The following is a 72,089-nucleotide window of genomic DNA, read 5'->3' as shown; positions in this document are numbered from 1 at the left end:
TTTAACTGATTCTTCAATGTAACTCAAATCATAATACCTTGGTCACCATGAATGTCCCATTTGTGCATGCAAACGCTCCTTCTCTCTCTTTGATCATTCATAAAAAGTTGAGGGTTTTTCCTCCTTAAGAAGACTTAGGTGACTTAGGGTTGGGTATGAATCAATGGTTGTGATTCACCCATATTGCCGCTTAAACCTTCCCTTTACCTGATTGGATGCATTTAATACATAGGGATTCCCACTTAAGATTCATCCTTATCAACAAAAGATTGTAAATGAATCTTTAAGTTGACTCAAAAATGGTTTACATAGTAGTTTGTGCCAATCCAAACAACTATGTCAAAATTGTGTTACTTAGCATCTAAAGTCCTTGGTGCTCAACACTAACTATGACTTTAATGTTGCCACCTGACATGCACTACTTTCTTGGAAACTAAATCACTTGGCACATACTATCTGCACAACACTTGAATGACTTGACACTCACTATTTACTTGGCATGCTCAAAGTTACATGTTGTGCTTGACATATTTTACTTGTTCAACATGAACTAAGTAAATGAATTAAGTGTATAGACACTCACTTGTCAAAACCAATCTAAGATCAACAATCTCCCCCTTTGACATGAGTGTCAAAAACACTTTGTCATGCATTAATGATCTTATTCTTACAAGAAAAACATAGATATTTATTTGGCTTGTATACAAAATTTCAAAATTTTGCAATACATGACTTATACCTCAAAATTTCATAACTCTCCTTGAGTTGAATGTTCAGTCTTTTTTATGTATTTTGTATCAAAATATTTCTCCTGTTGAGTAGATTTGCATCAACTATTACTATTTCTCTATGCCTATCTGAATTAATATTTGCATCTTGTTTTTCTCTTACTCTTGGTGTTACTCCCCCTTTGAGTATAACTATCTTCTTTTCTCAGCTTGCTTGCTCATTGCTCCTCCATTGCTCTTACTCCCCCTTTTTGACACTGATGTCAATGGGTTTATACACTAATAGTGTAGTTGTCCAAAAAATATTTATGGACCTTAGGTATAATATTAAGAGTTAACTTGACTGGATGCTAATCAATTTAGCCCTTATGTTGGCTTCATCTACTTGTAATTATGCTAACTGACTCTGGGATTGCAATAGGTATATGAAATGTTTCTCATTTTGAGTTGGAGACTTGGACAAAGTAGCATTGGATGTCTGCATATGGGTCTCCAAACTTAGGATGTGATTCCTTACTTCTTGTGTGAAAAGTGTAGGATTACACAGTTTGGTGTACAAAGAGAAAATATTCTCTAGTACCTTCCTCACACTATCTATCATGGTTGCTATCTCAACTTGTGTTAGTGCAATATCATATTATATCTTCTCATTTACCTTGTTTTGAAACTTTATTTTAGACCATTCTAGTAATTTTACATTAGTATCTAGGTCTGTGTCACGAACACTTTCTACTACATTGGTTAATTTTTCAATGATGGACTTGGTTTCATCTGGAGTTGGCAGACTAAATGCATCTAGGAAAATCTCTTTGATGTCAATCAAAGCTTGCTTCTTCCTATGCTCCCTTCTGAGTAGTTCTTGATTTTTCTTCTTTGTTAGGGCTTCTTGTAATATACCCATCTACTCAATTTTGATTGCTACATAATCAAATTTAGGCAATACAATCTCTTCATCTAGGCTAACATCTCCATAAGTAGTTACCTCTTCTTCCTTAGGTGAGCTAGGACTTGGCCTTTAGAATTGCAATGGTATAGCTTGTGTGTTTGGCTTTTGAAGAGCTTGAGTGGAAGGAGTATTTGATTCTGGTAATGTCACTAGTGCTTGAATAGCTAGTAGCTCCTTTGGCTTGGGTGTCAAACTTGTCTCTTCAATCTTGTCCTTTTTTGCCTCTGTAGTTCCAATTTCACCCTGATCTTGTGTTGGAGGTGCAAGTGCATCTACCTGACCTATTTGGAATTGAGTCCCATCATTTCTTGGTGTTTCTATCTTGTCTTCTCCAACATTCTCATCCTTATATTTTTTAGTTTCTTGGACATTCACTGAGAGTGGAGTGTCTTGCATAAGTGTACTAACAGTTAAACTTGTTGTCTTCTTCCTTTGATATACCACTAAAGGTTGTGAAGATTGTACACTTGTGACTTGAGGAGTGATTGTAGGTGTATTTTGTGTTTTCACTTCCTCCCCTATGGTTATTGTTTCTGTATTTTGAATTTCATATACACTAACCAGAATAGGGTTGTCACATAGTTTAGTTTGGAGAGTGGACTAGACAAGTATCTTTTTCAAATGATCCTTTGTAAGGGGTTTGATGTTCTGAGCAGTAGTCTTAGAAACATCCTTTACTTTGACAATTTAAATGTTTACACTCTATTTTGTTTTCTGCTCTTCCTCAGCTAGTGCCTAGTTGTCAATATTCATATTCATGCCTCCCTCAATTGTGCCTTGTTTAGTATCATCTTTTTCATCTTCTCCTACCTCAATAGGTGTCTAGTTAGCTTCTCTTCATGTTGACACTACATATGTTAACTTCCACATTTGTTTGGACTTATGTACAACATCCTCTAAGTTGTTTTGTAATATTTTGAATGCCCTATATTTTGGCACAAATCTTGCAGCATACTTCTTAATGGCTTTAGACATTTCAGCCTTACTAAGTTCTAGCATAACTTGAGCAATGATTGTCTCCCTAATTTGTTTTTTAGTGTCTAAACAATAATGCCATTTTTGCTCAATTCTATCATATAAAATTTTAGGTATGGACTTGGCAAGTTCCAGAGGAGCCTTTCTAAATGTAGCCATCATGGAATATACTGCCTCTTCAACGTGGTTCTTCTTAATCTTCCCAAGATTGTCAAACTCAATGTGAGAGAAACTTGATAAATCAACATTGTTTCTAATGTTCTCACATAAATTATTTAAATCTAAAGAGGGACTATGACTTACCACTTGAAATTGGTTGTTGTCACCATTTGGATGGACATAGTTATTTCATTTTCATGATATTAGTGTTGATCTCTAAGCCTAAGTTTCCTATTAGTGTGTAACAGTTAGTCATTTCCAAAGCAGTGTTGGACAATCATGACTGCATTTGAGACATCCAAAGAAGGTTGATCTATGAAAGGACTTGTTTATTTATCAACACATGTTGAGAAAATAAAAGATTGTCAAGTACCCAGTTGAGATCGAGCAAGCTTATAAGTTGAGTAATTCAATTGAGACTGAGCAAGAATATAAGCCAAGTAATTAAGTTGAGACAAAGCAAGCAAAAAGTTTGTTATTGTCAAGTGGACATAATTTGTTAAGATTGAGTGATATCATGAATGGTAGTTATGATCAAGCGTTAAAACATTCAAGTGCCAAGTAAACCGGTATTGACATATGAGTTTTTAACTATAGAAACACTTTTGTAAATCCTTCTAGCCGAACTCTACATGACATTTAAAGATTGAAGAGATAATTAAGGAGGAAATTATGTTTTTTGTCAGATGGTATTAATCCCTATGCAAGGAAAGTAACCAATCAGATAATCAAAATGGAAAATGGAAAAAGGTTGAAATATGGATTGTTGATCCTAACCTAGAACCTTTGGGGATTATCTATTTAAGAAGGGTAGGACCTAGGATAGGTATAAGTGAGAAAGGACGAGTGTGTATGTCTATGGAAGCAAAGTGAAGGAACAAGCTAACCATAGAGTGGACGAGTTCAAACAATGCAACCAAAGTAGTTAAGGACATAAAAAATAGATTAGATAAGGAGATCACATTGGGATTTTGAAGAGCAAAAATCTGTAATCATCTTTCAAGAGAAAACTAAAGGGTCAGGTACTAAGTCATTTTTAATAGATTGAGTCATGGAAAATCTCTTAATAGAGTGGTTCTAACACACCTATTCAAATCTCCTAAAAGAGTATTGTAAGTGTAAAATCCTTTAACAAGGTAAGACCTAATAGTCTTTAAAACTTTGAATATAGTAGACCCCTCATAGGGTAGATCATCTAATATAATCAAATTGTAACCCTAATAGGTTAACTTTGTTGCTACAATAGTGAATATTTGTTGGTTTCATCCCCACCTCATTTTTACCTTCATATTGAAGTTTTTCTAGGTAAACAAAATTATTGTGTTATGTGTTGATGATTTTCATGGATGTTATGGTCAGATAGATTTCATTTCAGCATTATGTGTTTATAGGTATATGGTATAAGATTTGAAACATGAGATGGATTAGGTGTGAATTGTTTTATCAATAAAAATTATTACAAATCCTGATTCACCCCCTCCCCCTCTTAGTATCTTCTTCCTACTAATATTTACAATAATTGGTATTAAAGCCCAATTCTCTTGAATAAGTCTAACAACTTAAGAGGGTCGGATCTTAAAGATAAAGGAATACAAGATGGGAAAAATTATTAAGAACCATATGATTGAGATCTAGATAATATTTCAAGAACTTGAAGGAGAAAATGAAAAATTAAGGAAATCCTTAAAGAAGAGGAAAGCTATGGCAATTCAACAAAATGATACACAATACAAGGAAGTTGATACACAAGGATTTGTTAACAGTGGGAATATTGATGATAGTGATGCAATAATAACAAATTTATTGGAGAAGAATAACATTCTAAACAAGGAAGTCAAAGAACTCAAGAGAGAACAAGAAATTCAATCAGTGAGATTATGTGAAGTGACTAAACAAATGAAGGAAGAAGAAGATAGAGGCATGTCTAAGAAAGAAAAAAGAAAAATGGTTGCCAAATTTGAAGAAAGATCATTTGAGGTGTAGAAGCTCACAAATATTTAGTTGGACATGATGAACTAGTTGCTAATTACAAATCACGAGTTGAATAGAAAGGACATGGGGATCACAAATCTTAAATTACAAACTGACCAACTAAGAAATGAGTTAATATTTGAGAAAGAAATATTGGAAAGAATGAACAAACCAAGTGAAGCTCTCGAATAACTTGAAGAACTAATGAGATCACCAAGGTCATCCAGTGATACTTTTGGTCTAGGACATGACAAACACTCTTCATCTACTAAGGTAGGAGAGTTATTGAAGAATGGAGAGAAAAGAAATGCAAAATCCAAAGGAAAACCTTCTTGTCATCATTTTGTTAAACTTGCACACACTATCAACATATGCAGTGGAAAAAATAGAATGAAAAACCCTTAACCTAAGTTTACTGGTAACTATTTTAATTAAAAGAAGCTATGACACCAAGCATATGAATGAAAATCAAAGAAAAGCGATGCACTTACTACACCTAGATTTTAAGGACATTGTTATAACTCTCATAAATATGGGCATAGAGCTCATGACTATAGATCTAAGAAAAAATTTAACTGGACATCTAAAAAGAAAACACATGCACCTAAGCAAGGTAACTATTACAATTAGGATTACAACACATGGTATAATTTTCATTATTGTGGAGAGTATGGGAACATTCCAGAGAATTGCATATAGACACATTTCAGAGGTAACTACAATAAATGGTTGAATGGAAACCTAATTTATTTCACTTGGCTTAAGGTTGGGCATGTTAGTAAGAACTATCAGACCAGAGCACCAACACTAATCAATGGAAACAATAAAGGGAAAGGGAAATTTTAGGTAAAGAAAACATGGAAAGAGATAGTAGAAGCTGGAAGCAGTGGAGAAAGAAAACAGGAGATCACCCAACCCAATGGATCAAGTGATCACACCTCATCTAAGTGAACAAAAGGAGGTATGTAGGGACTGTATACTTAATGAGCTATCATACTTCAATTCCTAAAAAATAAATGGTTAAAATTCCATATCAACATGAATCAATATGCATTAAGACAAATCTAAAAGAAGTATTGGATCATGAAATATGTTTTACTATCAAGTGTCGAGCATCAATAATATAGTCTTTGTTGACAAGGCATTGCAATATAGACCAAGAACTTATGATGACCAAGCTAATGTATTGGTCAATCAAATTGGTATTAATCGAGCAAAGTGATGGTGACCGAGTATTTGAAAAGAGACATAAAAGGATAAGACAATTGTTATGCACTTACTAGAGTACAAATGCACTTATTATAGACCTAATTGGCAAAATTATAGGTATATATCAAATTTGGGCATTCATTCTCACTTTACCAAGTGAATCCATGTGCACAAGCAATATAGAGGTGATGAAGGTGAATTTAGCTAGAAAGAAAGTAAATCACTATGTGCCATTAGAAATTTGATAGAACTCAATAAGTAAAACTTTTATCGATCTAGTTTTTTTTCTGTGGTTGTTAAAAGAAAGCCCATTTTGAAACCCTAGTTTGAAATGGCATCGTTTGTAACTATGAGTCAAATGTTAAAGGAGAGAAATGCACAAATTGTGAGGAACAATCAATGCCCCCACTTAATTTCAAGAAATGTTCATATTTTGAAGCAACAGAAGATGAAATTGGTGCCCTATCATCAATTCCACCAAAGGTTCCTAACAGTTCAAGATATTAGAACTTGGTCTATATGAAAAATTGAAGAAGTCAAAGATTTTGAGTTGAGAGAATCTTATGACTAGTTGTGTGATAATGGAGTACCAAAGGATGAACATAAGATTGTTCCCAAGAAAGGGCTTACCCATATCTTAGGTTTTGTGTGTTATCATGAATGTGAATGATACTACTTTGGGGGAGTATCCTAAGCATTGGAGAGTATTGACATGTTGCATTCATATAATTGTGTTTGTCATTAATGTCAACATAGCAGTAAGTCTGTGAAGACTAGCAAAGTAACAAAGAGAGATTGTAGTTGTACGGACAAGGTTTTTCTTGTCTTGTGATATGCAAACATGGATATGTTCAATACAATGTCCTGATGATGTGGTTCAATGTGTAGCACGTAAGTCAAAGATGTATGAAAGTTGTACCTAATTTACAAAGAGAAGTATAGAAATAGAGTATTAGGAAAGAAGTTCCTGATGTTTGTTCACTATCTTACATCTGAGATGCAATGAAAAGATGTGTGGTCAGCTGGTGATAGAGGATAGTCTTTTGGTGATGTCAACAAGTGCGCAGGCCCTAGTATTGCACATGTGAATTTTTTATGACAGTGTTATTGTAATTGTAATTAATCAATTATCTTGTTATAATTAACTGGGAAAGCCTCAAGGCTTACTCAAGGAATTATTTTGAAGATATGGTGTAAAGGAAAGATGTCTTCATTGTTTGTAATGTGTTGTAATTTTTGTATGAATCACAAAGTGTGAAATGGAGCATAGTGTTTATTGAATGTGAGTAAGAGATCCAAGGGATTATTGGATGTGAGATTTGTGATCTAGTTACAAGGTCAAAAGGAGAAGAGGTCTGATTGACACGATAAAGGAAGGAAGTACTGTTCAATTCTATTATTCTACAAGGAATAATACAGAGATCATTTGGACAATAGGTTCATTGGTCTTTCCCTTGAAGTTGTTTGGGCATGGGTCTAGCTTTCTTCCACAACTCTTAACAGGTTTGGAATCTCCTAACAAGGACTCGAAGTCTCCTAATAGGAACTGATATGTACTGAATTTTTTTATAGATTCCTAATCCTTTAACAAAGAATATTTATATCAGTACATCATCTTGTGGGTAGCATCTCCACCGGGGTTTTCCATCTGATCAAGGGTTTTCCTAGTTAACATATATAGTGTTATTATGTATGAGTATCTTGTTGTTGTTTCTAATTATATTACTCATATGTATAAGTTTTTGTAAAGTTGATAATTGTGATATAAGGTGGATAATTGATTCACTCCCCCCCCCCCCCCTCTCAATTATATTGGTGGATTGTATATTCTAACATTTAGTATCAAAGTGTCAAGTCCTTGAAGGATAATCTTAACAACTTTGGGAGATCGATGGTGAATCTTTTCAGAAAGGATAGTCCTAGATTTGATGAGGCCAACTATGACAGCTGGAAGGAGAAGATGAAGACTCGTCTATGCATGGGTCTGGGTTATTGGATCTTGTCAAAGAGTCAGAAGATGATTTTGAAAGAAGATAAGATTGAAGAATGCATTGAAGCAAAGAGAGACTTGTTTATGTGCATCATGAGAGCTAGAGAAGCCCTACTATCAGCTCTTCTAGAGAATTAATACAATCAGGTAAATACACTTCAAACATCTCATGAAATTTGGAAAGCATTAGAATCTATTTTTGAAAGTGATACACATACAAAGAGAGTAAGATTACAAAATCAGATATGTGCATTTCAAGATGCTAAAATGATGGAAGATGAATTTGTAAGAAACTATATTGGTAGGATTTAAGATATTGTTGTAGGAATCAAGTCACATGGTTCAACCAAGGAAGAAGATGAGGTTGTGTGGAAGATCTTGAAAATTTGACACCACCATTCAAGCAAGTTGCTTAGATGATTAAGTTACTTATACCCTGCACTAAGGAGTTTACTAAGGAAATGTTGCTTAGTAGATTAGAAGTAGCAAAAGTAGATCTAAAGCAGTATTCAATTCCATAGTGATTTTTGATTTGGCCAAGTCATAATTTCCAAATTATTTGGCTTCCTTATCCACTTCTTTTGCAATTAATGTTGTGATTGTTGCAAAGGCCTCATCAACATTTATTTCATATCCTAATGGCCTTAGCTATCTCACCCTAGGAATTGATGCTTGTACATATGTGAGATCAGTATCAACTAGGAAGTAGACATCATTAAAATGTTTATCCACTAGTAAGATTGGTATCCTTAGTCTTTTCTTCATTGTTTGTTTGAAATCTTCAAAGTAACTTGTCATGACAGATTCAAAGTTTTCACCGACTTGCTCAATGAATTCACTTATTTGAACTACAATAGGTTTTTTTACCTTCCATGCAACCTTTCCAAATATAGGGAATGTATTCTACACATAAAAGAAAATACATACAAGAATAGATCTGAATTTATACTGTGCACTCTTGGTTTTCCTTACAGCTTCCGAATTCTCAATCAATTGTTGCAACTGCAACTCAGCAATATCATAAGTATGATCCTTCTTCACAATTTTGTAACTCATATCAAGTACAGTGCAAGGTACACTATTTAATATGCTAGATTGATGAAATTTGTGTGCTATGACCCTTACTACAAAAGCTATTAGAGGATGTGTGATAGTATCAATTGTCATACCTCTTTTATTCCACACAGCCCCTATTCTCTATTCAATTATTTCCTTTGATTCACTTCTCATGGTCTTTGGTCGATCTAAAATTGGATACCCTATTAATCTGTAAACAATCTTCTAAGTGATTTTTACTAGCCCATTTTCTAACCATACAAAGTTATCATGAATTCTACTCAAACCAATTTTAATCCACTCTATCTTGAATAAATTGGGGAAACCTAGGGTACGAGTTAACCCTTTCTTCTCAACAACTTCAAACTCTTCCTTCAATACTCCATTTTCACATAGTTTTTCATATGTTTCCCTGATTTCCATATTACCTATGCTTCCAACTTTGAATGTGTAACAATTCCTAACATCCTAAATCATTAAAACTTGTAGTGGTATCATGGATAATGCACCAAAGGGATCCTATTTATAAGCTATATCTGGGATAGCCCTAAAAGTAGATTGTTTGATTTCATTACTTATCAATTGAATGTTTAAAACCTCCTTTCCCTCTACACCTTTTGTTATTGACAAACTAGACACCATTACATGAAACTAGGGTTTGCAAAATTTAAAACTGTGTAGCTCAGCACACAATAAATACCTTGTAAATCATGTTGGAATGATGTCAAACAACCTTTTTAAATCTCCTACAAATGCTCAGATCAAATTTTCTAGATCACCTTTAGCTCTTCATGCTCTTCTTCAAATTCAAATGATGTCAAATGAGCATAAGTCGATCAAATAGCCCTTAAAACACTGAATTTAATACTAAGTGCTTATACAATTGTAAGCTCAGCTTCAATTGAATTTCTAGCTCACCTCACTTTGAGATTGAGCTTTCTATTTTTCACATTTGAACATGAAATTAATTTTAAAATAGGGGAAGCCGCTACTGTTTTCTATAGTAGGTGCTCATCTTCATTAATAACATTGGCCCCAAGCTTGAGAAGGGGGATCTTTTCAAAGCATTTAACATCAACAAATTTGATTTGCTACCTTGTGTGTGTGTCTAACATAGATATATTCCCATGCCCCAAGTCCTAATACAGGAGAAATCAAGAGGTTTGAGGTCATCCCCCTACAGACAAATGCAATGCATCCATGTGTTTTTCCATATGCTCAGCGCCTACTACAAGCTCGATCTTAACTAACAGCCTTGTTAGCTCAACATTAACTTTAACTAACATTTCACTCGACAACCATATGAAACTTTTCACACTCGTCAGTGACATGCAAACTGACAATACTTAAATATTTATTCTTGATTCCTAACAACACTTTGCATCTTTATTCATGCATATGTAATTTTTCAAAACTAAATCCTTGGAACTGATGTATGGTATAGCTTTTAAGTATTAGTCCCACATACCTCTTGATTTCTTAATTTGATGAGGTGTGATCACCTAACCCATTGGATGAAGTGATCTCATCTACAATTGATGTGTTGTAATCTTCCTTTCTCTTCCATGTCTTGTTCATCTCGTCTCTAACATTCTTGACATCTATCTTTCCTTTGTTAAACTCACAACTTGGTGTCTTTGACCTTGTTGGACAATATATGCTTATGTTACCAGTCTTCAAATAGCTAAAACATGTGGTTTGAATCAACCACCTTTTGTAATCACTTCTGAAATGTGTTCTAATATAGTTCTCAAGAACATGTCCATACTCTTGATAGTAGTGACAATTATACCTTGTATTATAATCTCAATTATATGAGTTGCCATTGTTCTTTACCTTTGTTTGCTTGTTTGATGACCACTTGGGTTTGGATTTGCATTCAAAAGCTCTATGTCCATACTTCTAATAGTTATAATAGTATCCTTCAAATCTTTGAGTGTGCATGGTCTTGTGTCTACATTCATGTGTCTAATGACCTTGTTTGTTGCACTTATGGCAATGACCCATTTTCTTTTGTTTAACATTCTGATTTACAGTCTTGCTCCTACAAACATTAGCAGTATGTTCTTTCTTACCACAATTATGACAAGTAGATTTGGAGTTCTTATATTTGTTACTTCTTTCTTTAACACTTTTGGATGATTCTCCTTCTTCAATACTAGTGTATCCCAATCTAGATGTATCATTGTTAGATCTAGGGGATCTCATCAATTGTTCAAAGTACTTGATGGCTTCACTAGGTTTATTGAAACTTTCAGCAAACCCCTTTTCCCTTTTCAGATCATTGTTCAATTGTTCATTCTGTAACTTCAATGTTGTAATCTCAATGTCTTCACTGTTTATTTCATGATTAGCAATCATGACTTGATTCATTGTTTCCAATTGCATGTGAGTAATCCTATATATTTTTGATGATTTTTCTTCTAGTCTAATCGTCAAAACCTTTTTGTCATCTTCAATCATGACTTTTTCTTCCATTGCTTTCTTTTTCTATTTGGTTACCTCACATAGTTATATGGCTTGTGATTCTTTCTCTATCTTAAGATTTTTGATCTCTTCAACTAGAGTTCTATTCTTTTCTATTAGATCTACAACTATTGCATTAAATTCATTGAAGTTTCCATTTGAAAATAGTTTAGTAGTGTCCATTTCACAGTATTGTGTGTCATTCTCCTCAATAGCAATTTCCTTCCTTCTTCTCAATGATTTCTTTAGATCTTCTCTTGCTTCATTCAACTGATGTAGAATGAGTTGTATTTCAATCTCTTGGTGCTCGATAATCTTTCCCAACTTGTAGACTTCCATTTCCAAGATCTTTCCTCAAAGCTACAAAGCTTCACTTTCAAAGGACAAAGCCCTGATACCAATTGTCAAAATTGGGTGTGGGTGAATCAGTGCTTAAAAATTTTACAAATGAAATTAAAACTGTATGATGGTGGTGTGTTAGTATGAGGAGGTACATGGATGGTGAACGGTATAAAGTAGTTGATAGGGGGTTATCGTCATCTACTATTGGAACGGGTGGGTGAGTCTTGTGGTTGCTTCCAAGTGGTGACTTTGTGAAATAGTTGGTGATAGGTTTAGGTACATTGGCAAGTGGTGGAGTTAACGCAGCTAGGGTGAAATTAGGGATGCCTACAACTTGTATTTTTCATTGGCTTAAACCCCATGAGGAAAATGGAAATGATGTGAGAATGTTCAACTTTTTTGTGGGTGGAGTGTGTGTAGTAACAAGTGGTAGGGTGGTTTGAGTAATGGTCCCCATAGATGGCATCCCCATAGTGTATTAGGGTGTGGATTGTGAAACTTGTTGGGATGTGATAGCATAATTGTTAGTGGGATGAATGGTGGATGTAGATGGCATTTGTTGGATGGTGGTGTTTTGGTCAAGTTTTTGGGTAATGGTAGGCCCAATGTTCAAAGGTGTGATATGGTTTGCGCGATAGTAAAAACAGTGACATGGATTCTAATGGATGCAATTGGTGAGGTGGTGGTTTATTGTGGTCTGGTGTGGATTACAGGTTGTGCAATGGGAAATGAGTTATTTTGGGGGATAGGAGCATTGATTTTGGTAGATGCGGCAAAGGGATCTATAATCGGTTGTATCAATGGTTCACTTTCATTTCTCAATTGCTATGGATCTACAGGTTCCCATAATTTTGGCATTCCAAACAGTGGATGATTAAGATCTATGATAGTGCTAGATGGTGGAATTCGCCCAAAAATTCAAAACCTTCAACATTTTCTCATTGCAAATTTGCGATGATAGTATCTTTTCTTTTCTCAATGATGACACTAACAATATTGCATTCTTGGGGTGACCCGTGAATGCCTCTATGAAAGATTCCATAGTTTGTGAACTCATGATTCTTTTGGTGTTGGATTCTGGATCTTAAGATATTGGGTCTTACATGTTTATGGTTTTATTAGGATTGAGTTATGCACTAGTTCTTGTATTGAGGGGATATGGAGTGCTTTCCTTTTTCTTCCTTTTACTGATATGTGTGGTCAGTGGTATGAAATGACATTGTAACCTAGACATGAGATGGAAATACGATGTGATAGTGGATGCAAGCTATGAGATAAAGTTTATGATTTCCCTGAGATGCACATATTTTGTAAGGATCTAAAGATGGTGACCAAAGAGAAAAGACAAGCTGATGGTGTTGGATTAGTCTAAGGACGTGATGCCTATAGGACTGTGAGGATTATTTTGTATCGAAGATGAATGTGATGTGGTATGTGTGGAAGTTGTAGGATGTTGGTAGATAATCAAGTGTGGATCCCAACCTATAGCACAAGGTGATGAGGAACACAAGTGACAAGATAAACTACGTTGGGCAAGTGTGTTAGCTTTGGGATAGTCATAGGGATATGAGGGATGTGAGATATAAGATATGTGGCTACTACGATGATGATACCAAAGATAGAATGTGATAGAGGATGTGAATCAAGATGTAGTTGGACAAGAATTTTGGATATGTGCTTAGGGGATGGTGAATCAAACAATGCTTAAGAGGATGGCCTATATGATGATTCTAAGAAAGGACCCCAGGGTAAACAAAGATGCAAAATATGTGAGGAAGAAGTTGGCCCTAATCATAATAATCATAAATAGTGATCTTGTTAAGGGTATAATCAACTCCAGGGTGAGATCTCAGGTTATCAATATTGCACTCCTACTCTTCTTGTAATGTGTTTTCAACACCCTCTTTCTTAGTTCGGGCTAATCTAGAGATTCTTGGGTTGGGTGATGCTTTCTTGTGTTCAACTTCTATTTCTTTGTATATTGTTGATGGCTCAAGCTTAACCTTTTTGAACTTGGGCTTTGATCATTTTGACATGAGGAATCAAATTCTTTGTGCATAAACAAACAATCTCAATAACAAATAGGACAAATAATCTCTCAAATAGATAAAGCAATGATACGATTTGATTGATATTTTTAAAAAAGCAATTTTAGGGTTGTGAATGAACTTGCTAACAACCTTCTGATACTCAAAGATAGACTTTTCAACAATAAATAAGACATGTGAATAAACACTCTCTCAAAGGACATGACAACTTTGAGAGGACAAGCAAGTGGTCTCTTTTGGTAAAATGTTTGTGGAAAGTAGAACCAAGGACTGTGTATGTTGAACTAATGTTTTCATGAGGTCGAATCATAATGCAAGCACTTCAAAAATATGGTATCCCTAAAATTAAGTTGGCTTTTTAGGATATGGTTGAAAAGGTAACTACTAAGTTGGTTCGTAATTAAATCAATGGAGTCCTCTGAAACAATTGTTACGCGTGTGACCCACTTAAGAATATGTTTTGACCCTATTGAAATCGTAGGAAAGTTTTCCTACCTCAAACTACCATCAAAAACAGATTGCTCGAACTTACGTGGATATAAAGCAAGAGTTTTTTTTAGCTCCTTGTTTATATACCAACTGGAGAATTTACTAGTGTGAGATCATTCTTCGATGGGGTGGTGCTTCCCTATGGATAGGCCTCTCTAGAAGTCCTCCTAGGGTTGTTGCAGATGATCTTGCTAACAACCATCTGGTACACATGTCGCTTAATTAACTAAATTCTAGGATGAAAGAAAAACAAATGATCTCACAAAAGTGTTGTAGTAGAAACACACCAATCAATTTGGTCTTTCCAAATTGAAGATTTAAAGTTTTTTTTATCTGTGACAGAAGGCACACATGATTAAGATGTAATGTTCATTTTTCCAATTTGAAAATGTGTGTGGTCAACTTAAAAAATCATTCAGTGGTCAACTTGATAACTCGAATCATGGAAAGCTTGCCAAAGAAGGGTTGTTGCAAATGATCTTGCTAACAACCATTTGGTACACACGTCGCTTAATTAACTAGATTCTAGGATGCAAGAAAAACAAATGATCCCACAAAAGTGTTGTAGTAGAAACACACCAATCAATTTGGTCTTACCAAAATTTAAAGTTTTTTATTTGTGACAAAAGGCACACATGATTTTAAGATGTAATGTTCATTTTTCCAATTTGAAAATGTGTGTGGTCAACTTAAAAAATCATTCAGTGGTCAACTTGATAACTCAAATCATGGAAAGCTTAACAAAGAAGGGAATACGAATATTTTAATCTTAACCATTCAAGAATTGTGTATTCATTTTAAGCCCGAAATTAAGTGTTCAATTTGCAATGTTCTCTAAACCCAAATCAAAAGATTTATTGTTTGTTCAATTGTCCCTTGATCATTCAAGATTGGATTACAATATGGCATTCATTATTAATTTTAAGCTCCAGACAAAATAGTAGTTTAGTTTTAAATTACGCTAATCTGAATGAGCGCAAAAGATAACACCTTGTATAGCGAGCAAACTGGTTAGAAATTATAGTGCAGGTTCCTGCAAGTTAAAAACGTGTTCCCATTGTCGTAGGTTTGTGTTCTCGTAGCCTTAGGAATCATGTTGGAAATGGTAAACTAAAAACTGATGAAACATTAGAGACACCCACAAGCAAAATAATCACAGAGTGTTCCCGTGGGCCAAGTTTGCATTCCCACAGGCAGAACTTGCGCTCCCGTAAAGGTGGGAATGTGAAGAGTTGTAAAAAAATAAAACAAATATAGGCACGTGATTAAAAATTATTTAAAGTTTTGTTTTCATTCCCATAAGATCATACGATCGTTCTTGTGATCGTAGGATTGTGACTATCATAGGACTTTCTCGATTGTTGTGTGAAATCTGATTTGTGTGGTGATGTCTAGATAACTTCTTGCATGTCAAACCTACAAAAATTTGAGAACAAGCTTTCAACAACACTAGAATGCAAATGTTAGATCTATTAATCCGTTAGTTAAAAAAATCAAAAAGGAGCTAACAAAGATGAAAGAATGACTCGTGAAGTGGGGTCCCACCAGGCGTGCGAAAGTGCATGTGACAAAACTAGTATGTTAAGAATATGAAACCAAAATTAAACATCCACAAACTAATAAACAAACAAAAAATATGATAAACCAAAAAGGAAACCAAATACACAAAATCCAAACCTAAATACCTCCACGTAGCCTCCTTGATGCATTGATATGGTCGTGGTTATGGATGTGTGCTCAAGGGTGTGCTTGATGCTTCAATAATGGATGAAAATGGATGAATGTGTGGAAATATAAATAATATCAATAACGCTTTGAAATTAATTAGCTCTCAAAATAGTATAGTAATTCTACTTAGAAGCTGGATCATTTGTGAGGAGCAAAGAGTTCAATTTGGGTGAGAAGGAGATAAGAATTGTTAATGGATAGTTAACTGGGAGAGATGTGAGATAGGCTTGAGTTAACTGGGATAGGTGTAGGAGATAGACTTATGTGTTTAGAGATGGAAGAGAGAGATGTGGCGTGCGAGTAGACGTAGGCTTGACTCAGAGGGAATAAATTGTGCCTTGATTCATGCAAGTGATCCAGAGCGGGATTTTAGACATGGAAGAGGAGGTGATGTGTTTCAATTAAGGTGGGTGAGGTGGCTCAATTGACTAGATGACGTGGGAGGTGGATGAATTTGTTAGAGATAAGGTTGGTGGGTGAGTTTAATTAAATAAATGAATTATTTAATTAAAATGTGAATTAGTTATGCATGGTATGAGTTTGGCTAACTATTAGGTTGAGAGTGAATTTGTGGTTGGAGGTTTTAAATAATTAAATAGAAAGGGAATGTGAGATTAAAATAAGTGGGTTGTGCATTTATTTTATTTAACAGAGGAAGGGGGTTTAATTAATGAATTAGACTCTTGGTTATCATTTATTTTATTAATTGGACTACAATTAATTAATTTAATCAATTAATTAGGAGATAGTTCTAAAATAATTAAACATTAAATATTTAATTAAAATATGCTTTAGAAGATGACTAAATTTGATTACGAATTAATGTGATCAGATTTAGGTGTCTACAACCAGCATCGGATATATTGTTGCTTCATATAATGATGTTTGCTTTGCTATCAAATATGCTAGAACAAAAGAATCACTCACTTAGTAAACCACTGAAACAATTGAGTAAAGTACTTTTGGTAGCTTATGACTTGAATAGGAACATGAGTTGCACCAACATTGGATGGCACAAGCCGAGAAAAGCCAAAATTAACCACTTTGTCCCTAAAATTCTCTCACAAAATATTTGAGGTTTTAACGTCTTTGTGGATGTTGATTGGTCTAAATAAAATTTGAAGGTCGGATTGAATGTTTTATTTAACTATTATATATATGTGAATTTTTTCTTTAAAAAACATGAATTGTATTGTATGTTTCAAAATCTTGAACGTTTGATGTTTTCTTTCCAATGAAATGTGAAAAAAATTGCAATGATAAAATAGACATATTCCTTAACTTTGAGGATTTCAACTTTGTCATCTTTAAATTTCATTTTTGTTTGTTGCACTTAACATCATGTTTGTTTGTCAATTCTTAAATAGAGGATGTGTTAAAGCATAATGAAGTTGAAAGAAGCAAACTGGTCCACATCATCAAATCAGCATTTTTGGTGTAGTCTCAACTTTACACAATGATGTTATATTCTTGTAGTGAAAGTAGTATTATACAAAATTTAGATCACATTTCAAGTTTACAAGTTGACACCATAGTGTCGCTATACAAAATTGCACTTGAATTGATAGGAACAAATCTAATGAATTTTAGTGTTCAATTTGGATGCCTTCAACTAGAATTGGAATATGAGTTTCAAATTCCCATTTTAGTCTCAATTTGGTTGCCTTAAACCAAAATTGGAAAATGAATTTTGAATTCTTATTTTGGTCCCAAATTAGGATATCTTAATTCCATCTCTAGAAGTAGAATTGGAATTGCCAATTAGAATTGAAATTGGAATAATATCACCATAAGAGCAATTGCACTCTTATACACACCATCAATGACCATGTCCTTATATATGCTTTTATAGAATTGGTATTTCATGGGACGATGTTCCTTTAAAGCAATTTGCCAAATAGTTAGCCTTGAAACTCAAAGTCACTTCCTACAATTTGATTTATCTAATTTGATTTGTAAACTCCCTGCAACTATTTCTGAGATGTCATTTATTTGATGGGCATTGCATTCATGAGACCACGTCTCTTCAAGAATTTTGTCAAGTAGTGCATGTACCATCTACATGCTTTAACGTTTTGCATCTATGTGGATTTATAATTCATGTTGGAAATTTGTGTATTGGTTAAGCTTGTTCAATTAGAAAGATTTGCAAAGACAATTCTAAAATAGAAGTCAATGATTCCAAACCCACAATGGGATGCTTAACTTGAACAATTTTAAAGTTAATTAATCTTATTGTACTTTTGAACCAAGTTAATTAACTTTTTATATTTCACTTTTTCTAAGAGTTAATTAGCCATTATCATTTCAAAAAAAAGTTAATTGAGTTATTCATTTTGAGTATTTCACAAATCACAATTTGCAAGTTAAATTGTGAAATTATAAATTTTGACTAAAGCTATTTTTTGTGCAATGACATTGTACTACCTATCTACTTTTCCTTGTTTGTTGCTTTATATTTAATACTATGTCTTTACACTATTTAGTTTTACACGTGAAACAATTCTAATTCATAGATCATATGAAAATTCTTAATGAGATAAATAAAAGCTGTTATAACATTTGCCTTTAGGTAGAGTGAGGATTTCTCAAACATAAGTCAATACAATTGTTGATTGCCAATTGTACATTGCAATGTAGCTTGGGGCACAATTACCACACAATTTGTAATGGGACAAATAGATGATGTTTTAACATTTCCCTCTAGGTATAGTGGAATTTCTAAAACATAAGGTTATTGCCAAATGTACATTAAAATATAGTCAATGCTTGGGTCACAATTTCCACACAATTACCATAGTATTAGACATAGTTGGGTTTAATCTATTATTAAGTATTACTATAATATTTGCTTCCATGCACTATGTTAAGTTACATTATTTATCACTTTAATACTTGTTTTCTTCCAAAATTCTACAGCATTATTTATTTGTATCTTCATATTTTAAACAATAGCCAAATCTAAGCAACTCTTATTAGATTGTAGTTTTAAGATATTTTAAGTTTTCAATACATTTCAATATGTTTACAAACTTTTTTTCTATTTTATGATAACTATAAAAGACATGTCTATCAAAAAAATATCAAAAAACACATTAAATATAATACTAAGCTCGAATGTCGTAAATGTATTATTATTAATTATGTTTAAAATTTAATTCTTAATACTTAAATTCACTACTCGTTTTTAAAAGTGCATTGTTCATGGTTTATATATATATATATATATATATATATATATATATATATATATATATATATATATATATATATATGACAAACTGCTCAAAAAATAATAATTAGAACAAAATAAGTGAAAAAAATACACAATTGAATAAGATAAATATTGCACATCTTTTCACAAATACAAAATCCTATGTTTGTAAAACAAAACAAAAGATTTGTATTCCTAACATATACTTTTTAAATACAAATTAAGAAATAAGTATAATTATTCTTTAAAATAGAACTAGAAAACTAATGGTGTTAAAAACTAAATCCTACATGTATGTGAAACTAACTATATAATCCCTATCTGAGATTAGGGAAGGGTGTCATGGAAATATAAACCTAAGATGGAAGTGAAATACTAGAGAATTTATGGTTCATAGTAAATGTAATTTGTTGTTTGCGGTTTTAAATGTAATTTTTTATTATTTTAACTCTATACTATAGTAACTGGGTTAAGTGTGATTTTTTATTATTTTAATTCTTTACTATTGTAAAATTTATATAATTTTAAAATTCAACATGTTTTATCAATATTTATTTATTTGGACTTAGTTTTAAATTGCACAAATCGGAGCTAGTTCACTAGTATAACTCCCAAAACCTATAAACCGAGTCGAACCAATTATATATTTAAAAGGTTGCCGCATGGCGTCTTATTTGAACCAGATACGATAGCAGAGGATCTCACCTGAAGAAAGTCCTGACAATATCCCTAGCTTGGTTACTCAGCCTTTATTATGTACAACATTCATGTTGAATCCTGAATAATGTTCAATAAACTGTTCGGTATGACAGACACTTTTCAAAAGTTGTCTCATTCATTCTTGTCCCTAATCTTATCATATAACCCTACCCGTATTGACTGTGGAACAAAAAATATGTGACAATTTTGTAAAAACTTTTACACAATAAAAACAACACAAAATGGGTTACCACTGATGTTCTCAAAAACTCCCACACAACAAATTATAACATTTGATATAACAATTTCTTATGGAAATCCAACAAAACAGAAGCAATTAAAATTATTTAAAATAAGCGGCAAAGAAGAGGAAATTAAATGTCCATCTCCCAACAGAACACTAACTGAAACAGGCTGAAGAAATGGTTGCTCTGCCTTATTAAGAACCTCTTTCACGGTGTTTGTATTCATGATGTTTATCAAGATTCCAGTTTCTTTTGGTGACCATGCTTTCCTCCTTGCACACAATTGGGTGACCATTGCTTGGAAATCTGGAAATGAGGCACCAGTTGTAGTATAGGTGGCAGAGACAAAGATGAGGAAGGAGAAAGGACTGGGAAATACACCTCAGTGACGAGACTCCCACATTATCTTTGATATTCACAGGACTACAGACCTGTTAAAGGACTTCAGACCTGTTAAACGATATTCAGATTGCAACAGTTCAGATGTTTTGAAAGGTTTATTCACTGCAACTGTCATCAATAATTCTAGATAATTTTGTACAAATTGGTATGTAGAAATTTGGCATTTGTGAACTCCTTTGTTAGGATTTTTACTCCCTTCAATGGGTTTCAACCTAAAACACGGACTGTGCTATATCATTGGGTTTTATCTATTTAGAAAACTGTGTTAGGTCAAGCTTTGCAGGCCGACCATCACATCTGAGGTTGAGTCCCAGGAAGAATGTGGCCAGCCTCTGTAGCTTGGCTCCACCTTTGGCGGCAACTGTTGTTGCTTCTGACTCAGATGAGCACCTCGCTACCAACATGGACGATTCATTGCTTCTGACTCAGATGAGCACCTCGTTGCCAACCTGGATGATTGCAATACTGAGGATGGCAATGGCGATGGCAATTCTCAAGAGGGAGCATCAGGGCGAATCAGACAGCAGGAGGTTGCAAAGGGACATGTTGCTTAGCAAAAAGGCACTGGGAGATACCGTCTTGTTAAGGGCGGGTAGTGTGACTGATGCGATTTGCCAAGAAGGGACAGTTGAAGGAACAACCACAATTTGCATTCGTCATATGAGGTGTTTCATCTTTCCTATAACCTCGCCTTGATAACAGCCAAGTATTCTTAAACAACGAGCACTGTCTAGATTCCAATGTGACAGCCTATACAAGAACCGCCCTTTTCTTTTGCATGATGATCATTTGGACTTCCGGCTTATCTACATTACCAAAATTGGTGGAAGTCTCTACAATAATAGCCTATCAGCTAATAAGTACTGAATAGGAGCCAGATTAGCACAAGCATGGGCACTGGCCAGGCAAAGAATAATTTATCCCACTGAAGTAAATATACTAACAATGCATCTGGAGGCCTTAAATGAGGTTAGAAATTACTTAAACCTGCCTAAAGACAAAAACACAAAATGTCTCCTGTCAATATTTGTGTTGGCAACTTACGTAAAGACAAAATCGAGTCCAAAATCAACAACACATGATAAATGTTATCATAACAAACTAATGTTTTATAGGACCCCCATGTAGAACCATTGCTATAAATTAAATTACTACCTATGTTACCCCAGGTTTATGGGACAGGGGGACGTGGGGACAGGGAAACGGGTTTCCAGGACTGATTTTTTTTTCTCGGAGCAGGGGACGGCAGGGGACGGCAGTGGGAACAGCTATATAAAAAGTAGAGAAAATTTTAAATATATAGGGAAATTTTAAATATCCATATAAAAACATGGATATCACATGCTTATATAAATTATAAAACCGTAAGATATAATGTTTGTGTTAAATAATTTAACTTTAGAGTTCACATGAGAGTGGAAATCAAACAAATTATCAAAACTGAAACATTAATTTTATGGGACAGCCAAGGGAAAGGTTTCCGGAAGTTTCCGAGTTTCCGGGACGGGTGGACGTGGGGACGTGGTCAATTTTTGCCGGAAACGCATCCCCAGGTAACATAGATTACAACAGTAGTGAAGCAGGCCACCCACAAATTTTAAGTTTCTTTCACAGCAAAATTGAGTCCAGATTTGGCATCACCTAACCAATGTCAAAATATTCGAAGGCCTATTTAGAACTATTGCAATATTACAGTAACCAAGCAGGCCCCTACACGTGGGGTTTCTTTCACATCAAAATGAAGTCCAAATTTGAGAATACCTAACAAATGTTAAAATACTAGTACCTCATAAACCCATGTTCGCAAATCCATTTTCTCAAATACATATAAAAATTGAAGTTTTAATTTTAAACAAATAACCAGCTCTGCGCATTTCCTAAATTGTACAAACAAAAAAAAATTAACTGTCGTTCACTCTTCAGCAATGTGGCCTTTCTCACTCACATAAATACCATCCAGAAACTTTCTAATATCCTTGTTCTTCACGTGGCATTTCTGCAAGAAAAAATGAAAAACGTGATGGCACATATTAGAAGAGGCCCTTGTAATCTGATATTTCATTTCCTACAATTATTTGACATGTTTCAAACCAAAACTCCAACATGTTATAACAAGCAAAAATAGTACTCATCTGAGGATTCAAACATAACACAAAATTGCAATTCTCTTCTTAGCATCTAGTAGTTTGAATTCCAAACAATAAATAGCACATACCCAGTCCAAAATATCTAAGAAACTTGAACACTATATTCTTAAAATCATAGTACCACACATCAGTCCATCAACATTCGTGTAACACTTGAAATAATTGAATTTGTGTATATGTGATGCATACAGATTCAGTAAGGAGTAGATAACAAACCTGGTTTATCAAAGCAGCCGACCTGGACACCAACTCAATATCATTCCCCTCCAAAACCAATTCATCCTTAACTTTTTCCGACCTGGTAATAGTAACACCCTCCAAGAGATTAACCTTTCTCACCTGCAGTAAAATTGGGTTTAGGTTCTGCAAATGCAAAAATACAAAAGAATATCCTATTACCTATTATACACCAAACTATATTTGTATCAAAAGGAATGTATAACCATAGATGTTAGCATAATATGTTGATACTTTCAGCTTAAAAGAGCTTAGAGTACACATAAGATTATGAAAAACTGGCATCATAATGGTGTACTTAAATAACTTGGTTGAACAATAGCAAAGACAGCTTTCGCTGGACATTTGTCAAAATACTTTTCATCTAAATAAAGACTAGAGTCAACATTTACATTGGCAATATACAACTTTTCACTACCAAAAATGCATGGTTAAAATCAAAGTTGACCCAACACTGTCATGCACTGTAGCTTGTTCAAACACAAACTGAGTTTCCTAACTCAAGATGGTATTAATGCTTGAATCTGCCAAACCTGGTTTAAAACCCTCCTCTATTCAATGAAGGAAAATATTACATGGTAATAAATTGACCTGTGCTACACAAACTAGAACCCACAAGTAAGAATATATCACTATTGCAGGTTTAAAAGACAGAAGAATTTCATTTTGTCTAATATCGTATAATTTATTTATTTTTATTTTGTTTCTTCTACAACCCCCCTAAAGTTCGCCTAGAGTTTAAAATATATCATGGGGTGCACCATCTTAGTCTACAAGGAGGTCTTGACTAACAATAATAAATTAAGCAAGACTGGCATCAGATACAGGAGGGTATATGTACACTACTCGCAGGATATCACAACCCTCTAGACTATTATACCCAAAACTAATTTTTTCTGCATGATTCCTTGTCATGCATTTCCTAAAACCTCTCTATCACTTCTTCCTATTATACAATTCAACTCCAAAATGAAAATAACAAAAATCAATTACATGGTAGCAGATAGAGAGGAAACTACTTGCCCTGCAATAAAATTACAGCTAGCCTACTGTCCATTAGTTAATAACTACTTGAGTTTTCCAAAGTATTAAGATATATCCTCGTGTTAGAAAATACTTCTTAATTAATCTTGCTCAGATTATTAAAAAACTCCTTAGTTAATCCTGCTCGGATAAAATAACTCCAACGGTACCCACAATTTAAATAGCATCTAAAAAAGATTATAATATAAATCAAGAAATCAACCCATATTAAAACTTATCATGGGTTCAAAATAATATAAAAATAGGAATAAAAGAAAAATCATTGAATCGCAAAGAAAAAACTACAATAATTTACCTCGCTTATATTTATAATTCTCAGCACTGTTCTCATCTTAACATATTAAAGGTTTTAACCATAGTTCAAAATCTTGTTCTCTGCCACTTATCAGCGAGGCTTAAAAACTTTTCTCAGCAAATATTGGAGATAAATCGGTAACTTCTCAGGAAAATATCGAGAATTTAAAAAATGAATTAAATTTAATTTAAAATGCTTTTTTTTTTTGCAAAATTCAATAAGGAGATGCATCTAATGAGTCAGTAAATGAGTAAACAAACCAAACAAGCTGAACTAGATATTATATAAATGCAATACGTAACAAAATCTCATCCTCATGTGGAATGTCAACGGCTGGCAGCCATAGTTAAAGACTCTAAAGTCTGAAGCAAACTAAAAATAGCAAATTGTCATTGTAAAAAGACAAACAAATACAAATGTCAAGTGCAAGATAAAATTAGTCTACATCTTCCTCTTCCCCTTCCCAGTAGCTCTAGTAAAAACTAAGGGACTGGGAAGGGGTCTAGCCCTAGCAATCCAATGTGGCTATGGTTGTAGTTGTGTCTCAATAATATAGCTGGTATTGGCACTAGCAATGACTCCTCGTCTTCTATATACTCACTCTCAGTGTCTAAGTGTCCTCACTCTCACTGCCCTCCTCCTGAATGTCATCCAACCTCTGTGCAAAACCACCCTCTTTTCAATCGGTATTTTCTTCAAAAATCTCTTTGAATCCACTTGCAATAAGTCTACAACGCTTCCAATGACTATTTCTCTCCACCAAACCCTTCTCTTCTCCTACAAAGATTGCAAATTTCAAAATGGGCCACTAGATGGTATCTCGTTGGGCTTCTCCTGAGATTTTTCCAACTTCCCGGGAGAAGCATGCCACTTCTTGGCAAGAAGTTTCAAACTTCTCGCCTGAGATTTTGGCACCAAAAACTTGTATTTCCTCTCCACTCCAAACTTCTCGCAAGAAACTGATATATCACCCACTTATCAGCACTATTATGAACTATGGTTTTAACTAAGTTGGCAGACAGAATCCAGGATATGACAATTTTTAGGAGGCTGGTTGTCTATTAAAATTTAAAACGAATATTAAAAAAAAATCTCAACCTGAACACAAAATTAAGTTCCCAATATTGCATGTCATTTGTTAAGGATTTTGACTCTCACCACTGCATTCATCTTATTAGCATATAAAGGGTTTCAAGCATTGAACAGAAATCAGAAAATGGCAATATTTGGTAGGCTGGTTATGTGTCTTCAAATAAATATAAAAATCATTAATATACACACATCTGCAACCTGAAAACAAGAATTAAGTTTATATACCACTTCATCTATGTTCCACGGCAATTCAGGAACGGGATGGGTGGAATCATGGATAGCAGGGAGCATGTTTAATGGATGGCAATCTAAAGGCCAATTTTTAGGGACAGCAGAGGAGGTGCAGCAACATACCGACAAGAACTCCCATCAAATCTTCTCCATCCATTATTCTCCATGTCCCATATTATCCACTGACCATCCTTGAAGCTTAACTCAATTACCTCGTAACACTTGTCACTTTATCCTTGCTTGATGTCATGCAATAAGTATTAAGGACCCTTGACCTTCCTGTTTAATCCTTAGCCCTCCATTTTCCAAAAAAAAAATCTACATATTGTACACATCCTAATCACATGAGAATCCACTTTGAATGCAATAATATGCTGTCAAATCATGAACACATACAATCAACATTGGGCAAAACTACTTTGTGTAACAAAGAGATCTTTTACATAGTTCAATTCATATTAAATTATGTTTTTATTGAGATTTTGTAGTGTCTAATCCAAGTGTTTAATTTGTTGTTGTGTTAAGCACTTCGGTGTTTATGTTTGTCTGTTCTATAGCACAATTGCATGCACAAAGAACCAAGGAGTATCATATATTGTATTAAAGTATAATTCCTGGTGACATGATCATTGCAGAGACAGAAAACATGAAGCAGACAAGAGACAAACTTAAACTGGGTTACATACTCTTTTCTGTGGCTGAGCTTGGCAAACCCCATGATGCTCAAATATAAGATCCCAACCAGGAAAAGACCCCAAATAGCAAGGCCACATGAAAATAGGACAAATATATTTTCAGAATGAAAGATGCAGGAATCCATATCAGTCCTGACCATAGTTGGAAAACTCGCCGAGTTTCCTAGCTCAGCGAGTTTTTCACCAGTTAACTCGCCAATTTAAAAACTCGGCAGACTGGCAAAAACTCGTCGAGTATTCGGCGAGTAATCGTGAAAAACTCGCGATTTACTGGTGAGATTTTCACCCACGGCCTGTGACGGATTAAACCAGCAGTGAATGTGTTTTTTCTCATTCTTTCTTGTATTTGCATTGTTTAGAGCCTTGAGGAGTGAAGAGAAGAAGGTTTGGAGGCATTCTTGGCTGATTGCAAGTGATTCAAAGCGGATTTGAGTGGATTGTAGAGGATTCTAACCGATTTTAGAAGACAAATTTCTTTCCAGGTATGTTCATCTTATCATAGTTTGAAAACTTTTTATAATTTTATAACAAATGTTCTTTTGTTTTTGTTGTTGTTAACTTGTTTGTAAATGTTTTCAAATCATTTAAAATCATTTTGAATCATTTGAAACCCTAGCTTCTAAGGATATGGTTGAAGTTTGTTGTTTGCTAAGGATATCGTTGAAGTTTGAAGTTTGAAACTTTGAATCATTTGAAACCCTAGCTTCTAAGTTCTAACTTTGTTTATTCATTTTTCTATATATTTATGTGTAGGGCAGCAGTCAACCATTAAAAAAATGACAAACCCGCAAGAAGAGTGGCCACAAACACCATGCCCATCTGGATATATAGGCACTCGGCCTAAAAATGCAAAAGATAAGGCATGGCGGTATGCCTATGAAGCTCCAAATCCAAATGATATTGGGAAGGTGATATGCATTCCTTGTGAGAGAATTATTTCTAGAGGCATAAACCGCCTCAAATACCACCTTGCAGGCATAAAGAAACATGACTCAAATCCTTGTCTCACGGTAACTGATGAAGAAAAAAAATTCATCCATGCCCTACTTGCAGCTGCTGAAGAGAAAAAATTGAATAGGGAGAGGGCAAAATTAGCTACGAGGGCAGCCATAGCTGAATCAGAAGGAGCTCCTTTTGATATGCAAGAGGAAGAAGAAGCACTTGAGAACATACCAGGATCTCTTCGTGGCCCATGGATCCGCAAACAAAATTTCTCATTTACCGGTTCCACTCCTTCTACATCTCCTACTTCTTCATCATCACCATCCCGATCCCCATCCGAGATAGGTGGTTATTTTGTGCCCAGGAACACACCTGGAGCACAGCCATCATTAGAGGGCACTGCATGGTTTAAGGAGGTGCATGAGCAAACTGATATTGCAGCAGCTGATTTTTGATTTTTCAACAATATCTCAATGAATGCCGTTGATAGTCCCTATTGGGTCAATATGGTGAATGCAATGACAATATCAGGCAAAGGGTACAAGCCGCCTAACCGCAAGGATATGAGTGGAAGGTTAGTATTTTACTATTCAGTAATTGTAAATAATTGTGATTCACTTTAGTTCATTGTTATATTTTAAATCTTAATTGTTATAACTTATTTCCTAATTTTTTACTAACACTTCCACTTTATTTAATATTACACCTAAATTTTGTAGGTTGCTTGACAAAGCGGTTGGTAGGGCAACATTGTTGATAGAAGACCAAAAGAAAGAGTGGAAGAAGTATGGCTGCACCATTTTATCTTATGGGTGGACAGCTGGAAGAAGTAGAACCATTATTAACTTCTTGATTGCTTGCAAAGATGATGTGGTGTTTTGGAAATTTGTCGATGCCTCCAACAAAGTGAAAAATGCAGCCACATTGGCTTTAATGTTGGAGAATGTTGTCATGGAGGTGGGAATAGAGAATGTGGTGCAAATAATCACAGATAATGCAGCAGCATACATGGCAACAAGTAGATTTAATTTTTTATATTTGAATCAATATGAATCATGAATGTAATGCTATGGATAATGGTATTATTCAATTTAGATTTGATGTAATTTGTAAATACTAAATATGGAAAGTTTGTTACTGATTATTGATTTTTTGCTAATCTTTTAGGTAGAATCCTCCAAGAGAGGCATCCCACACTTTTTTGGTCACCTTGTGCAGCACATGTCCTTGACCTTCTTTTGGAGGATATAGGAAAACTTGATTGGGTGAGTCCAATTGTGAAAGATGCTAGGCGAGTCACGAAATATATCTATAATCACCCATGAGTTCTCAGTTTGATGAGAAAAGCCACTAAAGTCAAAGATTTGATGAGACCTGCTATGACAAGGTTTGCAACGGTCTTCTTGACATTGCAAAGTATTCTTGACCACATATTGGCTTTGAAGCAAATGTTTGTGTGTGCTGATTGGGTTGCTTCACCTTACTCAAAGAAGCCCGAAGGAGAGGCTGTGGCACAAATAGTGTTTGATGATAGCTTTTTTGCAAAGGCTAAGGAGATTCAAGTTTCATTATCAATTCATAACTTACTATGTTATTAACTAATTTGTATTTTTCAAATTTCAAATGTAGATGTCTCTGCCCCTGGTTCTAGTCTTGCGCACATGTGATGGGCAGCAATCCCCAATGGGAGGTCTTTATGAGGCCATGGATAGGGCGAAAGAGGCTGTTAGAAGTTACTATCACAGGGTTAGTCTCAGATTTGACCCCATTTGGGAAATAATTGATAGGAGGTGGAAAAATATGCTCCACCAACCTATTCATGCAGCAAGCTACTTCCTCAATCCCAAATTCAGGTACTATGATAATTGATTGTCCTTGAAGTTGGGATTTTAATAAGTCTTTATTTTACTTTACTTTTTAAGGTTGTGTAGTAAGACTTGATATCATTTTCTATTTGTTTTAGGGCTGATGATTCCTACTCAAATCGTAATGGAGAGGTCATGGAAGGTCTCTCTAAATGCATTGAGAGAATGATATCAAGTGAAGAGGAGAGAGACCTTATTGAGACCGAACAACAAATCTATGTGAAATCAAGGGGTCCTTTGTTCTCTTCTATGCTAGCAAAGAGAGCAAGATCTACTCAAGCACCAGGTAAGAGTCAAACTTTAAAAATTTTGCTAATTGATAAGTTGTGCTTCTGACTTTTTTTTTTTATTGCTCTATAACTTTTTTCATTTTGTTTTGCAAATGCGTGGTGGGCAAGTTGGAGTGGCAATACCCCCAATTTAAGGAAATTTGCTCTCAGAGTCCTATCCCAACCTTGTAGCTCATCCCATTGTGAGTGCAATTGGAGCTTATTTGAGTCCATCCATACAAAGAAAAGAAACAGATTGACTCAAAAACAGCTTAATGACCTTGTTTATGTGCACTATAATCTTAAGTTGCGCATAAAAAAGGCACAGCTCTTAGAACTACCTGGTCCGCTTGATCTAGATGAGATAGATCCTTATTCTGATTGGACAGCACAGGAGCCAAGTCCATTGTTTACACTAGATGAGATCGCTGATTTGGAGAGGCAGGCCATGGAGGGGGAGGCTAACGCTAATTTTCAGTTCACTATGGATGACATTGAGGATGAGGACGAGGATGATGATGATTCAAGCGAGGATCAGGCATTACCATTAGGAGGAGATGCATCCTCTTCTAGGACGCTGAGCCAGTCAGTAGGGACGTCGAGCGAGGGGGCACAGCCACAAAGTTCACAGTCACGCAGCTCACGCCCTATCCCAGTGTGGGGCACTTCCTCTAGGACTAGACCCCCTCGCTTTCCTGCTAGTGCAAGTGGAAAGAGGAAGATGTGATTGACATTGTCACATTGTATTGATGTATTTAGACTTTTAGTATTTAGTTCTAGTTTGACAGATTGAAACTATTTAGTAATTTACTATTTTGCTTCCTACCATGAGCATTCTGCAGGAGAATGCAATTTTGTACGCATTATGCATTTATATATATATCTAAACTTTCTTTCTTTCTTTTGTATTGTCTTTAATTAACTTATTAGATGCATCTTCTCATTAAATTTTGCAAAATAAATGTATTTTTAATTAAATTTCAGCGGTTTTTTAGGTTCCCGAGTTGTTTTTTAAATCGCTGAGTTTTTCCCGATTAAACTTTTGGGGGGCTTGGTGAGTTTTTGCATTTGGCGAGTTTTCCAACTATGGTCCTGACCATCTCCCTGATCATAGTAAATGGGTTTAAACTTTAAAGAAATGGTAAGTGTCAACCAGGAAAAGATCCCAAATAGGCAGGGTGCATGCAATTAGAATAAATGCAAAAACACGTGAATATTTTGGAAAATGGAAGCTTTAGGAATCTACGTATCAAACCAAACTCTACCCTTTGATCATAATGAATGGGTCTAAAAGCTTGGTAAATGTGTCAGAAAATACTGTAAGCTACTGTAACAGGTTATAGCAAGTTCCACAGATAGATAGATGGATGGATAGATGGTCAGATAGATAGATGGATAGATACACGTATTTACATGTGTGTGTGTGTGACTGTACCATCAAATTAGCAATTAAATTAAGGATATCAGCCACTCATGGTCCAAATGTTGGATATCAGCCTATTTTTCTATTATCCTCAACAAGCTTGAATGGTATGTCGTGATAATTTAATCTTGCCTTAATATTTTCAAATTTTGGTGCACAATGTTGCATGTAAGACAAGAAGGTCATAAACAATCTATCATATTCAATTAAGAAACACATAATGTCTCATGCCGGAAAGAAATGTTTGTTATGCCTCAGCTTTACCTATTCCAAAAGCATGAAAACAGTTGAGTTTTAGTTTAGCTAAGTCAATGGTTTTAAGTTTTGTCATGCTTTGTGTTTATTCATCTCTCTTTTTCTTTGAATATCATATCATGGTGTCCAAGGGCTTGAATATCATGGTGGCCAAGGGATTGGGGAAACAACCAATGGAGCTTTGTGTTGACTAAGCATCCATATTCAGTTGGCAGTTGAACAAGGATTCATGCGGCTTAGAGTTCCTTTGGCCAATCTCCAAGCATTAAAGGGCTTTTGCCACGACCATCTGAAGCATGCAATGCATTCAACTTTGTAAAGATGGAGTTGAAAATGGCTACACAGATCCTAGTAGTCACCTTTCTACTTTTGTGCAAGGTCTTGCAATGACAGGTATATAAGGGTCCGTTTATGTCAGCAATATTCAAAAGCATACACAAGCTCAATATTCAAAAACATAAACAAGCTCCATTGTAATGAATATCATAAGCATGCCCTTTGTTAGGTCTCCAGTATTAGTCTCTTTTATCATAGTGGTAAGACAAGCCGAGACTGTCATAAGTATTATGGTTATGGTTCTATGGAATCTTTGTTTTATCTTAAAGGACCTTTGCAGTGACCAATACTAAACCATACATCTGAGCAATATGGAATGGTTTAGTGTGTTGCAGCAGCCATCAATGATTCTCCTGGGAGAATTTTGTTGTGATCAAGGAAGTGTAAGCCCTCCTATGTCAACATGTCAAGGGTATATCTACATGTAAGCACTAGGAAAGTGTCAAATGTCTAGCAAATCTGTAATGTCCCTATTGTTGATGCCCTGGTTGGCCAAAATCACAATTACTGAGAATGCACAAGTAGAATAAAATTAGTAATGTTATACACCTAGTTGAGATCCTAAAATATGTTAGGAAATAATTGAAATGTAATACACAAATTAGACTTTCCTTTTAAGAGATATTAAAAACATTGATTATCACCACTAGGGTTAGGACATTAAATTAATCACAAGGTATATTGGGTTTATTGTTGCAGTCCAACCATAGGAGAGGCAAGACAAGGGATGTATTAGGGTGACTTAATAAATCCTCTACCCTAGGCCCAAGAGCCAATTATGATCCCTCTTGGCTTCATGTCATTCATATGAGAGTGTGTACCTAGTGAGGTGTCCATAATCTATTTATCCTCTGCCTAGGCTCAAGAACCAATTATTATCCCACTTGATCTCATTTAGCTCTTGCCATCAATATGAAGTGTCATACCTAGTGAGGTGTCCATAATCTATCAGTCCTCTATACTAGGCCCAAGAGCCAATTATTATCTCTCCCAGCCTCTTGAGGCTCTTGCTATCTATACGAGGGGTGGGGGTGGTAAGTAGTGAGGTATCCATAATCCATCATCCTCTAACCTAGTCCCAAGAGCCAATTGTTATCCCTCTTGACCATGGGTGGCTCTTGTCATCTACATGAGCGGGTGTACCTAGTGAGATTTACAACAATCCACTAATGTTCTACCCTAGACCCAAAAGTCGATTATTATCCCTATTGGCCTTGTGTCTCTTGCATCCATATGAGGTGGTGTACTTTGGTGTTCATAGTTCATTAATCCTCTACCCTCTACCCTCGGTCCAAGAGACGATATCCCTCTTGACCTTATGAGGCTCTTGCCATCCATATGAGGAAGATGTACCTAGTGAAAAGTTTATCATCCATTAATCCCCTACCCTGGGCCCAACAGCTAATTACCATCCCTCTTAGCTTCAGAATGCTCTTGTTGTGGGGGATGTACATACCGAGGAGTCCATACTCCATTAGTTCTCTATCCTAGAACCGAGAACTAGTTATTAACCCCACTAGGCCTCGTACTAGGCCTCATGTGGGTCTTGCAATCCAAATAAAGGGGTGTACCTAGAGGCATCCATAATCGATTGATCATCTACCCTAAGCCCAAGAGCTGATTATTATCCTTCTTGGCCACATTTGGCTCTTGTCATCCATATCAGGGGGTGCACATAATAAGATGTCCACAATCCATTAATCATATACCCTAGGCCCAAAAGCCCATAATCATCCTTGCCTCATGACTCTTGTCATCCATATGAGGATCACCCTTGCCTCATCGCTCTTGTCATCCATTAATTCTATACCTAGTAGAGTCATGAATCAGTTGATCCCTAGGCCCAAGAGTCGATGATCATCCCTTGTTGGCATCATGTAGATCTTATCATCCATATGAGGGGTTGTACCTAGTGAGGAATCTGTAATCTATTAATCCTCTACCCTAGGCCCAAGAGCCAATAACCATCCCTCTTGAACTCAAGTGGCTCTTGTCATTCATATGAGTGGGTCTACTAGTGAGCTATCTTAAGGAGAATAAATGAGTAAATTGGAAAGGTTAGCAATTCATATAAGAAAAAAATTGTCAAATAACATCTTCATCATTCATACCACCATTGAAGATGAATGCTATAGTCTGGAATTAATAGTAATCCCTAGTCTAATCCACCTATGTGCCTGATTAATGATGTGTGATGAATTGATCTGCTCATATGGACTTGTGCCTGTTATTCTTGGTTCAATACCTCCCTACTAGTAAATTTTATTTACATAACTTCACCTCTCTTTGAAGAGGGATGTATCTTTTAACAAATATAACTCTTGGGATGGACATACCCATTCTTAATAACCTCTTTTTATCATAATCGCTGCTCTTCCATAATCATTGCACATTAAGCATAAAATTTGTTGTCCTTAATAACTGTCTTTACTTAATTTCTTTCATCGTAACCTTCTTTTATATATCTTCCTATCACTAATCACTGTTATCTAGTGTTACCCCGATGTTGGGGTGCGACATTGGGGGGGGGGGGGGGGGGGGGGGGGCGTCGGGATGAGTTTTGGGTGCGAAAAAAAAAGGGGTTTCAGGCGGCGAGGGTGCGAAAGGGGGGGGGGGGGGGGGGGTGGTTGCATAGTGTGTATATATATATGACTGAAAATGCTAATTATGAAATGATACTTCAATATATTATATAACATACCAAATATAGTTGAATAGAGAAAATTGAAATGCAATTCACAAACCATAAGTTCAAACTTGAAACTTGAAACTTCATAACTATTGTGATGTGAATATCAGGATTTAACTGTGTGATTTTTGAGTCAAACTCGATGACCCATGTTTCATGAGTAGTGATTCAACATGAATCCATCTCTCATGAGAATAAATGGAAGTCTCGGTGCTTCACCCCTGTGAGCATCACCTAGATCCAATGAGTGCTAAGTGTTCCATTTATTCTCATGAGAGATGGATTCATGTTGAATCACTACTCATGAAACATGGGTCATCGAGTTTGACTCAAAAATCACACAGTTAAATCCTGATATTCACATCACAATTTGACTAGCTGTGGAAATCATCTCCTACTTATCAATTGATGAGCTTAAGGGGCTTTCTAATGAATGGTTCATAAGGCACAACACTTGGTGAAGGTTTTGCAAATGGGGTTGCAAGCTTTGGGTTTAACTATGGAGGAAACTTCGTAGTTAAGCGCGCTCAGGCTGGAGTAGTACTGGGATGGGTGACCTCCCGGGAAGTCTCGGTGCTTCACCCCTGTGAGCATCACCTAGATCCAATGAGTGCTAAGTGTTCCATTTATTCTCATGAGAGATGGATTCATGTTGAATCACTACTCATGAAACATGGGTCATCGAGTTTGACTCAAAAATCACACAGTTAAATCCTGATATTCACATCACAATTTGACTAGCTGTGGAAATCATCTCCTACTTATCAATTGATGAGCTTAAGGGGCTTTCTAATGAATGGTTCATAAGGCACAACACTTGGTGAAGGTTTTGCAAATGGGGTTGCAAGCTTTGGGTTTAACTATGGAGGAAACTCCGTAGTTAAGCGCGCTCAGGCTGGAGTAGTACTGGGATGGGTGACCTCCCGGGAAGTCTCGGTGCTTCACCCCTGTGAGCATCACCTAGATCCAATGAGTGCTAAGTGTTCCATTTATTCTCATGAGAGATGGATTCATGTTGAATCACTACTCATGAAACATGGGTCATCGAGTTTGACTCAAAAATCACACAGTTAAATCCTGATATTCACATCACAATTTGACTAGCTGTGGAAATCATCTCCTACTTATCAACTTCATAACTATTACCAATGACCATTTAACAAATTAACTTAGTTCAAGATGCAAGATTCAAAATTCATTGTTCAAATATGAATATCATATATGATAATATCATAAAGATGCTCATGATGACAATGAGCCGAGTAGCATGAAACAATGAAATGAAATAATGTATCGTAGCCATATCAAAGTGAGCACAATCAACAAAATGACAAAATGCCAATAATGAGAATGGAATCATCCCAAGTGCTCTCTAAGCATGCATAAAAAACAATTTTTTTTTAAAAAAGAAAAAAATTAACTTTTTGGGTCATTCAGCCAGCTGCACCCCGCGAGCACCCTAGGAGTTCCCTATGATTTTGGCCTCCTACCCGTCTCGAGGACGAAACAAGGATGAGGGGATGGATTTTTGCCGTCTCCAACGCCATCCCCTTTTTGCCAAATTCAAAAACGTCCCCAAAAATGGAAAAAAAAAAATAAGCAAGAAATTTGGGGATGGCCAGCAATATTGGGGACAGCCTTGTCGTCCCCCAGTCGTCCCCAAAACTCTTGGTCGTCCCCTTTTTTCCTAGCTAGACAAGTAAAGGCAAAATACTAAATTTTTGCTTTTTGTGCAGGCCCGTAGTTGTCTTAAAGACATAATAAAAGTATGCAAACCATGTTTAAAAATGACGTACTAGCTAAGAGGAAGAAAAAAACATGAGTAACAACAACAGAAACAGTGAGGAAAGATTGCATTTAGTATTTACTACTTACTATTTTAGTTGGACTTCTCTTTATTCCATTCTGGTTTCATGCATAACACTTAAGTCTTTAGGCATTTTGATTTTTGCTATGTGTATGTGATATTGTTATAATGGAAGTACTTAGTATGTCATTTGATAATTTTCCATGTATTGATATTCTAAAATGTCTATGGTGAATGGTTTATCAATGTTACGAGATGCATACTTGAAATTTGTCTCTCCATATAAAGAAATCCCCTATGTTTTTAATCACCGTCCCTTGAGGTCCCACCCACTAAATTTTAGCTTTGACCCATCCCCTTACCGGAAACATGTCCCCGCCCCCTAAAACGTCTCCGTCCCCGAAACTTTGTGGAGCATAGGTCACAACCTTTCATGATTTCTGCCCTTCAAAATTTATAACATTTCATAATTAAAACCCTTTCAAAGAGTCACTTCCTTATTTTCTTTCCATTTCTTCTACATCCATTAATCCTTCTTTAATTCGTACTCCCTTCTTTCCTCCTTCCTCCATATCCGCTTTCAAATGAACTCTCCTCCTTTTTATATCTTGTGTTGAGGTAGTCACAACTATTCACCGCATATCTCTTGACCTTTTATTAAAGTTAATTAACTTGTATTTATGTTATATTATATTTTATTATTATTTTATTATTTATTTTTTAAGTTCTAATTTTATTACTATTATTTGTTATTAATCCTATTTCAGGAAGAGTATATTAAAATAATAAAAAGTCATTGGTCAAGGTCTCATTCTATCTTGCACTTGAAATGGTTCAAAAGATGCTGGCCATTCAAGTCCTCTTAAACATTTGTTAAAAATGATAAAACCATCTCACTCATTAAATTACTTGCGGTGAAGATCTCTCAAAAAATATAAATAAGCAGTCATATAAAGAGCTCTGTCAAAGACTTCATGATCAAAGGTCTTGAGAAGTGCAGTAAGGGAAATATATGACAGTCGTGTGATCTCCTTAGGAGGTTCATGCAGCAGAAAAAAAGACAACTTTCCATAAAGGCATATCTACTTTGACAAACAAAATGAGCAAGAGATAAGAGTAAATGATCATAGACGATTTCACAATGACCTTTAAGTGATTAATTTTAAAGATTGCTATGCTAACGATCCAAAGTGTTGAAGACAGTCATATTAATAAGGCAATAGAAAAGACAGTTCGAGTGACAGTGATACATCAAGGATAGTGAGAACATGAAGAAAGCATGATAGTGAATGTTGAGATCCTAAGTTGCAGATTCGGCCCCTTTGTGCTGTCGTTTCCAAATGCGAATCGTATCAGAAATGGGTACGATTAAAATACCTTCCAAATTCGCCATGGATGCGTTTTTGGCTAAGCTGAAACGTTTCAGTAAAAATCTCACCAAATCCGGTCGAATCCAACATCTGTTCGAAAATTTCCAAAACGAATCTGGACGGATTCTAATGATTTTTGGAATGTGTTTTTTCTACAGCGAATCTGGATGAAATTTTAATGATTTTGGGAAGGCTGCACGATTTTGGTAATGATTTTCCCAATTCGATGGCAGTAAAATAGAACTTCTAATTCGTTGCAGCAGGACTTAGTAGTTAAATAGAGCCATTCTTAGTATTCCGCCAAGTCGTTTGCATTTGCAGAGGGCATTTTGATGCAACACGGGTCGTTTGCATTTGCAGAGGCATTTTATATGTTCTGTTCGCCGTTTGCAGGAGAACGGCAGCCGTACAGGTCACGGCATCTGCTCGCTGTTTGCAGGAGAAGGGCAGCCGTACGGATCACGACATCTGTTCGCCATTTGCATAGCGTATGCGTTCGTGTTCAAAGGGCTTGTTTTTGAAGATTATTATGTGATCTGAGTTTCAGATTTAGATTTAGTAATGTTTCTTAATGTTTTATAAGAATAAATATATTACAATAATAGATAAGACGTCTATTATTAGTTAATGGTTATCTTGTAAATATCTTTAGCTTTAGTTTGCTTTCGTTTTTTGCTTTCTCTGGAATAGAATGTTTCTATTCTTTACGATCGTTTCCTAAGGAAACATCGCCTCATTCTTTTGTATAAATTGACCTTTCGGTCTCTGTTATTTATAAGCAAGTATTTACCAATTACCTCGTAATATGGTATCAGAGCTAAATACTTAAATTTTTTCGGAAAAATTTATAATTTCTTCTTGAAATTATTTGTTTAAATTTTTCCAAAATTATTTCAGCTAATTTCTCCAAAACCCACCTAGGGTTTTTCTGCTTGGAGAAATTCCCGAATTACGGGTCTGCAAATCGCGTGGAAATCGTGGCCATTTTTTGGAGACTCGCGTTTTTGGGGTGAAAATCTGCATGTTTCTGTATCAAATCTTCATGCTCTTAGCCGTCTCAGTCTGTCATCGTGCTCTGGGAAGCAGATTCGACCATTTTTCATCAAGAAATCTGAAGTTTTTTCAAGCTTTTTTCAGCTAGGGCCGTTTTTTTTCGAAACCCTAATTTTTGAGGTCCAAAAAATTCTTTGTTTGCAGATTCTTGGTGGGTTTTTCGAGAGCTCAACTGGGTTGTCGTCCGTTTTTTTTGGGTGCCTCAATTTTTGTGCCTCAATTTTCAAGCTAGCAGATTCAGAAAACGACAGCAGATTCCTTTTGGGTTTTTCGAGCTCTCTTTTGGGTCATTCTCTGATTCTTCTGGGTCTTCCGTATTTTTGCCTCGAAGAACGTGTCTTCACAGATTTTCACAATTTTTCATTGGAAAACGTGCCATGGCATCTCTGACAAATATTCTGCTCGAGCATAATTCCAAATTCAATGGTCGCAATTATGGAACCTGGAAGCAGCGCATCATCGCAATCTTCAAATATCGAAACACCGATCAACTTGTTCTGGGTGTTAAGCAGCGTCCGACTTCTCCGGGTCCTGATCAAGATACATGGGATCTAAACAATCGAGAGGCAGTAATGCTTCTCAAACTATCCGTAGCTGATGACCAGCTTTCTCAGATTCCATCCGACAAGACAGCGGCCGAAATCTGGACACATCTAAAAGGTCTTCATGAGACTTCCGACAAGAGCAGAGCCTTCTTTTTGAAAAACACTCTGTTTTCTATTGTCATGGATGAGCGCACCTCGCTCCAGGCACACCTGAATCGGATTCAAGAAATCCGTGATCAGTTACTTGCCATCGGTCGCAAGATGGAGGAAGAGGATATTGTGGTAATCACTCTTCGGAGTTTACCAAATTCCTATGAGCATTTTATCGAGACTCTCAACATCACATCTACTGGTGTTGATCTAAAGTTCACTGATCTCTGCACCCTGCTACTTCAGCAAGATCGGTGGAAACAACAGTTCTGTAGCAGCTCCAGTTCCACCTCCACTGAGCAAGCCTTTGCTGCGAAATCCTTTCAGAAGGATAAGGGCAAGTTTCAGCAACCATCTCAGCAGAAGTCTTCTGCTCCAGCATCCGATGGTACCAAAAAGAAGAACATTCAATGCAACTATTGCCACAAGTATAGTCACATGAAGGTTGCATGTCGGAAACGCTTAGCTGCCCAGTCTAAGCAATCAGGTTCGCAACTCAAAGCGAACAGTGCAGAGCACACTGAGCAGGCGGAATCTGCCTTCTATGCCTTCATGGCTAAAAGACCCGCAGATCATGTACAGTCATCTGCCTGGTACATTGATTCAGGTGCCTCTCGACATTTCACTCATTGCAAAGATTGGTTTATTGACTACCAACCTTATTCAGATTCTGTTATCTTTGGTGGTGGAGAAGAGTACACGGTTGTTGGTAAAGGCAACATTCAAATTCAGTCTGTTGGGAGGAAGCTCATATTCCTTGATGTGTACTACGTTCCAGGGATGGAACTAAATCTACTCTCGGTCAGTCAGTTGCTGCGACATTCTCCACACTTGGCAGTCACCTTCAGTTCACATCAGTGCACCATCACTGATCGGGCGACTAAGTCTACTATTGCAGTTGGTCTTGAGGATCATGGTCTTTTCAGACTTACTGATTCTGGTGATTCTCAGGACTTAGCTATAGCTGCTCGGCGATCTTCCATCAGCACACTTTGGCATCAACGATATGGGCACAATGTGCATTATCTCTCACAACTTGCTCGGGATGAGCTTGTTCTTGGTTTGCCAGAGATTCAAACCCAACACCTTGGAGTTTGTGACGCATGTCAGGCTGGGAAGCAACATCGCACACCTTTCCCCAGTGGCGATTCTTGGCGAGCTTCTCAAGTACTTCAGCTTGTTCATGCTGATATCTGCGGCCCTATGGCCACTCCTTCTGTTCTTGGGTACAGGTATTTTCTGTTGTTTGTAGATGATTTCAGTAGAAAAATGTGTGTGTATTTCCTTAAAAAGAAATCCGATGCATTTATTGTATTTCAGAAGTTTAAACCCTTAGTTGAAAAAGAGTCTGGGAAATCTATTATTACTCTTAGATCAGACAATGGGGGGGAATTTTGTTCTAATGTTTTCTCCAGCTTCTTGGATACACATGGCATCCAATGCCAGTTCACCACACCCCACATGCCACAACAGAACAGTGTAGTTGAACGTCGAAACAGGACAATCACCGAGATGGCTCGTTCCATGCTCGAACACAGACATGTTCCGAAGTGTTTTTGGGCAGAAGCAGTTAACACTGCAGTTTATCTGTTGAACCGGTCACCCACAGTGGCGGTCAAAGGTAAAACTCCGGAAGAGGCTTGGTCAGGTCGCAAGCCCAGAATCAATCACCTGAAGGTTTTTGGCTCTCTTGCTTTTGTTTGGATCCCTGATGCTTCACACACCAAGTTGGATGCCAAGAGTCAAAAACTGATGCTTGCTGGATATAGCAGTCTTCACAAAGCCTACCGCCTTATTGATGTTGAGACATCTCGTCTCATATACAGCCGCGATGTAGTCTTTGATGAGCAGCGAGGACCATTCATGCCTGTTTCTCCCGATCATTTTTTTAAATTTTTGTGAAGTTTTTTATGATTAATATTTTGAATATTAAGAGTATTTATTTATTTTTGTAAAGGTTTTTAAAATAATAGGCAATAGTTGAGATTGAGATTATAGTATACAATTCATAAGTTTTTGTGTAGTCCTTAATGAATTAAATTTATAAATTATAACTTTTAAGTAATTTATAGATACAATATAATTTATTAATTTAACTTTAATTTTTTGATATTTTAGTTTTAATTAAACTTACAAAACTAACAATGTTTATTAATTTATATTGTGTTTCAATATGTTTTTTTATGTATAGATTATTTTTCAATGTTTATTAATTAAGCCGAGAGGCTTTCTACAGTGGCAGCAATCTTCAATGTAAACATTTTTTATTTTGAAAAAAAATTGACGTTCATTTACATGTCAGAAAAACAAAATAGAAATAAACTAAATATAATTATAATTAAAATCGTGAAAATTATAGAGAGGAAATGGAAGTAAAATTGAGGCAGATCAAGAGTCTCAAATCATTTCCTCGCGCCTCTTAGACTCACATAAATATGCGATCAAAAATAGACTCCTCGAGAAGGATATCTCTCGGCTTATTTTATATATATAAAATATATATAAGCTAGTTTATTTTCATATATGGAATTTAACAATATTAATTTAAAATATTTATAAACATAAATAAATTTTAGTATTTTACATTATAGTAAATTAAAAATAACAAATATAGACTAAATTGTTTTTTGATAGGGACTAAATTATTATATTGTATAATAATATATTAATAAAATAATTAAAATATTAAAAAAATAGTAATAGAAATGTTAAAATTTAAATAAATAGTAATAAAAATGTTGTATTATAAATTATAATTTATATTTTGATAACTGATCAAATATTTCTCATTTATTATTTAATAATTGGTTTTTGAAATCTTTGTTAACAGGATTATGGCAACTAATGTTAGCTCATCCACCTTCAAAACCGATCCAAACTCACCTTTATGGAAATATGTACAAATGATAGAACAAGTAAAAGGGGGTGGAACATTTGTATGGATATGCAATTTTTGTAATGTGAGGTACAAAAGTTCATACAGTCGTGTGAAAGCCCATTTATGTGCGATTCCCCAACAGGGTATCAAAGCATGTCCTAGAGAGGATGGTAATGGATTACCACCTTAACAAATTGCAGGATATATTAGAGAGCAAGAGGAAGCAGATGCAAGAGTTTCACGTGGCACAAACCATCCTTTGAAGAAAGGGAAGAAATCAAGTAGGCAACCTCCTCCATCTCATGACTTCCCTGATGTTGTAGTAGAGAGCCACCCATTTTTGGATAAAACTGAAGAAGAACATGTCAAGGGAAAGAGAAGCAAGGGGCCATTAGAGAGAGCATTTAAGAATGATGCAAGAGAGATTGCAGATCAAAGTGTTGCAAGATGTTTATATGCAAATGGTTTGTCATTTAATGTTGTACGATCACCATATTGGCAAGATATGTTGAGAAAAGTAAATGAAGCTCCAAAAGGGTACATGGGGCCAGGATATGAGAAGGTGCGTAGCACCTTACTAGCAAAGGAGGTAAAAAGCATAGACACTGCCTTGGCTCCTATTAGAAACTCATGGAGACAAACAGGGGTGTAAATTATTTCTAATGGTTGGAAGGATGCCAAAAATCAGCCATTAATCAACGTGATTGCAGTGTGCCCTAAAGGAGCAATGTTTCTTAAAGCTGTGGATTGTGAAGGGCAAGTAAAGGATGCACAATTTATCGCTAACATCCTTATACAGTGCATTCAGGATATTGGCCCTCAAAATGTGGTCCAAGTAATAACAGATAATGCAAAGAATTGTAAAGCTGCAGGGATGTTGATTGAGACGCGGTTTGATCACATATTTTGGACACCTTGTGCAGTGCACTCTCTAAACCTCATGCTACAAAAGTTGGGTAGGAAAATAAATTGGATCAAAGAAACCTATGCAAAAGCTGAAGAGATCCAAATGTTCATCACAAACCATCACATGTCACAAGCCATTTTTAGATCATTTTCCCAGTTGGAGTTACTAAAGGTAATTGAAACACTTCAACTTTTGAATTTTGTATTTCACTTTAGTAAGTATAAATTTAGATTTTAAACTTGAATGCATCTTTGTATTTTTATTTTTATTTTTTTATGTTGAATAGGTTGCTGAGACCCGATTTGCATCAAACACAATCATCTTGAGGCGACTTGTGAAGGTGCGAGAATCACTTGCTAGCATGGTTATTAGTCAAAGCTGGTCACTATGGAGGCAATCCAGTACTGAGAGGGCAACAAACGTAAAACAAATGATCCTAGATAACACTTGGTGGGAACGAGTGGAATATCTTCTTAGTTTCACTGAGCCCATCATGAGTATGATTCGTTATACCGACACGGATCATCCATGTTTGGGAGAGGTATATGATGGAATTGACTCAATGCTTGAGAAAATGAGACACATCATCAATCAAAAGGAGCAAGATCCTGAAGAAACTTTCTTCAAAGAGGTGCAGACAATTTGTGTTGAGCGATGGAATAAAATGACCACCCCAATTCATCTTCTTGCATTTGCCTTGACTCCCAAATTTTATAGCGATGAAATTCTTGCTATGCCAGCAAGGGTGCCACCATACAGAGATGTGGAAATTAGTGAAGGATGCAGGAAAGCACTTACAAAACTCTTCCCAGATCGTAAAATGGAGAATATAGTTACGAGTGAGTTTGCTGATTTTGTAGCTTCCAATGGTCAAAGTGCTTCCGCTCTCCGTGACAAGTATATGAAGGATGCTCATGCTTGGTGGTACCTTAATGGCCATCATCACCACACCTCCAAACTCTTGCAATCAAAATTTTATCACAAGTTCTTCCATTTTTATAACACCCTATAAATTTTTATTTTTATTCTTTACTATTTGTAAATACTTGAATTGACAAAAAATATTAACTTTATTTTGATTGACAATTTTTTATGACTCTCCCTTTGATTCAATAGGTTGTTAGTTCCTCTTCATCTGAGCGAAATTGGAGTACATACTCCTTTATTCACTTAGTGAAACGCAATCGATTGGCAGCAAGTAAGGCAGAAGAACTAGTTTATGTGCATTCCAACTTGCGCCTTTTAACTCATAGTCACAATGAGTACAAGGAAGGGGGCATAAAGTATTGGGATGTAGATCCAGAGAGAACTGATTTGGATTTTTCAGCTGCAACACAATCTTCACCGGACATGCAGACGGATAGCAACTGTCCTAGTGCAAGTGGTTGTGGGGTTGCCTGTAATTCTAATCTGCATACATCATCTACTGTCAATTATGATGTTGATGAACTTATATGATGCGCAGTTAGTAACTACTGTGAAGATTGATGCTGCAGTTAACTAGATGAACAACACCATGCATTCAGTCACTCACAGAATTACAGGCGATTAGGAATAACTTTCTTTAGTTTGTTTTAACTTTTATTTAATCTTCGTGTTGTCTGCTCCATGCAATAAGGCAAATTGCTGTTTCCAGCAGTCATTGGCCATCTTTTACTTATTGTTAGTAAGTTAAACCTCAGTTCATTCCCTTGATTAGTGTAGTTTTTACTTAAATTTCTCCGTGCATGTGAATGCACACTGGGCAGTTCAGGGGTGAGAGCATTTGATTGCTCTTCTTCAAGTTCATATATTTTACAGTCTTATGCAGTTCAAAAGATGTAATCAGAAGTTCAAAAAATAATAAATCCTATTTTCTGCCTCATAACAGAGTATGTTCTGTTCCGAATTCGATATATCTATCATAAAATTCATGTTTTGACATATTGATAGTAAATTATCATATTTTGAATTAGTAATATTAAATTATTACTGAAAATTCTGAGTTTTGTTTATCAAATTATCATGCATGACGTGTTATCTAAATTTTTAAGGCTTCAAATATTTATATAGTTATGATTTCTTATTTTTTATTTATTTTTCTTTATTAGCGTGCCCAAACGTACCTAACCTCCCCAAAAAAAAGTGGTGTACTAGCATACCGTACCCACGTACCCGTACCTGTACCCGTATCCGTATCGGCAACTTAGTTGAGATCCATTTGACAGTTGCAAAACAATCATAGAGGAATAAAAGGTGCAAGTCTTATCAAGTATACTGTATATATAACAGTAAAGAATAACATCATGCAGCAGCAATAGTCATAAGGATCGATCTGGTTCACACAATCAACAGTGAGATCAAGGATGAAAAGATTACTTTAAGTTTAGAAAAATTGATGAATTCTGATCAACACGTGGCATGGAGGTTCACAAATGACATAGCAATAGGATATGCATAGGTCAAGCTCAAAAAATCAGTGGTTTGTCAAGCTCAAAGGGATAGTTTCCTAGAAAAATGTCAATTCTCCTGAGTCATTGATCTAGGTTTCATTAGAGCTTGCAACTGAAAAGTTTTAAGAGATGCTGACCATTCAAGGTTCACTTGTCATGATAACTGAAAAGGTTTATTTGATGCTGGCCATTCAAGTTCACTTAAACATTTGTCAAAAATGATAAATCATCTTCCTGTTGATCCCCTCAGTGTGAAAATCAAAATCTCCCAACAAGCATGAATGGGCAGCCATATAAAGAGTTCTGAAAACGGTTTTTAAAATGGAGGTCTCAAACAGAGCAGCAATGTTGGAAAAGTATTATAGTATGATTTTCTTAGGAGGATTATACAGCAGAAAGAAAACAGCAATCCATAGAGAAGGCATACCTACTTTGGTAAACAAAATGAGCAAGAAAAGAACAAATGATCATAGCATATTTAACAGTGAGCTTCGAGTGATTGACTGTCAGGCTCACTGTACTTAGGCATTGAAATATTGAAGGCAGTCATATTGATATGGCAATAGAAAAGACTGATTAGGTGACAGTCATGCATATGCTCGTCATGCAAGGCCAGTAAGCACATGAAGAAAGGATGACAGTGAATAGTGAGATACATTTGACAGTTGCAAGAAAGTCATGGGGGAATAGAAGGTGCAACTCTTATAAGTGTGTATATATGACAGTGAAGAGTAATTTCAAGAAATGGCAATATTTATAAGAATTTGTCTAGTTCATAACAATCAAAAGGAATAGAAGGTAAACACCGAGGATGGAAAGATTACTTTAGGACAGCTTAATAATATCATAGCAGTAGGATACACACAAGTCAAGCTAAAAGGGATAGTGATCTGAAGTTCTGAACACTTTCCTAAGTTAGTTTCCTAGTTAAGTATCAAGTGTCCTGCAAGTTATTGGTCTAGGCTTCATTAGATCTTGTGCTTGAAAAGGTTTGTGGGATGATGGACACCCAAGTCCTCTTAAACAGTTGTCAAAAATAATAAACCATCTTACCCAATCAATCCCTCACAGTGAAAATCTCAAAACAAGCATGAATGAGTACCAACATATAAAATTTTGAGAAATATTTTAAAGGCAGAGAGGACTTGAAGAGTGCAGTAATATTGGAAACATATGACATTAGTATGATTTTCTTGGGAGGCTTATGAAGTAGAAAATAAAGCAGCATCCCACAGAGAAGGCATATCTACATTCATAAATAAAATGAGAAAGAGATGTGAAAAATTGATCACAGCAGATTAAACAGTGAGCTTCAATATTGAAATGGCAATAGAAGAGACTGTTTGGGTGACAGCAATGCATACACCAACCATGCAAGGTCAGTGAGAACACGAATAAAGCATGGCAGTGAACAGTTAAGTCCATTTGACAAGTGCGAAACCATCAAAAAGAAACAAAAGGTGCAAGGCTCATCATAATATATGACAGTAACTAATAATTACAAGCAACAGTGATAGTCATAAGGTTTAGTTCATAACAATCAAAAGAAATCGAAGATAAATACAAAGCATGCAAAGATTATTATAGGACAGATTACGAACTGTGATCAACATATGACATGGAGATTAACAGATGATATAGATGTAGGATATGCATAGGTCAACCATCAAACACAAAGGGATACTGGTCTTTTGGTGATTGAATTGAAGTCTTTTAGGCTCTTAATAACCATAAATATGAAAGAAGGATCAAAGGACTGCGATATATAAAGCATGGCAGTCAGAAAAGATAGAAACGGTCATATGTCTGTAGACTAAACGAGCAGAGATTACTATCATGGAGAGAAACTATGATAAGAAATGGGTGAAGAAGTCATGACTGTAAGGAGATATTATTATAGTGAATACGGATTGTGTAAACTGAGCAATGATAATTATGGTGATAGTAAAGACATGATGAAGGAGAAGGATATTCATGAAGTGTATGGACATAACACTAGCATAACATTTATATCCATTTCAAAACAATTTAATCATAACATAATATGACATACACTCATTGACACTACCCCTTTTCCAATATCTCATAACACATAGCTGTCCACTTCAAATATATCATGCTCTGTTTTGGGATTAGTGATGTGCCAATAAAAGTTGTTTTAATGTGACTTGCACCTCCATGAAATATTTTAAAGCTCCTTATAAACTGACACTTCAGTCCATTTCATCCTCTGCCATACATAATACTCTCCTTTGAGTTAGTTTTCTAACCGTCCACAACAGTGTCACAGGTCAGGGTGAGGGCAAACTTTCACACTCCAGAACCAATGTAACAGTGGACAGAGACTAGGTGGACAAGTAACAGTGGAAAATGCACAAGATGGCAGTCCCAAAGAGGACAGTCCTCGGTAAAACAAAGTGAACAGGCTGCATAAAACAGAGGCTAAGTCAACCTGGGTTTCCAGGATAGAGGATCCTGGATGGGGAAACAGGTTTCCAAGACCAATTTTTTACCTTTGAGCAGAGGACAGCCATATTAAGAAGTAGAAAAATTTTAAATTATTTAGGGACATTTTATAATATTCATATGGAAGCATAGATAAAGCATATGTTTAAAAAATTTAATAGAGAGTTAATATTACAGTGAAAGTCAAAAAAAATTATCAAAACTCAAACATCAATTTTATGGGACATCCAGGGGACCTGTGCCTGTTTTTAGATGGCTCAAATTCGGCGGAAACACATCCCCCAGTTAAACTGATACAGAAGTCATCGAAATGAAAGTATGGTAACTTTGAAGGCTGTAAGGGCAGTATCCAAAAGGCCTACAAGAGGACAAGCCAATAGACAAAAGTCATAAATGGCCAAGGGGATAAAAAACTATTATATTTACCAGATATTCCCAAACAGAGAATGCAGGTAATGTCGAGATGAGCTAACAGTGGAGAGTGTTGTATTCTTACACATAGATAAGATTCCTAGACGGTCCTTTAAGGAAAGATAAAAAGAAAACAGATTTTGAACATCAATTAAGCCACAGTCATGTTAGAGACAACCCTCTACAAATTCCTTACCCAGCACAAATTCATTTCATAATGACGCAAGAACCCTGACTCCATTATGACCATCATTTAAACTACGATTTTACAACCCGATCCACAAATAAACCCATCTCACAAAACTATCCATAAAAAACAACTGAAAAACAACGCTTCTACAGAAAGGTAAAAAAAAAAAAAAAATTCAACACCCAGAATACCTTTTTCTCTCCCAGAAAGTTCCTGATCTCAATGTTGGTGCTGTTGTTTCCGATGCTGGCATTAATGGGAAAGTGAGCATACACAAACCTCATCTTGTACTTGAATCCCTTGGTGACACCAGTGATTAGATTCTGGACATGGCTCAGTGCAGTCCTGATAGCTGCCATTGTTTTCCTGGATCCAAACCAGGCATCCACCTTCAATTTCCTGCCCTTTTCAGTGAGCTGAAAGTCAAGATTCAAGTGCTTAAAATTTCTGCTAAGCGTGCCCCGGCGGCCTGTTACTCTGATCATTTTGGCCTTTATTTCAACTTTTACTCCCTCTGGGATGTCCATTGTTTCTGACGCGATAATTGTCTTCATTTTTTCTTAGTTAATCTGTTCTCAGACCCAGGAACTACAACAAGGGGGATGAAAACTCCGAATATCGCCTCTGGGTTCTGACAAGAGCGTCAAAGGCCTTCCTCTCACAGAGCAGGAAAACAAATACTCGAGGGTTTTAGGGTTTTCAAAGATCTTCAAGAGAGGAGGTTTGGTACATTTTAAGTAAATGTAATATTTTTTAATTAAATTTTTTGTTTTTATTTTTTAATTAATATTTGCTATTCCAAATACTTCTACTTAATTATCTACTAATCGTTGATTTCATCCCATCAGAGTTTTTCCTTTTAATTTTTTAGGTATAAATGTAATATTTTTAATTTCTAAATTCAATAAAATTATTTTACTTTCAATTGATTGGTTCAATTATTTAGGGTCTTGTCAAAGCGGATTTATAAAAAGCACTACCCTATATTATATAAATTAAATTAAAATGGTTTTAATAATAAGTATTTTATATTAAAAAATATCGATGAAAAAAATTATATTAAAAAACTATTGATAGAATATAATTTTAAATAAAATTATTTTTACTCATAAATTATTTTATATTAAAATAATTTAATTTTTAAAATATTTAAATATGAAATACTTTTTATAAAATATAAACATAATTAATAATCTTTATTATTAAATTTTATGTTTAATAATACTCTATTTAAATATGAAATAGTTTTTTAAAAATATAACTAGAATTTTTTTTTATCTTCATTATTAATTTTGTTTTACCTATAGTAGTTACTAATTTACTTAATAAAAAATACAATTATAATATTTTAATCTTTATTATTATTTTTGTTTTATCTATAGTAGGTACTAATTTACTTAATTAAATATTCTAATTTATGGCAAAAAAAAGTCACTATGTGGCACTTGCTATAAGTTGTTGGTGTAGTTGACTTTTTAAAAGATAGATTGCAATGTTAATTGTTGTAATTTTAAGAAAACTTTGATGACATATTTAGTAGTTATGATTGGTCCTTAGCTTTTATAAGGGAGGGAACTAATATTTTTGGTTGTCCTCTTTCATACTTTAGCCGACAGGCTATATGCGGGAACTTTTTCTCGTAAAATTACTTTTTTGGCCAAAAAATTGTTAGCCTCTGACCAGTAAATTGTCAGCCCTTGTTGTTAATAATTTTCCAACCGATTTTCATTTCAATCCACATTCTTTTTTCTTTTTTTTCAAAAAAAGGAAAAAATTTATTGAAACCAAAAAGAAGAGAGTTACAAAGAAACCAAGGCCAACTAAACCACTAGCCCCATAGCCAACCTACTAACAGAGACAACCTTAACCTCCAAGATGAACATACATATCTTTCATAACAAGATCTTCCAGCAAATCAGAGTACTCACGAGACAAATGACTCCAGTCCTTGACATCCCAGGCTCCTGTGTGCTCAGAAGCCCATTTAACCAAACAGTTTGCTACCTTGTTCCACTCTCGATGGATGTGACAAAATGTAACCTGATCTAAAGATCTGCTCCTTTCAATGATCCGGTAGACCACACCCACTAGTTGCCAACTCTTATCCTCCTCTGTCACTCTTCTATTTAGCAAATCAACAACCACTTGTGAGTCAGACTCACAAATGATCTTTTTCCTTCCCAGAGCACAACACATCTCCAAGGCATGAAGGATAGCCAAGGCTTCCATAAGATTATTAGTGTGATGTCCCTTATGGGGGGGGGGGGGGTTTGTTCACTAACCTTTTTCTTGGCATGATGAATCACTCGAGAAGTAAAGCAATGAGAGCTACTACCCTCCAGTCCCAGCTTCTAAATAATAGGCAGGTCACCAAGATCCACTTCACAAGGTATATCACACTTAGCTAAAAGGGTTTCCTGAAGTCCGCTAATAACTCGCATCCATATTTGATGACTCGTCATACTCTTATCTTGAAAAATTCTTATGTTCCATTCTAGCCAAATTTGCCAAAGAATAAAAGTAGGGCCAAAATCCCAAGCAACGTGCAGAAAAGAAGCCTGAGCAAGGGGATATCCCAATTGGTCCCAAATCTCTAGCAAGGTAGAAACATGAAAACAAGGCCTACTCCAAATTCCCCACCAACAATGCCAAATTTTTCTCGAGAATGGGCACAAGAAAAAAATATGAGAGGAGGTTTCTTTGCTACCCTTACACAGAACACACATAGAAGGGCCCTGAAATCCCCACTTGCATAATTTATCTCAAGTGAGACATCTATTCAGGACCACCAACCACATAAAAAATTTGCACTTGGACAAGACAAGTTTCTCCAAACTTGCTTACATCAAGGCACCCCAACATCCCCAAACACCTTAACAAGCTCACGATATCAAGAGGTAACAAAGAATTTACATTTCAGGTTAGGTCCCCAAGCAAGCTTATCCCTATCCCTTGAAGAGCTACACACTCTTCTAACAAGGATTTTTGTCAGCTCCTAATGCTCCTCCTCATAGCCTCCTAGCGGCCATTCTTGTAGCTCTTTCCAGCTAAAAACATTAATTTGTCCCAACTGTCGTAAGACTTTGTAGTCCTCCACTTTGGTCCATCCAGCTTCCAGAAAAATGTTACTCAAAGGGCGAAGATGAGGGTACTCCAAAAGAAGATTTGGGAACCCATCCCATGAGTCAATCTAGAATAAAGCCTTGGAGCCTTTATTGTAGATCCAAAATAATCCATGTTTGATAAGCTTGGCCCCTCTTTTAAGGGTGCACCAAATAATAGATCCTTTACCCTCAAGCTTATATCGGGGGATATCATAATTCTCAACCCCTCCCCCCCTCCCACCCCCCAAGTACTTAGCTATGATAATTCTAGCCTTTTTGTCTATAATTGGAGCCAACCCGAGACCCTTTTTTTAGAATTAGTTGGAGAATTAACCTACCACCTCATGTACAACTTGGCCACCAAGGCTTGACCCATGAGTCTAGTCTACCTAAGACCAAGGCCCCCTTCTTGTTGAGTTCTACAAACTAAATCTCACTTTACTAGACTCCATTTCTTGGTCAATAAATTACCAACCCATAAAAATTGACGAGATGTGGAGTCAAATTCCTGAATGAAGCTAGATGGGGCAGCTTGCTCAAGACACCTGTGAATAGGAAGAGTTGAATAACAAACTTCAAAAGGGTCACTCTCCCAGCCAAAGATAACCACCTATAAGTCCAATGGGAAACCTTGTTACGAAGCTTATCTAGAATTTCATGCCAAAACCTACTTGGTAGTGATCCAACAGCAATGGGAATACCAAGATACATCAGAGTCAAAGCCTCAATCTAAAAGTGTAAAATTCTAGCAATTCTAATTTGTATAGGCTTAGGAATATTAAAGAAAAAGATGTAGGACTTATCTTTGTTGATTCTCTACCCAGAAGCCACCAAGTAAATATCCAAGGCCTTCCTAAAGTTTTCAACCTCACTAACTCTGGCAAGATCCATTAGAGCAGTGTCATCAACAAACTATAAGTGAGAATGAGGGAGAAGTCTATCTCCCCAACTTTGTCCCTGAATCAACCCTTGACTCATTCTAGCCTTGATAAATCTCCCCAAGCCTTCAACCATGAGAATAAAGAGATAGGATGAGAGGGGATCCCCCTGTCGAAGACCATGAGAAGCTCCGATGAGTTTAGATGGTTCACTGTTAATAAGAATTAAAAAGGGCACAAAGGTAATGCAACTTTGAACCCATTGAATCCACTTAGAACTAAACCCAAAGACTTTTAAAACCTTCAGCAAAAAGGACCACTTGACTCTATCATAAGCCTTGGCTAGGTCCAGCTTAAGGAACATGGCTTTCTCTTTAGACATGGCTTTCTCTTTAGACAAGTGCATAGAATGAATAGCTTCAGTAGCAACCATGATCCCATCCAAAATCTGCCTCCCAACAACAAAACCTCCTTACTTCTTAGAAATTAAGAATCTAAGCCAAGGCTTGAGCCTCTCAGCAATCACCTTGGTAATGATTTTATAGACAACGTTACACAAAGAAATCGGTTTAAATAGATTCGCACAATCAACCCCTTCACACTTTGGGATAAGGGCAAGAAAAGTGACATTCATAGCTTTCAGCATCTACTTATTTCTTTGGGATTCTAGAACCACCTCCATGAGGTCCATCTTGACAATGTCCCAAAATTCTTTATAGAACTTGATAGGAAATCTATCAAGTCTAGGAGCTTTACCTTTCTTCATCTAGAGAACAATCCCCTCAAGCTCCCCCAAAGTAACAAGCTTAGTGAGAGAGTCGTTCATAACATTAGTAACCAAGGAAGGAATGCAACCCAAAATCAAATCCTCCTCCATTCTAGCCATTGGAGTATCCTCAATAAACAAATTTGAGAAGTACTACACAATCTCTCTAGAGATCGAGGTAAAAGAAGATAAGGTGTGTCCTTTTGAGGATTTCAGAGAATTAATGGAGTTACTTTGTCTCCTGTCCTTTATAGAGTTATGAAAAAAAGATGTTTTCTTATCTCCCTCCTGGAGCTAGTCAATGCGGGATTTCTATTTCTAAAAGATTTCTTCTTGAAGTTCCCATTCCTTTAGGTCCTTGATAGCTTTAGCCTCTAATTGAAAGTATTCCTTGGATAACCCATAATCCCTAATCTTGTGAGTGACAACATCCAAGTGAGATTGAGTTGCTACCTTAGCCCTGAAAACATTACCAAAGCACTGTGTATTCCATCTCTTCAACATATACTTCACAAATTGGAGCCTCTTGGAAAAAGAAAACATTGTCATCCCAAAAGTTGGCTTACCTCTTATCCACCAATTAGCAATATATTCATGGAGGAAAGAGTCTCACAACCACATAAGTTGAAATTTAAAAGAAGGATTGTTGGTGGTTCTAAAAGGAGAAGCTGAGAGAAGAATAGGCCAATGATCATAGCCTCTCCAATCAAGAATCTTATAACTGGTATTCCAACTATCCCCCACCCAAAAATAGGACACAAGAAATCTGTCAAGCCTTTCCAGAATATTATCTTCTCCCCAACTTATGTTGTTCCAAATAAACAAACCATTGGATGGCCTGATATCAATTAACCTAAGGAGGTCTATGTTATCTTGAAGGAGGCTAGAAGACTGCTCCAATCTACCAACACAACCCTTTTTTTCAGTCAAACTCACAATAGCATTGAAATCTACCCCCCCTCCCCAAAGAATCTAGGGATGATAAGGGGCTAGGGACCGCATCAATAGAATATGCTGCCAAAGTTTAACCTTCCTAGGAAGGTCAGTAGAAGCATAAACATTGGAGAAAAGGATGGGTTCTCTTGAGTCTAGACTAGTAGCAGCCATAAATAGAGAGTGACTACTAGACATCCACCACTGAGGAACAACTTTATAAGGATCCCAAAGGCAAGCTAGTCCACCAGAATTACCTTGAGCCTCGATGCTCTAACATTGTCCTTTGCCCCAAATCTTACAGGCCAAGTTCAGCATACCTTCTACTGACAACTTAGTCTCCTAAATAAAAACTACATTAGGAGAATGAAATCGGATCAGCTCTTGAATAGCCTTTTGTCTAGGGATACCATTCAACCCCCTCACATTCCATGAGAGCACAATCATTTCTAGGGTGGTGAAAAGCGAGAATCAATAGTCTTCACCACCTCGGATTCCACTAAAATCTCACCCACCATTTTCACTTTCTCCTAATCCTTCTTCCGACCCACTTTAGGGGGCCGATTTGGAATAACTTTCTTGATCATTTTCTGTTGAACTCCTAAAGCCAGGGGAGATCCTTTCCTCGTACCAACCTCTAGGGATTCCTTTTCCACTCTTGCCAAAGAGCTACTCAACCTTGTACCATCCTTAGCCAAATTGCTTTCAGTTGACCCAAGAGCCCTTAAAGCCAACAAGGTGGTATTCGTATCCATAAGTGGGTCCATTCCCCCATCCAAAGATAATATGGGTGGATTACTCTCCTGCTTCCCACCAACCTGTTCTATGGTCATAGGTTCTTGACCTGTAGGAAGTCCTACAAGAGCCTCATCAACTTGATCCAATTCATTTAGAGCCTCAAAACTGTTAAACATTTCATCAGTCTATCTTCCTTTCTAAGTTCTTTTTTGTCCTCTTCCCTTGTTTCGAGCCTTAATCAGAACAAATCCCTTACTATCCTCCACTAAAGGAGCTTTCCCTTTGTTTGGCTTAGATGTAGGGCGATTCAAACCACTATTAGATGGACCAGAGGAATTAGATTTGGGACACATCCTTTGTAGGTGTTCATATTCATCGCAGATATGACAGCGGAATGACAAGGTTTCATAGTCAATCTATTGTATCCAAGAAGAAGAGCCCAAATGAATCTCCATAGAGTATAGTAAGGGTTTACTTAAAGTCCATCTCAATACAAAGACGAGCATAAGTGATCACCCGTTTGTCCATTATGTGAAATGAAGGGCCTATTAGTTTACCAAGCAACAAGGAAAATGTTATGCCTCCAAAATTCAAGCAAGAACCAAGGTAATCTAACCTTGACAGGAACTCTAGAGGGGAGCTCCATCATCGGATTGAAACCCACATGCCATGGCTTGATGAACAACCCCACTTGATTGTAGAAATACAGACCACCTTCAAAAGCCCTATTCCTATCTAAGGTGCTAGAAAAAATAACCAGAAAATAACTATTCATAGACAACATTACCTCCATCTCACCCCTTGGATTCTAGGTCCTCCGAGCCCATGACTCCAAAAAAGATAATGAAACTCGAAACTCCATGAACTTGCAGATCAAACCATGATTACTTAGGTAGTTAACATCCTCTTCGATAGTCTCTGGTAGAATAACAAGAACGAATCTTTAATCACTTTAGGCCAGACATCCATTAACTTTTGAGAGTCGAAAGTCCTCAGATTGAGAAGGGGAAACTCCAACACCCCTACTATTTCCTTCAACTTCCATAGTTACATGTAGATTGAGAGAGGAAGAGCCTCCCACCAAAGGATCTAAAACCACTAAGCCCATCCCTAGAGAGCCCCCATGTAGATCCATACGAGGCCGCACACCTCCAACACACCACCCTCCTCACACACAAAAGAATATTTGAGCGCCGATATGGAGAAAGCCATGACATGCAGAAAAGATCTCCACCGTGCAACCCAGACCAGGCAGGATACAAAGCAAAACCACAGGGCAGAAGCGAGCGAAAAAAAGACTAGAGGAATCAAAACCCTCCTCCCAGCAGCCAAAAAACTACCCTCACGCATGCACGGTCGATATAGGACAAGAGGGGAGCGAGGGCACATACGCCCTAGCTCAACACAAACCCAATCTATGCAGGCATCATCCCTTTTGTTCCTTAAACACCTCATACTTCCTTTCAATCCACTTTTAACTCTTATTTTATCTATTTATTTAATTTAATTAGCTATTATCTACATTATTAACTATTTTTTTCTTATTTATTTAACTTAATTAGCTATTATCTTTATTGTTAACTCTTATTTTTAAATTTATTTATTTAAATTAATTATTTGTTAGTGGTTGTTTATTTTTAAAAATAAATATTATTATATTTTAATTAGAAATTATTTATAATTTAATTTATTGAGATGAGATTTTATGTAATTTATAATTTATAATTTATCTCAAATTTTAACTTTTTCTTTTTTTCTTATTTATTTAGAAACTTAATTAGTTGTTATGTCCATTTTTAACTCACATTTTTCTTCTTTTTATTTAACTTTTATTTTTTAAATTGATTGAAGTTTTAGTTTTTAAATTTATTTAGTTTATTTTTAAATTAGTTTAGCTAATAAAATATTTGTGGGAGGAGTTTTTATTTTTTTAATATTTTTCATAATAAATTTTTTGATGGAGATTTTTTTAATATATTTTTATATTTCTCATATTAATTTTAGATTTTTTTAAATGATTATTTTATTTATATATTTAAGTTGATGACTTTAAATTAGTTTAATGTTTAGTTTTATAATTATTTTAGTTTATTTTTTACTATTCACTTTATACGTGTTACTTTTTAGATGATAATTTATTAGTATATGATAAATTAAATAAATAAATATTTTTTATATAGTTTATTGAAGTAAATATATTTAATTTTATTTGAATTAAAAATTAATTTTAATTTAATTTATGCACCTTAAATTATAGTTTTAAAAAAATTAGTAAAAACCTATTGGTTGGTCATTGCAAGAACAAAAGCTTGGAACTGCTAGTTATAATTTTTGTTAACTATGTAACATATTACAAATTCTTAAAAGTTTGATTTAAAGCTTGGAACTGCTAGTTATAATTCTTGTTAACCATGTAACATAGTATTTGCTAGTTATAATTCTTGTTAACCATGTAACATAGTATTTGCTATCGTTAGTCCTTGCCTTGCATAAGGTAGGGTACTAATGCTTTTGGTGGGCAACTCTATACGAAGGAGAGGACTTAGATTTTTTTTTGAAAAGTTACAAAAAGCAATGTAAAGGAAGTGCATTTCCGTGGCTGTATAGACGTTGCCCAAAATTCGCCCCTGAATCTATATGAAAAAGTTCTTAAAACTTAAAAACAGATTTCATTCAAAGACTGTTAATTACATTCTGATTAATTCAGAAATCTGTTAGCTTAATTGGTGATGTATGAGCATTCAACACCAATCAGGCAGCTTGCTATTTAGAGCTGGCAGCTACAATTGGCACAATTTCTTCCAATAGAGATGGCAGTTTCATCAAATTTCAAATTTAATTAGTTTGAAGAGGCAGAATAGAGCAATTACTATTAGTGGTAGTGGTTATTGCTGGCGGATACTAAGGCATTTTATATAAGGATTTTATGTAGGTGTTTTGTTTATGAATTGGCAAAACTATCTGAAATCCCAATGCATAAACCCTAGCAGAAATTCTGATCCCACGGTTCGACGCCCCAAATTTAATTCCAAGTAGATCCCTCAAAACACTTCACTTTCTTCAATGAAACCCCAAGTGACACCACCACTGCCTTCACCAAAAACTCAAAGACACCAACCTCAGTCCCTACAAAATCGCCATTAATACTAATCCTACTACTCTCCCTGGAACTTGCAGAATCAATGTACAAATTGTAAGCCCCAACACATTCTGCCCATCTCTAGTTGGTCCCCAAAATCTTTGCAAAATCTCTGCCAGTTCTCTCAGACTGCTATGAGGGTAGAATGAAATCAACAAGAAGCTTCCAGAAAGGGTGCAAATGTGATCACCACGTAGAACATTGTTTTGCAACCTGTCAAATCAAATCTGGAAAAGTCCTGACGCTAAAGACAATTATCCACCCTAGAGTTGTTCGAGCTTATCTGGAGACCATTCACACATTGTATTCTTCCAACTCGACTTCGAAGATTGTGCTTCTCCGTGTATAAATGCAATGATACGAAATTCCAATATCTGCATTATACTATGATTATTTATTTATCTACTCGATACATAGTTAAAGTATTGTATCTGTCTACTAAGTTTCACTTATAATTTTATTAGTCCAGCCTATTTATAGGCTGAGACTTATGTTTTCACCTAATTTTAGGCTATTAGTTTGCCTTAAAAGCTGTGCCTTTGCAAAATATTAAAGATGATTTCCAATGTTTGAAGTGTCTTTTTTTTTTTTTTTTTGAAATTTCTTGAAAAGTATTTCTTTTTTCTTATTGGTTGACCCTATTTTTGCTAGGGGTTTAATTAATTTTTCATTCTGAAAATTACAAAAAAATTGTCTAATCAACTAAAAGTTTTTTTTTTAAAAAGTAAATTTAAGTCTCCATATCTCTAGACTTTCTCTTTATATATTATATGCTATATAATATATATAACTAGTAGTATGGAGAAAGAAAAGGACTAAGAATTAAATTATAAAATTTATTATAGAAGTTAATTAAATTTTATAAATGTTATTAAATTTTATAAATGTTATTAAATTTTATTATACATCTTAATTTTATATAATAATTTTTTTGAAATATATATATATATATATATATATATATATATAATCCCTAATCTCCTTCATTATTATAATTTTAAAATGAGATTTAAGTTTAGCATTTAAATTAGTTTTACAAGTAAAGTTAGAGTTTAGTATGGGAATTCAATTAAGATTAGATTTACTATTACGTTAGGTTAGGGTCAATAATAGAATTGCATTTAGAGATAAGCACCACAATATTTACCCATTTAATGTTTATATTGAAAAAAAAATTTGAGTAATTTTTTATTTTAGTAGATAGTAATGAAATACATATTATTTAAATAGATTGATAGTAAATACGCTAGAATAAATTCATAAATTATGAAGAAAATTTGAAGTCATCATATAAATGAAATTATTTAAGTCAATTGATTTAAAATAATATTGTACCTATTGATTTAAAATAAAAAATATATGTTCAAACAACACTTTCCTCTAATTTTCTCTAATTTTCTATTTCATTATTCTATGTTCTTATATTATAAAAGAATTAAATTTTATTTTAAAACTTATAAAATTAATTTATTTGATTTACTCTTTAATAATTATTACTTTATATTACTTTATTTTAATTTTCTTCTACTAATTATTTACAATCATTTACTTATGCCAATGTTTGTTCAATCTATTCAAACAATTTTTTTTTTTTTACTATTAGGTTGGACTCTTGCTGTAACACAGCTCTTGTTTGTATTGCTATTTATAGTTAAAGCATTTGAATAGTTAATTGAATTATGCATGAGTATTTTTTCAATCTATATTTTAATTAAATGTTAAATATAGACATTTAAAAAAATGTTATTGATGAAATTTATATAATGATGTTCTTTTGGAAGACAATAATTGAGTTTTCTTTTAAAGATATGTTTATATCAAATAGTTAAATTACTATCTTATGATAGAACTTTCATGTTTTCTTCATATATTTTCTTCTCCCTATAAATTAAGTTGTAATTTTTTTATAAATCTATTTATTTTATTTTTTCAAAAGAAAACATTTCTTCATTTTTCTTCAAAGATTTTCTAAAAAAGATTCTTCCATATTTAATATTATTATAAAATAGTGAAAATGTATACAAGATTGATTAAATCATTTTTAACAAGCAATTAAAAGATTTGGAGAGGGTGATGTGTTGTAGTTTTAGTCATAAACATTACAAAAGGTTTGGATACATTAGTCCTTTGAAGGAGAACATTCACAGTTTTAGCAACCACAGATAAGTCTTAGTTGTTGATTGTCGTGCCGTTGAGTTTTATTTTTTCAGTTTGCATTACTCTTGTACTTAAAATGCCAATTTCACTTTGCAGCAATTATATGTATAAGGGCTATGCTTTTAATAAATATAATCTTTATATAATTTAATATTACTACTTTAAAAACATGATATTCTTATATTATGCTTTTTCCTATAATCTAATGTCACATAACAATATCTTTTACATTTTTACCTTCTATCCCTTGCACAAGGCAGGGACTCAAGCTCTCCGAGAGCTCTTGTTTTATTAGTCTTGGAGTAATTCGTCAGGGTTTAATCGATTTATGGTGGACTAGAAAATGGAGAAAAAAAAGAGCAAAGATTAGGATGCATTTAATGTGCTACATGACGGGCAAAAAATACTCGAAAAAGAAAACGTCATTAATGACATTAAATCATCTACAACACCGACATATTTTTTTCCTAAGGTACTATTGTAACTGACTAGTAAAAAATGAAGGAACAAGTGTGTATAGTTCACAAGTATGTGGTTCTACATTCTAGTTTTATCTTTTTCTTTTGAGCATTTTTTTTCTTTGATTGTAGCGTCTTATAGTTCTATTAGCAATTTCCATCTAGTTTTCTCTGAAATTCTTTCATCTGCAGTATTTGGTATTTTATAAACAATAATCTTTAAAACATATTTTGTAATTGTAAAAATAGAAATCTACAACTTTTTTACCAAAAGGCACCTAGCAATGAGGATGAGTCTATAGTAAGCTTCGGAAAAAACTGACATAAGCATTAAAGAATTAGTTTATATATCAAACTAATGTTTCTTACTTTGTCTTTCTTCTTGCATACATGTTCCTTGTTTGTCTAGAGATTTATCATAAGAATAGGTTTTCTAATATTTTAACTTTGGATTTTGGGTTGTCTGTTGAGATGAAGAGGTGTGCATAGATTTTGGGAAATATTCTATTTGAAAAGTGGATGATCGCAGAGTTTAAGGTTTCCAAAGCTAATTGAATGAAACATGGGAAAAACAAAAACCCAATAAAGAATCACTACCCTAAGGCCCCATTTGGTTGCTGGAATAGGAATAGACATTCTAGAATATGTTTGCAGTTCTCTGTTTGGTTGACCAAATTGGAATAGAGAATAGGGTTTTGTATTCCAATTTGACCCCTAAAACGAGCATAAGTCTATGCCAAAGAAAACATGTTATTAGAATAGGCCATTCCTATTCTCAATCCTATTAATGCCAAATTTATGAAATTTTTGAATCCGTGGGCGAGCACATAAGGGCATTTTGGTGGGATTTTATCGGGCCGTATTCTCCACAGCACTTGTCAACTCCACAATTGAGTTATTCTCCATAGCGATTTTGGGGCTCCACAGCGATTCTCAGGCTCCATAGTGTATCCTAAGACAAAAGAGTTATTACCCATCGGACTGAACTCCTCAAGAGCAGGGCCATCGCTGTGTCTATTCTACTTGCCTCCATCTCAGTTCAAAATGCTCATAATTGGTTATGTGTATCAGAAAAAAATTACACAGAAAATAGAGGCAGATATGTGTATCATTCTTGTGGGTCATATTCCACGAAATGGGCATTACGGCCAAATTTGGTGTCAACTCAATCAATATCAAAATGGGCAACTACAATTCAAAATCTTTTGCTACTATGCAACTAGTCACTGAGAGCAATTCATGCACGGGGCTCCTCTGTTTGCCTTTATATGGTTTAGTTTTGTGAGAAACTATATTTTTATAGAGACAGGTGTTACAATTTTGAGTGAAATTGGATTCATTCTTCAAAATGTCCATTCTTATGCATAACATTTAGAAATTTTCATGCAATCCAAGATTCACCTTTCAATTGTATGGTTGTTTATTGACCTTCCTTTCTTGTTCCTGATAGCTATTTATATAATCTAAAATGCATCTTGCATACAATCATGATGGTTTATTCATCTAATTTTTCCTTAAATTGTATATTTGACTCCTCTTCTTAGCACCTACCTTTCTTAACTATATTCCAATTCCAGTTTCTCTCAACCAAACATGAGAGTAACATATTCCTAGTCAAATACTAGATGAACCAAACAAGAATGGGATTACTCTTTTCCATACCCATTCTAATTTTCCATTCCTATTCCACATACGCATTCTAATTTTCTATTCCTATGCTTGCAACCAAACGGGCCCTAAAATCATAGCTCTCCAAAAATGACATACCTCTTAGTCATTTGTTAAACATACTTTATAGAACTTTTGAAACCCCACCGTGGATGTTGACAATTGGTAACATTTTGACCATAGCTATGTTTCCCACCCACAAGCTTGCAAAATAGAAAACCTCGGAGAAAATAACATGCACTAAGATTTTTAGTATCAAGCCTCTATTATCCTATTTTCACCTCTACTATATGCTATGTGTAAAATCTCATAACTTTGAACTGGGGGTTTTAAGAACAAATATTATGTGTTATATTTACAAAATGTAAATCTAATTTTTGAAATATTGTGATTATATTTATAAAATGCATTAATGATCAACGTTGTTAACAATTGCTTGTTATTTAATTTAATGAATGATAATATATAAACTATTTTAAAAACAAAATTAACAATCTAAATTTATTTTTTACTTCAAGCTACTATCGGTATGATAATTTTCTTTTGTCTAATTAATAAGAATAAGAACAAAGATTGATTTTTAAAAACCCCAACATTAGTTATTTCTAATAAAAATATTGGTTGTAGCATTTTTGCTTTCATGTCTGAGCTACTCATCTACTTTGTTCTTCAAACATAGCTCATTTTCTACCATGTTGGCCTTTGTCATTCTCTAATGAAAGTTATGAATTCTTTCTAGGAGCTATGGTTTACATTTTGAAAGATAAGAATGGATGCACATAGAAAACCTTTTTGTCAAAGAGGTTTAAATATCGTTCACCATTACTAAAGTAACGAATCTCACAAACTTTGGAATCAAGCCACAATGCATGCTTTTTCAATATTGAAGGGCATTGATATCATTAATATAGTGACAATTATGCTACATAAATTGTTATAATAAATAGGATAGGGAGCCTTTGAAATAATAAGAAAAATTTAACTTCAAATACCACCAAATGTTTCTCCCATAAAATTGTATAGGGAAAACAATTTCAACAAGATTTTAAACCACTTTCAAAGCAAACATGCGTAGGGGCATGCTTATTCTTTTAAGGGAAATTATAGCATATATAATGCTATAATTTGCTTCCACTGCTTATAGCATACTATGGTATAAATTTTCATTCTCCCAGAGTATTCTTTGGTGGCATGTGCACATTTTTCATGCCCACTCCTTTCAAAGGCAACTCCAGCGCCTCAAGAGTTTTTGTTTTACTTAGGAAAGTTTTTTTAGGGCAATGAAGTTTATAGAAAGATTATTTTTCCCTTTATAAGATGGTGGTCCCTTAGGTAATGTATATGGGAAGGGAGTATTATTAGTCCCACACTAATGTTTTCAATTCATTGGTTTGTAATTAATAGATAAGTCATCAAATAAAGCTTAGGATATCTTATAGTTTGCCACTATTTATTTCTTTAATTTGTTTTATTATCTATTATTTCTTTTTTCTATTATTGATAGATAATATTTTGTTCGGTTTTAAAAGATTGTGATTTATTTCAATTATTAGCCAATCAAAATATAAAATTTAATAATTAGACTATTAGCTATATGGGAAAGAAAGAAAGTATATTATGAAAAAAGGTTTTTAAAGTGCATGCTCATGCAGGATAAAGAAATATTGTGCAACAACAATAGAGTTTGGTAAGAGGGTTTAACTATTTTAATAACTAGCACTTGCGCCATCAGAGGTGTAAGGGAACGACCAATAAACAAGTTTGGTAAGATTATTTCAATAAATGTTAACTTTTTAAAATATTTAATTCCTTTGGAAATTTTTAAATAATTCAAATAATTAACATTAATCTATAAACATAAAATATATCATGTGACTGATTCAAAATGTAAATATTGATTCATTGGTCAAAGTACTTGTTGGAGTCTTTTTTTATGATTGATTAGAACTAATTTTCTTGTTATTTTATGTTGTTCAACTTAGAAGGACACATTGTTAATATGGAGAAAAAGGTAAAAAAGGAGAATATTGATCCTAAACAGTTATCAAGATTTCATCTGATAGAGACTACAATGAGAGCGTGGAGGACATAAAAATGGAGGGTGATAGTGTTGAAGGCGAGGAAGATACTATTCTTAGAGAGGAGGGATATGTGGAAAGGACATGTGGACAGAGAAACATTACTATTAAGATACCTAACCTCAAAGAGTAGGATTACGCGGGAAAGCCTTTCAGGAAGTTGAAAAAAGGGAGAGATATCGATTCCAAGGAGGAAAGGCAGGAGGAGGGGAAGGATAGCGATGAGGAAGATGAGAAGTAGAGGAGTCGGGAAGAGAAGGAGCAGGATATTGAGGAATTTGGGTCCAACCACTACACATGTATGATTTTGAGCAAAGGCAGGAATGTGGTTTGGAGGAATTTCAATAATGTTTCTACGAGGATGGGGCTTAAGAGAGAGATGATTAAAACTCTGGTTAAGGAGAGTAAGGAGGGCAAAATACAAATGAAGGAGTTGATTGACCCTGCCCTTATTATTTTGAGCGAAAACAACAAAGAAAACCCTCAGATGGATTTGCTTAACAATGCAAAAAATAGTGCTATTGATAGTTGTCAAACCACTAAATGGACTTACCATGAAATCTAGGAGCTCAAATACAGAGTGGGCAGATTGGAGAGGGATAATTGCAACACTCGGAACAGGAAAACTAAGGAGGTAAAAGATATGGAAAACAAAGTGGAGAAAGTAAAGAGTAGAGTTCAGACCATGGAGGGCACTATATAGAAAATTGTTGAGCAAAGCTATAACATTCTAAAAGTGTCGAATGATAACATAAAGGTGCTCATCAACAAAATTGAAGAACACAAGGTAGGTAAGAAGGATGACCAATCTCCCAATAGTGGCAAAGATAAGTCTCCTGAGGATGGATCAAGGAAGAGAACCAGATCCAACATAAAGAATAAAGACATCTAGGAACCTGATAAAGATCTTTCAGACTTGAAAGAGGTGGCTAGAAGAATGTCTGAGCTAGAGAATTGTGCTACAGAAATCCTCAGAGAAATTGCCTAAGTTGTTCTCTTGAATTTTGGGCCTTTCCTGGTTTTTGGCTCTGCTTCCCTATTTTTTATCTCATTTTATCTTGTTTTTCTGTGAGGGATTGTTTCAACCTATGGCTTTTATGTTGTTGATACTTTAAGCACTTTATATATGTTAATCTTTTAGCATTGTAGGGTTTCAGGGCCCCATTAAAACCTGTTTTCCTCAATCAAAAATATTTTTATATAATTAGAATGAGATTCTATTTTGCAATTATATTTTTTATCAAAATTTGGAAAAGTAAGTAGCATTTGAGTTTGTGATATTTGTTATGTATACATGTCAAATTGGTAAATATTAATTTAATATCAACGCATTTGTCATAGTCATTGGAATGCAATTTTAAAATTATACTATTTGGAAATGACATTATTATAAGATTATGCAATAATCCTAAATCTTAGAGTAATAGTTTGTATATATTTTAATTGAGTACATATAATATTTGTCATTATGCAATAAGAAGTTTGTGAAGGTATTATCTCTAAAGCTTGAATGAAAAATATTTATTGCTTGGTGTGTGTACCTCCTCTACTTTGAAATAATATAGAAAAGTCAATAAAGACAATAATCATTATATTAAATGAACAATTGACAGTTAACACTATACAAAATAAACAACTAGCAAAATAATGACAAATGAAAATTCAATTTGAACCTAATTGATATGAATATGTCAAATACCTTTTAGTGTGTGAGTCTTCTCAAATTTGTGGTTCTTTCAAATACTCTATCCACATATTTATAGGGAAGAGTTCAACACATGAGAAGATTTATATATAGTTTTTAAGGGATTTTTTGTTTGTTGGTAAAAGGTCGAGACCCTGTTGATTGTATATATTAAAAGAATGATTTTTAAGGAAATTTTAAAAACTCAAAAAAAACAAACAAACAAAAGAAATTATTATTTTAGAAATTTATGGATCTTGTTATTATTTATTTCAATCTTGTTATTTAAAAAAAAAATTATTTAAAAAATATTGACTATTTTAATTAATAAAAAATAGATAACAAGTTTTCTTTTGGTTTTTATATACATTATGTTATAACTGTAATTATCATGAATTTTAAATATGGCAAGCAGAGTGAAATATGCGAACTTATATGTGAATAGCGAAAGATTTTTAAAACCAAATAAACGTAGGAATAAGAAAACAAATCAGTATTACAAAAAGAAGGGTTCTATCCCTGAAAGCAAAGCCACCTCATGTGACACAAAAGCAGGGACTAGTTTCAGGAAGAAGAGCCAATATCAGAAGATAATCCTGCCTAATATCTCCATAGATAATCTATTTCTTGCTCTAGCAAACACCCAGAATCCAGAGGATGGGGCCGAAAGGAGTGGCAACACAAAGAATCGTCTTTGTATTCATTTGACACTCAGCCTGGACAGGCAGATACATTTCTTAAATTTGACCAAATATGCTGGAACTAACTGTAATCCCATCTTCCACTCTCAACCAGGCTTCAGCATTCACTCTTTCATCAATAAGAATTCATTCAATTTGAAAACCCTAAATTTGGTTTCCAAAAAACCCTACATCCCTCCTCATAGACGCACTCGCATCAAAGAAGTTGCCATCCCATCACAGGCATTAAACTCAAGCAAGGTCGAATCTGAAGAAGAAGTTGTGATTATTAGCAACAAAGACAGTGAGGAATGTTGGCAAGAATGCTCGAAAGTGGGCTTATTCGCTTATTGGAATGGTCCCCCGGTTGAAATTTACAATGTCATGGAGTGGCTGGAAGTGTTTTGCGGCGACCAGGTAAGTATCTCTAACTATTCAGATAGATTGCTATATATCCTATGCGATAATAAGGATGTAAAGAAGGAATTTCTAAATAATCCAGACTATTTTTTCAATGGACACGCTATTAAATTCTTAGACTGGAAACCTAATTGTTTTGAAAAAGACCTAGATTTTTCTATTCCGTCTTGGTTCCATGTTAATCCTATTCCTTTGGAGTTGAAAGATATTGGTATTATTAAAAAAATTGGAGAATCTATGGGCAATTTGATCGGTTTGGATAATTCCTTTGATAGAAGCAATAATAACAAACTCCTCATAAACTATGATATCAAAAAATCAAAGTTCAGGCTGATCAAAATCATCACAAACAAAGCAATATATAGATTACATTTCCAGAGATTTGTGGGGGGTATTACGAAAATTAGTAAGATGGATGATGATAAAGAAGATGAATTTGATATTATGTCCATATCCACCGATCTTGATGAATTATATTCTAATAATAGTTTTAGAAGAAGGATGGGAGAAGAATTAGAGGGATTATATGATAATGAGGAACATAATGATGAGTCCCAAAGGAAGGAATTCAGGAACTATGCTTATATCTTTCGAGAAAAAGATATTTTAGTAGATCTGCCTGGAGTAGAAAAGCAGAAGCAAGAAGAGGAATGTCCATCTCCAGATAGTCATTGCCCTAACATAGAGAAAGGTTCAGGGAACCAATGCAGATTACAAAGCATTATTGTGGATGATAGAAGAGGTAATAGGGAAGGCAAGAAGAATAGAAAGAAAAGTGAAAAAGGAAAAAAGAAAAATGTAAAGCAGAAAGAGCAAATAGATAACAAGAATTGTTCTTCTCCTAACAAAGATTCAAAAGATAAATATCCTACTCCTAGTTTAAAGGAGAGAACAATTGATGATAAGGATCAAGCCACTCAGGAAATACAGGCTAAATCTAAAGAGGAATTATAAAAAAAATTAACAAAATATTGGAAGACCCCATCCCCGAGAAGGGAATCTCAGGATAATAGGAGTCAGGACATGATTGTAGAGAAGTATGATTCCCCTTATTCCATAGTTGAAATTTTTCAAAATTTTCTTAACAAGGAATTGTTAGATATTGAAGGAAAGAACAATGAATCTCTGGATAGTATAGATATAGAAAAAATTGAGAAACATTCTAAGGAGCTAATTCAAGTCTTTGATCATGAAAATATAAACAAGACTGATTCTAATAAAAAAGAAGAATTGGTGAAGAAGGTATTGCAGTTAGGAGGAGAAGGATTTTCATATGAAGATCTCAGAAGGAATATTATAGCCTTGGAAGAAGAGAGCAATCAAGGAGCATTACCAATAAACATTGTGGCAAACAACTATTCTGATTTTGAGGATAGAGAAGTTAAGGATCAGTAGAGGATGTCAAAGCTACTAATGCAGGAAGTAGAAAATGAGGATAAGATAAAGCAAGAGCAATATCATTCAGAAATTGTTGTTGGTGCTTCAATTCAGTTGAATCAGCTAGGCCTAGCCATGAATCAAGAAGGTTTCAAATCACCTAATTTTGATCAGAAAAAAGACTAAGAGAGGCAGGAAATCTCTCAAAGAGTTGAGGGAGACAGATGGGCAAGCAAAGGAACAACAAAAGATTAATCAATTATTCAACACAGGGAAGGGGAAGTACCTTCCCACTGAACCATGAGGATCACCACTTGGAATGCTAGGGGTCTAAATGCCTCTAGTAAAAAAAGAATACTAAAACATAATTTAAAGAACTTTGAATATGATATTATTATGCTTTAGGAAACCAAACCTAACAAAGTAGAAAGCTTTAATTTGGGGAGAGCTATTGGTAACTAGAGTATGGTTTCGCAAGAATCCATAGGTGCCTCAGGATGAATAGGGGTAATATGGAATCACAGGAAAGTAAATTTAGAATGTCTTAGTTTGAATAACAATTGGGTTAGCTGCAAAAGTCAAAGTCTGAAATCTAATCTTTCTTTCATCCTTATTAACGTTTACAATCCAATTAGCAATCCTGATAAAAGGACTGTATGGAATGAGATCAACAATTTCTTAAATAAATTTCAAAATGAGTTGATTATAATAGGTGGTGATTTCAATACAATTTTAGATTCTAAAGAAAAGATAGGGGGTTCTTCCCTAATAACTCAATCTACTAAAGACTTTAGAGCATGGTGTGATGAGCAAAATCTGATAGTAATTCAAACTAATAATGACACATATACTTGGAACAATAGGAGGAAAGATTTTGCATATATAGTAGAAAAATTGGACAAATTTTTTACTAAGGGAGATTAAGATACCAATAACTTTTATATAACTTCGTCTATTCTCCCTATAGTAGGATCTGATCACTTCCCTGCCAAGTTAGATATTTCTGAACCCCACAAACCAGTTAGGAGCTCTCTTAAATGTGAAAAAATGTGGTTCTTAGATCCTAATTTTCTAGATAACATCAAATTATGGTGGTCTCAAGGTACCTTTGTAGGATCTAAAATGTTCATTTTCATGTCCAAATTAAAAATGTTAAAAGATAAAATTCTTAATTGGAACAAAAATCACTTTAATAATATATTCAAAGAGAAATTAGAGGTGGAATCTAAATTAAAGGAATTAAATGAAGAAGTCATCAAGAAAGGTATGAATAACGAAAGTTTTCTCTTGGAAAAGGAACTTTTAAGAAAACAAGAGGATTTACTTTCCAAGGAAGAAATTTTTTGGAGACAAAAATCTTGAGAGAAATACTAAATTCTTCCACAATTCTACTATAGCTAATCAGGCTAATAATAGAATTTCTAGTATCAAAAATCATTCAGGTAACTTCACAGATAAACCTAATGAGATTGCTGATATTCTTGTCAGTCATTTCCAAAATATCCTCAACAATTTAGAAGGCTCTAACAGGAATTCTCAAAGTAAAATTTTAGAAGATATTCCTAGTATCATTGATAAGGAGGATAACAAAGCTCTTAATAAACCGATTTCTTATGAAGAAGTCAAGAATGTAGTATTTAACATGAATCCTGACAAATCTCCCGGCCTTGACGGTTTTTAGACCTTTTTTTACACAAAATGTTGGGATATAATAGGTTTAGAACTTTGAGAAGAAATAGAAGCTTCGAGACAAGGGGGCTCCCTTCTCACTGAAATCAATTATTCATTCTTAATCTTAATTCCTAAAAAATCTTTGCTCGAAACACCGGGAGACTATAGGCCAATTGCTCTCTACAATACAATTTATAAAATTTTCTCCAAAATTTTAGCTAATAGATTAAAACCACTACTATTTAAAATTATATCTGAGGAACAAATAGGATTTGTGCCAGGTAGATCCATCTTAGATGGAATCATTACTATCCAAGAAACTATTCACATTGTCCAAAAATCCAAAAAGGCCTATATGTCCATGAAATTAGATATTCAGAAAGCTTATGACATGGCGGGTTGGAGATTATTGTGCAAGACCCTTGAGGCTTTTGGCTTTTCTCACCAATGGATTAACCTCATTTTCAAGTGCATCTCTACCACTAAAATTTCAGTCCTAGTAAATGGCTCTCTAGAAGGATTCTTTGAGATTTCTAGAGGTATTAGGTAGGGTGACCCCCTTTCTCCTTTCTTATACATTATTATGGCTGAAGCCTTTGGAAGATCATTTTCTAGAGCGGTGAGTGAAGGAGCTATTAAGGGTATAACAGTAATTGAAAAAGTTTCAAATATTACGCATCAACAATATGCTGATGACACTATTATCCCAGGTGAGAGTACCATTAAAGAAGCCAATGTAGTTAAATCTATCATTAATAATTATATGAGTGCATCTGGACAAAAAATAAATGACACTAAGTCAGAATTTTTTTTCTTAAACTTTGATAGGAGGATAGAGGATCAGATTTGTAAAATTATGGGGTTTAAGAAGGGATTTTTTCCCTATAAATACCTTGGCATTGAATTGGAAAAAGGATCTAAATCTAGCAAAATATGGTATAATATTTTAGACAAATTAAATTTCAAAATAAATGATTGGAAAGGAAGGTGGCTATCCAAAGCTGGGAAGAAGACCAAAATCAACTCTATCCTAACAGCTATACCTACTTATCCTCTCTCTTGTCTTCCCCTTCCAAAATTCTTAAATCATAAGTTGGAATCTAAATTAAGAGATTTTTTTATGGAATGACTGCGAAGAGTCAAAGAAACTAGCTTTGGTTAAATGGGATAAAATTTGTAGACCTAAAGAATATGGAGGATTAAGTATTAAGAAACTTCAATTTCAGAATGAAGCTTTAGGTGCTAAACTTATTTGGCATCTCTACACTGAAAGGAACCAGAAATGGGCTAAAATCCTCTATAATAAATACCTCAATGTGGATGATCCAACTTCTCTATTTAGATGCAAGTCCCTTCCCAAAGGGTCGGAGAATTGGAACTTTATGGTTAAGTGTCGAGATCTTATCGATAAATATTTGACATGGGATGTAGGTAGAGGTGACTCTACATTATTTTGGGAAGAATCTTGGGATGGTCTCCCCCCTCTTGAAAAAAATTCATTATTTGAAAGCTTGAAATATAAATTGATCAACAATTGGGATAATAAAGTAAGTGACTATAAATCAAAAAACATAGTAGGTAATGAGGAAATGTGGCAGTGGAAATCTATTAAAGAGGTAGAGGATGATCCAGCTATTAATAAGGAGTATGAAAATTTGGTTCTATCAAGAAACATTAAGCAAATCAATAGAGAAGACAAACTTATTTGGGCTGTATCTAATGATGGTAAATATAGTGTTAAAAATGGTTATAACACATTGATCAATTCAGAAAAATGGGAAAAAGTGGATATCCCATTAAATCTTTGTTGGGATTCGACATGTTTGCCAAAGGCTGGTTTTTTTCTTTGGTTGGTTTTCCAAAACAAGATTCTAACTCAAGATAGACTTCAAAAATTTGGGATCCCAGGTCCCTCTAGGTGTATTCTCTGTAAAGCAGATAA

The 72,089-nt window shown here is 34.8% G+C and overlaps 1 protein-coding gene across 1 annotated transcript; it reads right to left on the bottom strand.

Moving 5' to 3' along the window:
* Window positions 1-22,242: 22,242 nt before the first annotated feature.
* LOC149539333 (large ribosomal subunit protein uL6-like) lies at window positions 22,243-49,079 on the bottom strand. The gene is made up of 3 exons (XM_089800638.1): window positions 48,588-49,079; window positions 23,031-23,153; window positions 22,243-22,663 (listed from the first exon to the last, which is right to left on the bottom strand). The coding sequence occupies exons 1-3, from the start codon at window positions 48,948-48,950 to the stop codon at window positions 22,580-22,582; spliced, it is 570 nt and encodes a 189-aa protein (XP_089656764.1). The 5' UTR covers window positions 48,951-49,079; the 3' UTR covers window positions 22,243-22,579.
* Between the last annotated feature and the right edge of the window lie 23,010 nt (window positions 49,080-72,089).

This window comes from Cupressus sempervirens, chromosome 9, assembly GCF_028749045.1.
Source record: "Cupressus sempervirens isolate cs-2001-9-10 chromosome 9, ASM2874904v1, whole genome shotgun sequence".
Classification (NCBI taxonomy): domain Eukaryota; kingdom Viridiplantae; phylum Streptophyta; class Pinopsida; order Cupressales; family Cupressaceae; genus Cupressus; species Cupressus sempervirens.
Note: the sequence above shows the minus strand (reverse complement) of the source record. Positions and strands in the feature narration are given on the sequence as shown.

Excerpts from the sequence above, each read along its gene's own strand:
- LOC149539333 (XM_089800638.1), bottom strand. The coding sequence starts at position 48,950 with ATGAAGACAATTATCGCGTCAGAAACAATGGACATCCCAGAGGGAGTA. Across the intron at positions 23,154-48,587 it reads ACTTTCTGGGAGAGAAAAAG|GTGAGAAAGGTTAATCTCTT; the intron begins GTATTCTGGGTG and ends ATTTTACTGCAG. Across the intron at positions 22,664-23,030 it reads CGGCTGCTTTGATAAACCAG|AAATGCCACGTGAAGAACAA; the intron begins GTTTGTTATCTA and ends TTTTTCTTGCAG.